The sequence below is a fragment of the Lampris incognitus genome, chromosome 8, assembly GCF_029633865.1.
Source record: "Lampris incognitus isolate fLamInc1 chromosome 8, fLamInc1.hap2, whole genome shotgun sequence".
Taxonomy (NCBI): domain Eukaryota; kingdom Metazoa; phylum Chordata; class Actinopteri; order Lampriformes; family Lampridae; genus Lampris; species Lampris incognitus.
This window is the reverse complement of record NC_079218.1, coordinates 46,965,308-47,036,793: the sequence shown is the minus strand read 5'-3', so window position 1 is coordinate 47,036,793 and position 71,486 is coordinate 46,965,308. Positions and strand designations below refer to the sequence as shown.

At 45.2% G+C, this 71,486-nt stretch overlaps 2 protein-coding genes and 1 pseudogene across 4 annotated transcripts; 2 read left to right on the top strand and 1 right to left on the bottom strand.

The window, feature by feature from the left end:
- The first annotated feature begins 13,906 nt into the window (after positions 1 to 13,906).
- arfip2b (ADP-ribosylation factor interacting protein 2b) lies at positions 13,907 to 41,904 on the top strand. 3 transcript variants are annotated; one of them, XM_056284560.1, is made up of 9 exons: positions 13,907 to 14,160; positions 17,675 to 17,785; positions 24,054 to 24,110; positions 27,205 to 27,313; positions 31,949 to 32,067; positions 33,802 to 34,023; positions 34,236 to 34,393; positions 36,451 to 36,625; positions 38,325 to 41,904. In XM_056284560.1, the coding sequence occupies exons 2-9, from the start codon at positions 17,684 to 17,686 to the stop codon at positions 38,478 to 38,480; spliced, it is 1,098 nt and encodes a 365-aa protein (XP_056140535.1). In that variant the 5' UTR covers positions 13,907 to 14,160; positions 17,675 to 17,683; the 3' UTR covers positions 38,481 to 41,904. The 3 variants fall into 3 exon arrangements, with proteins under 3 accessions (XP_056140535.1, XP_056140536.1, XP_056140537.1); XM_056284561.1 differs by lacking the exon at positions 24,054 to 24,110; XM_056284562.1 differs by lacking the exons at positions 17,675 to 17,785; positions 24,054 to 24,110.
- A 1,325-nt stretch (positions 41,905 to 43,229) lies between these two features.
- fhdc3 (FH2 domain containing 3) lies at positions 43,230 to 67,360 on the top strand. The gene is made up of 12 exons (XM_056285363.1): positions 43,230 to 43,337; positions 47,666 to 48,163; positions 48,614 to 48,675; positions 49,926 to 50,028; positions 51,293 to 51,378; positions 51,761 to 51,861; positions 63,744 to 63,814; positions 63,942 to 64,049; positions 64,222 to 64,292; positions 64,477 to 64,594; positions 65,652 to 65,816; positions 65,973 to 67,360. Exons 2-12 carry the CDS (start codon positions 47,726 to 47,728, stop codon positions 67,104 to 67,106), a joined length of 2,457 nt encoding a protein of 818 aa, XP_056141338.1. The 5' UTR covers positions 43,230 to 43,337; positions 47,666 to 47,725; the 3' UTR covers positions 67,107 to 67,360.
- LOC130116421 (cold shock domain-containing protein E1-like) lies at positions 45,888 to 47,071 on the bottom strand (annotated as a pseudogene).
- Positions 67,361 to 71,486: the final 4,126 nt, after the last annotated feature.

Genomic DNA, 71,486 nt, shown 5'->3' with positions numbered 1-71,486 from the left:
TCACAAGGCACCCATTAGCCACATCAATGTCACTGACAGCTAATAGAGCCAACCGGCAGAAATTAGCCGCATTAGCTTCTAGTGACTGGGGAAAGGGCCGGGGATGAGTGGGCAACGTGCACTACCTGTCCTTTATTCACCTCACCAGGGGAGGAAGGGGAGACATCCCCTTCAGTCCTGGTGGGACACTTCAGAAGGCAGTTAGTGCTAACATCTGAAATAACCTGGCTAAAAAGTGGTGGTGGGGAGAGAGAGAGAATGAGAAGGCGAGAAAGTGCAAGAGAGGAGAGAGTGAAAGTAAGGGGTGAAAAACGGGACAAAAACAACAGACAAGCAGAGGCGAAGAGAATATCATGGTGTATCGTATAGGGAAGCGCTCTATTATAGGAGATGTAATGGGTGGGGTGACGCCCTTTATTATAGTTGTCCTGCTTTCTGCTGCAGAAAGCAGGACAACCAGGGCTGATGCCCCTGCCACGTGCCTAGCCCCAACAGGGGGGCGGGGAAGCTTGTGCAGGCCCAACGTGACTCGCACTTGCGGAGATCTTATCACAGGACCTCTTCTCAAGTTAAGCTGCGATGGTGGGACCTCAGTAGCTCACGCTGCAACTGCTGCTGCTGCTGCGGAGGGAGCTGCTAGGGGCAAAGATGGAAGACCAGCTGCTCAGACCCTTTCTGGGCCATCTCCAACTGATCGATGAAAGCCCGGACGCCGAAGTGGAAGTCACATGAAAGGGACACGTTGAGAAGTTGGCATTGCTCACACTCATTAAGGCCCAGCCAGATATGCCTGTAGCCGACTTGCATAGCACACATGATGCGGCCACCATTGATGGTGAAGGCCTGGGACATGCGGAGAACGGTGGTGACAGTAGTCTGGACCTTGATAATCTCCGTCGATGACAGCTCAGTCTGCTTGTGGGTCGGCTTGCTGAGGGACCTAGCTAGAAAGACTAGATTGTTAGCCAGTATCACGACCTAGGAGGCACTGGTGTAGCCGCAGTCAAAAAAAGGTTGTCAGACAGTCCCGCTCATTGAGAAGTGACGGCCGGCCACCTGGCAAGAGGGAGGCAGACCCTGACTGTGTCCTCAATAAGGGGCACCGCCTTGTCCCACTCCCAGCCCTCCACGGAGCAGTAGGGACCGTAAGCCACAGCTGGGGGTTTGGTGCCAAATGGAGAAGCTCACACATGCTGCACATAGTGGAAGGGGCACTATCTTGGGACACAATACCCGAGGATGAGGCCTACCATGAAGCTGGGCACAGAGGCTAATGGTGAAGTTGTTCCCGGGAAACAGAGAAGGGTGGAGCAGGCGGAAGTGGGGGTTTGAACCCCTCGGCAGCTGAAGAAAACTGGCTGGGTAGGTCGTCGAATTGATAACGGTGAGTCGGTGGCGACTCCACCCCGAGGAAGAGGGAGGCTGGGTCCTCCTCGTAGACATGACAGTAGTCCTCCTCATCATATTCCTCCCACGGCTTGGGGTGGGCCGTCGCCTTCTTGCTTGCCGGCGTCTGGCTGGCATGGGAGAGGCAGAAGGACTCAGTGTACTTCTGCCTGTTCTCGCTCTCCGCGTGGAGGAGAGCAAGGCAGGCAGGGCAGGTACCAAACTCCTCCTTGTGCCGCCAACTGTGGCAGATGAAACAGGACTGGTGGCTGTCCAGGAGAGACACCTGAGCGGTGCAGGAGGAGCAGGTCTTGGAAGAAGTGTTCGTAACCGCAACAACAACAACCGTGAACAAAAAAGATCTATAATTCAAGGTGGCTGAATGAAAAAGGGAGACGAGCAGCGGAGATGCAGGGGTTTTATAGGGGGTGGGTTGCAGTGTGGCTCCTACCGTCTAACTGGGTGGTGAGGGAAAAGATCTGTCTCGGGGTGCTGAGGCAGAGCCTCGATGGGTAAACCAATAGCAAAGTCCATTAGAGGGCAGAGCACGTACGACATAGAAGCACCTCTATGAATTTCATATTTAAACCACACTTCCACTTTATATGGTTAGTCAGGCCTTTAAAGATAGGAAAATCGTTACAGTTACCTGTTTTGCCTGTTTTTCTACTATTTTAGGACCTGTAAGAAAGTGGAAGTCTGAGTCAAAGATTAATGTTGTTCCTTCTTGGCTTGTGGGGGAAAACGTACCTTTTATGCCCTTGACTTTTTGGGGACGTGATGCTGGGGATGTTTTTAATGAATATGCAGAATTCTGCAGAAGTAGCCTATGTAAAATGAAACGCCACATATAGTCGAAACTTGCTTTATCACGACCACTGGTTTGCTGGTAAAGTAGATATGCCATATATAACAAGACATTTTTATGCTCGAGATTACAGAAGCATACAGCCCAGTAGCAATGAAGACTGATGTTCCCGGAAAGGGCTGAGAGTGGAGGTGTGTAGGTGTTATGACCGCAGACAGATCAGCGTCCACCTGGAAAGTCAGGAGGGACATCTTCTCAATTGATCAGGAAACACATTGATCCATCATCAATTTTATTCCTGGCATGTCAACAAGGATAAGTAGTCATCTAGACCACTAAAATGCACCCAGTTAAAAACCAAAGGTGGTCGAGCATTGTCTGTTGTTGGCCCCAAATTGTGGAATAGTTTGCCACTAATAATTAGATCTTTCCTTCTATCGATATTTTTCAAACCCGTCTCAAGTCCCATCTCTTCTTTAGCCTGGAAGTTGTCATCGTGGCATGCTTGACCACTCCCTGGCTTTTATTTGTAGTTCGTGCAGTGCAGCTTGTGCTGTGATTTTACCAAGATGCTATGCTTTTTTCCCCCCCACTTATATCCTCTTAATTATGTCTGTGTTTATATTTGATCGTTCCTGTGTTTGGGTTCGATTGTAATCATTTTAATCTCTTTTTAAAGCACGTCAGTCAACGTCTGTTGTTTTTAAATGTGCTGTATAAATAAAGATGGCTTGACTTGACTAAAATGTTTATTACATTACCCACACACAATGCACAAATTCTCTTCAGTCCACTGAATTTATGTATACAATGACGTCATCCTGTTCTAACCAAAGGCAATATATTGGAGGCTAAGTAACCGAATTTGTCATAGGAAATGATGGCAGTGACCTTTCTTCCAAGTAGCTTTCTTGGCCTTAACTTCACATTTTGTTCTTTTTCATGGGGTGCTGAAGGTCTGTATTGTTGGTCATGCTCAGGTATGACGAAGAAATTTCATACTGCATCCAATAAGAAAAGGAACGAAGATCTCCAGCCACTTATACTGGTCATGCCCGTTAAGTAATGGGGATCGGGAGGTAACAGTGAGATTATTGGGTAATTTTGTCACCCTCAGTAGTATCAATGCTCCATGTGTAGACAAGATGGCACCAAATTTGCGTTCTTCACAGTGATGGGTGCTAACTTAGGTGCATGTCCTGCGCGGGTTTCCTCCGGGTGCTCCGGTTTCCCCTCCCCCAAGATCAGGTGGAGGGGTCCTCAGGGTAGATCAAAAATACGCAGGGGGGTCCAGGACCCCAAAAAGGTTGAGAACCACTGCTTTAGCGCGAGGGGGGAGGGGGGGGGGGCTGGCGGAGCTGCAGCGCCCCCTCGTGGTGGGTGCAGCGCCCCCCCCCCAGTACCAGTAGCGGCAGGTGACTGTGTAACGTCTTGCCTAACTTTTTCTAACGTACGAACGCAAAACAAAAAAACAAAATAAAACATACCTCCGTTGTGAACAGTGGGCGGGGCTGTGTGGAATGTACATTTTTAACGACGCACGTGCCTTACGAACACGTGCCTTACGAACGAAACAATGACGTCGTACCGTGGCGACCGGGGGAGCGCGATGGTTGACGGGACTGTTAATGTTAGATTTAAAATTGTGTTGTGGTTATTCTTGTGTTGTTTTTTTGGGCGTTCGACTCAGACTAAGTAGGAGACCGTTTACTGACCAAGTGACCGTGAATGGGACTGATGTCGGGGGTGGGGTGGGTGGGGGGGGGGGCTCGTTATGTTGTTGTAAATTCTGGTCCGTTCTGGCCGGTGTGAATAAACGAGCACTCCCGAGGTCGTGCGGTGTATGGGGCGCGGGAGTTGGGATTAAAAAGGAGACCTCTGCCTCTCGAGTCGTTCTTTCCGTTTTGGTTGGCAGCCCCCCTACTTTAAAACAGCTCCCCGCACGCCTGGTCTGTGTTCGAGGCCAGACCCAGCCGTGTGTTTGTCCTGCTGAATAGACCAGTGTTTCTCAACCGGGGGTCCGCGGACCCCTAGTGGTCCGTGGTGTAATTGCAAGGGGTCCGTGAAAATAAAATATCTTTAAAAAAAGATCCTATGACATTTATAGAAACAGGATTATTTCACTCAAATGTGACTGAGACCTTTATCTGCCTAAACTATAGAGGGTAACAGGACTTTTTTCTCTAATTACATCTGTTTGACAAGTGTAATTTATTGTATTTTAATAAGAGATCTCGCTCCCGTTTGCATTGTTAAAAGTTACTGCATAAAAATTCTGTTGTTACATATATCTGAAAGTTACTGAATACATATTCTGTTTAGTTACATATATCTGAAAGTTACTGAATACATATTCTGTTTTGTTACATATATCTGAAAGTTACTGCATAAGAATTCTGTTTTGTTAACTATACTGCTCAAAAAAATAAAGGGAACACCTAAAAACACAATATAGACCTTGATGAATGAAATATTTCAGCTGAAAATCTTTATTTATTAGACAGAGGAATGTGTTTAGAGCAAAATAACCTAAGAATGATCAATGGAAATCAAAATCATTAGCCCATTAAGGTCTGGATTCAGAATCATACTCAAAATCAAAGTGGAAAATGAGAACATAGGCTGATCCAACTTCTGTGGAAATTCTTCAAGACGATTCAAAATGAGGCTCAGTAGTGTGTGTGGCCTCCACGTGCCTGTATGCACTCCCTACAACGTCTGGGCATGCTCCTGATGAGACGACGGATGGTCTCCTGAGGGATCTCCTCCCAGACCTGGATCAGGGCATCGGTCAACTCCTGGACAGTCTGTGGTGCGACATCGCGTTGGCGGATGGTACGAGACATGATGTCCCAGAGGTGCTCGATTGGATTCAGGTCTGGGGAACGTGCGGGCCAGTCCATAGCATCAATGCCCTCGACATACAGGAACTGCTGACACACTCTGGCCACATGAGGACGAGCATTGTCATGCATGAGCAGGAACCCAGGGCCCACTGCACCAGCATATGGTCTGACAATGGGTCTGAGGATCTCATCCCGTTACCTAAAGGCAGTCATGGTACCTCTGGCTAGCACGTAGAGGTCTGTGCGGCCCTCCAAGGATATGCCTCCCCAGACCATCACTGACCCACTGCCAAACCGGTCATGCTGGAGGATGTTGCAGGCAGCAGAACGTTCTCCACAGCGTCTCCAGACTCTCTCACGTCTGTCACATGTGTTCAGTGTGAACCTGCTCTCATCTGTGAAGAGCACAGGGCGCCAATGGCGAATCTGCCAACCAAGATGTTCTCTGGCAAAGGTCAATCGGGCTGCACGGTGTTGGGCTGTGAGCACAGGCCCCAATTGTGGACGTCGGGCCCTCATACCATCCTCATGCATTCTGTTTCTCACTGTTTGAGCAGAAACCTGCACATTAGTGGCCTGTTGAAGGTCGTTTTGTAGGGCTCCGGCAGTGCTCCTCCTGTTCCTCCTTGCACAAAGGACCAGATAGCGGTCCTGCTGCGGGGTTGTTGTCCTCCTGCGGCCCCCTCCACGTCTCCTGGTGTACTGGCCTGTCTCCTGGTACCTCCTCCATGCTCTGGACACTGTGCTGGGAGACACATCAAATCTTCTTGCCACAGCACGCATTGATGTGCCATCCTGGATGAGCTGCACTACCTGAGCAACTTCTGTAGGTTGCAGATACCGCCTCATGCCACCTCTAGTGGTGAGGGCACTAGCAAAATGAAAAACTAACCAAAGATCGGCCAGAAAAGATGAGGACAGGCAAATGGTCTGTGGCCACCACCTGCAAATCCATTCCTTTTATAGGGGTTGTCTTGCAAATTGTCTAATTTCCACCAGGTGGAAATTAGACAATTTACCAACAGGTGAAATTGATTCACAAATCAGTGTTGCTTCCTAAGTGGACAGGTTGATATCTCAAAAGTGTGACTGACTTGGAGCTACACTGCATTGCTTATGTGTTCCCTTTATTTTTTTGAGCAGTGTATATCTAAGTTACAACTGAAAGCTCTTATTTTTGCCCCAAAGAGTGAATAAATGCTATAATGCAATTTAAAATGCAGTTTCTACTGTTTCTATCAAATTGCAACCCCCCTCCCCCAAGATCGGGTGGAGGGGTCCTCAGGGTAGATCAAAAATACGCAGGGGGGGTCCAGGACCCCAAAAAGGTTGAGAACCACTGGTCTAGACAACAGCGATACGTTGGAGCCTTTAAGTCCTGTGAGAATTCAGTGGACATACATCCGGACTTTTATCGCCATGTAAATCATTGTTCTTTTAAAAAAGACTGCTTTCTATTACTCCAAGAGCCAGCGTCCCGGTCTGCACCCCCCCTCTGCCGTACCGGGGAGGGCTGCAGACTACCACGTGGCCTCCTCCGATACATGTGGAGTCGCCAGCCGCTTCTTTTCACCTGACAGTGAGGAGTTTCGCCAGGGGGTGCGTAGCGCTATTCCCCGCCCCCGAACAGGCGCCCCGACCGACCAGAAGAGGCGCTAGTGCAGCGACCGGAACACATACCCACATCCGGCTTCCCACCTGCAGGCACGGCCAATTGTGTCCGTAGGGACGCCCGACCAGGCCGGAGGCAACACGGGGATTCGAACTGGCAATCCCCGTGCTGGCAGGCAACGGGATAGACAGCAACGCTATCCGGATGCCCCCAGAGTTCGTACAGCCCAATATCAAAAATGACAACTTTGCCTCAAGGGACTTTACAGTAACACGACATCCTGTCCTTAGATCCTCGAATCAGATAAGAAACAGCTCCCTAAAGAACAAACAAAACCCTTCAACGGAGGAAAAATGGGAAGAAACATCACGGACAACGTGCAATGGATGTTGTGTTTACACATTTTACAGAATGGAACAATTGAAAGAGGATAACAGAATTATAAAATATATGAAGACTATGACGAGGAGGATGCCAAGCAGTGTCCAAATGCCAGCGAAACAGCCCAGGACCCGAGCCATGTGACCAGCGTCACCATGTTAAAAAAAAAGAGTCACCCATCTATGTAACATTAAAACAGGATAACAGAATTATATGGATTTATAAGATATACAAAAAGAAAATATGATGAAGGGGATGCCAAGCAGTGTCCATGTGGCGACCACTGTCACCATGGAGACCTGGGAGGAGGACAGACTGCACGTGCACACAAGGGAGACTCAAATCACACCCTTCATACACAGAAAAAGAGAAAGGAGAAGACATCATTCAGAGAGAGAGAGAGAGAGAGAGAAAAGACATGAGAGAGAAGAGAACAGTTTACAATAGTCAATCTATACTCTATGATGTCATCGGCAGACGGGTGCTCGGTAAATTCGTTGAGACAGAAACTGATGTGCCATGCAGTACAGGTTGTGAAGCACTCAACTTAAAGGCAACCAATTGTAGGCTAAGACAAAAAGGTGAGTTTTAAGTTTGGATTTAAAGGACTCACCAGACTCCGATTGTCTGATGGCAGCAGGCGGGTTATTCCACAAGAACAAGGGCCTATAGGAAGAGGCCCTGCTGCCACCAGCTGACTTCTTTTTAACGTTGGGTACACACAGGAGCCCTGTATTTTGAGAGCAAAGAGCTCGAGATGGACTGTACGGTTTAAGGAGATCAGACAGGGAAGATGGAGGAAGCCCATTTAGGATTTTATAGGTTAGCAGAAGCACCTTGAAGTCTGATTTAACAAGGATAGGAAGCCAATGAAGGGAGGCAAGAATTGGTGTTATATGTCTAATTTTCTAGATTTAGTTAGGATTTTAGCTGCAGCATTCTGAACCATCTGAAGACTTTTAGTGCTAGCACGTGGTAGACCTGAAAACAGAACATTATAGTAATCAAGTCTGGATGAAACAAATGTATGCATTAGAGTCTCTGTGTCAGCCATAGACAGGAAAGACTGACTTTTAGCTATGTTATGTAAGTGGGAAAAAAAGGCAGTCTTGGTGATTTCTTTAATGTGCTTATCAAAGGAGAGGCTGGGATCAAACATAACACCAAGATTTTTGGCTGCCACACCTTGTAAAATCACAAGAGTTGTCGATTGTCATTGTTACTTGATCAAATTGGTGTCTGTGTCTAGCAGGGCCAAACTAGCATCTCGGTTTTATCTGAATTTTGTTTTCGTTTTGTTTATTGTTTATTTGACAGGGACATTGCACAATTGTACAATTGCGCCAGAGTTAGCTGGCAGCTAATTACATCTGCAGTCCCTGGGCAGGCAAACAAACAGCAATTAATACAGAAATAAAAACTTAACAATACATAAGAAAACTATTGGACAGGCAGACAAAGAACAATCAAGACAAAATAAAAACATGACAATACATCAGAAAAAACAGTCTCAAAAGTTATAAATACAATCTGATCTATTTAAAACAGTAGATATAAATTTAAAAGCAGAAAGTTTAGTGACATCTAATTTTTCACAGAATTTAAGAGCAGAAAGTTTAGTGACATCTAATTTTTCACAGCAGCCAAGCAGGCCTCTAAATTAGTCATTTGAGTATGATCATCAGCCCTTATAGGCAACTACAGCTAAGTATCATCAACATAGAAATGGAAATTTATTCCATAACTGTGTATAATTTTGGCCAAGAGGTGAAATTTAAAGAGAGAAAAGTAGAGGGCCAAGAACTGAGCTCTGAAGTACACCATATTTAACGTCAGATTAATTTTGATGTAATATTACTATAGCAGACACAATGTGTTTTCCAGATAAATAGGACTTAAGCCAAGAGAGAGCTAAGCCAGAGACACCAAAATTACAATTTAATCTGTCTAATGGTATACAGTGATCAGTGGTGTGAAAGCCTGCACTGAGGTCCAGTAGTAGAAGCACAGAAGTGGAATCAGAGTCCATAGCTAGTAAAAGACCGTTCACCACTCTGGTCAGAGCAGTTTCAGTGGAGTGACAGGCCCTGAAAGCTGATCGAAAAGGTTCATATACGTAGAGGGTTTTCTTCTCTGTGGGTTGAAAATTGTTGATAGACAACTCTCTCTAGTACTTTAGAGAGGAATGGAAGATTAGAGAATGGTCGATAGTGATTAAAGTCCCTTTCACACTTGAAAGTCCAAACCAAGGTCTGAACCAGAGTCTGGTTCTGGTGCTTTCACATCTGTCATTTTATAGTCATTAGGTTCAGGACTTTTGCTTTCATACCAGCGGACCTTGACTTGAACTTTTGGCTCGTTGTTGCCGCCAGGTGCGCTCGTTGTTGCCAGGCGCGCTCGCTGTTGCTTGGTGTTACTGTTTGTGTTTGTTTTATCACTTCCTATGATTGATCCGAAAGTCCGAACCTTTGATTTCACATTAGACATTCATGAACCTTGGTCTGAACCAAGACTACCTCCTGAGCTTGGACCAAAGACCGAGTCTTTGATCCCTGTACCCTGGTCCAAGAGGTTTCACACCTGGCAATCTGGTTTGGACTTTTCTGGAAAGTCTGAAAGTCCGGACTAAACAACATAAGTGTGAAAGGGCCCTAAGAGACCCTAAATCGAGGAGCAGTTTTTTAAGTAGAGGTTTAACCACAGCTGTCTTAAAACTGCTGGGAACAGTGCCAGTAGTAAGTTATAAATTAACAATGTCTAGAAATGTAGATCCCAGGAAAGGCCAGAGGTCTTTAAAAAGATTTGCTGGTAAGGGGGTCTAGTAGTTGGTTTAGAAGCTGACACGAGCTTAGTTAAAGTATCAAGAGACATAGTCTCGAATAGCTGTAATAACAGGGATTATCAGTGACTCATTGTATAGATATGAATTTGGTAAGACAGGATCTGCAGGAGAAGCTGAAGTTGAAGAACTAATTTTGTTTATGATCTCATCCACTTTATTGCAGAAAAGGTGTAGAAACTCATGAGCCATGAATGGTGAGCAGCTAATAGACTGCTAATTTTTAGATGCAGTGTCAAAGAGAAATCTGGGGTTATGTTTATCAATATTAAGATACTTTATATGATAATCATGTAACCTGTGAGTGAACCGTAATCAGATTATTTCCCTTGATAAAATCTGAAAGGTAAAATATTACTCCTGATCTGCTGTTCCTGATACAAATCCTAAATGCAGGGCTCCTTCCCAATACTATGTGTTTTTTTTAAGGACAAATGTGTCGCCCAGAGTCCGGTCTCATTTTTGTAGGATTGTGTGAGTCGGTGGAAGTCTCTGCTTCAGCGCATTTGCGCCATACATCGATGGGAAGGGAATGGTGTTGAGCACACTTGTCATCATCCTCCCTTGACCGAGGAGCAGCAGAGAAGAGAAACGTGGCTCCAAGCTGTTTCACCTCTTTTGGGGCTCTCAAAAACAGTGTTGAATAAGTGTCTCCTTTGAGACTTGAAGCAGACGTCATGCGTCAAGTCTCACTGGTATGCCATCTGCACATATGGTCACATGTGTTTCAATTTCACTTCGGTCTCGCTCAACTCCGACCGATTTAAGCAAACTGTATCCACTACCGTGAGAGCTAGTACTACTACTCTACTGTCTACACCACGCTAATTGTACCAACGCTGCTGTTATGACAACCAGCAAACAGATGCTTTGCTCTTTTTGTTGTTGCATCAATGTTTCTGCCAACTTGAGTATCAAGTAATTTGTCAGCTGTGGTTGTGGCACCAACTGCAATTTCCGATTCGCACAAACAAATGATCCCTTGCAGTCTATCATTCTGTTGTGCCCCAACAGAGTTGCACTTCACATATGACCCCCTGGCAGCCTGCACCCAGTTGGTGATCATGGGTCGTGACACCAGCATTGGCAGACCACAGGCAACTACAAAGGAAGGTGAGGATGTAAATTACAGGGGAGGTTTTGTTACACGTCTGGCCCGGTCTACATTTATTTGAGTAGTATTCTTTGCAGAGCTCTGTAACACGGTCCATGATGTGAAATTTGACATTAGGGTAGTTACCAAACGGTGAAATTGGGAAACATTCAGCAACCACATGGTAGGAACTGTAATGAGAAGAAGAAACCTTACGTGTTTTGCTCACATTTTTTGTATAACCAGGTAATGTGCTAGCATCCTTGAAACTCACACAAAACAAACCTTATGTATACTTGCCAAAAGTTGGACCTTAATAATAGTCATGTTTATAATTGAAGCCAATAGAAGGTCGTGGGCTCAAACCCCAGACGGTGCCAGGTCCTTTCTGTGTGGAGTTTGCATGTTCTCCCCGTGTCTATGTGGGTTTCCTCCCACCATCAAAAAGACATGCATGTTAGGGTTAATACTCCTGTCTGTGCCCCTGAGCAAGGCAATGGAAAGAAGAACTAGCGTCTGTCCCCGGGTGCAGCAGCCGCCCACTGCTCCTATGCAATAGGATGGGTTAAATGCAGGAGACACATTCATTATAAGAATACAAGTCGTTACAATGACAAAATACCGTGGCTTTCTTTCTGTTTCTAGTACATAACTGCGGGGGGGGGGGGGGGAAACGTCAAGTTCCTGACCGTTTATTGTATCCATCACAAGGCCTTAGTGCAAGCTACCGTGGTGCCGTGGTGTGAAAACAAAGGAAGAGACGACCACTTATTCATAATCTGAGCGCTAATGAGAATGCAGAAAAATCTTTTTATAGTTTAATGTTCAAAATCTGTGCCTAGGAGAACAGCTGCATTCACTTAAAGCCGTTACTAGCCATTTCACGTGTCAATGATGATAATGAATCACACGTGTCTGTGAATGTTCTCATTCATCCAGGCCATGGTTATCCAGAGGAACTGAATCAAGTGCAACAATATATACCAAGTCCAGTTGCACTTGATTCAACTGCTTTGGATGATGAATTACACACTGACATTTCTTCTTTCACTGAGGAGATCCAGCAGTTTTTCATAAGCGAAGTCAGCAATTGGGTTGCAAGCCCATCTATGAACACGTCAAGCTGTTGTGACCTTATGGAGCGTGTGCTGGAAAGAGGAGGTGACCCCATTGTTCACTCTGATCGATTGGCTCATCCTCAGCTGTGCCGCTGAAGGCTACCTCAGAACGTCTCTCCTTGTCCACGGCCTGATAAAGCAGACTAACTAGCCCAGCATATATGCCAAGGTTGACACCAGGGTGATGCTGAGCTCACGACCTTAATGTTCCAAACCTCGATTCTGGTTTGGAACATTTCTGTCGCCCTTTTCTCTTTTCTATACCATTTTTATAAGTCAGTGACTGTATATACATTTTTGTAACAGTGATTCTTTTTAAAGATTGGAAATAAAGACACACAAACACCACTGTGCGATTATTATTATTATTATTATTATTATTATCATTATTATTGTTGTTGTTCTTGCTATGGATGAAAACTTCCAGCAGTGTTCAGCAGCAAAATTCTCGAACTAGTTGGCCTCCAGTATCAGTCCATATATATATATATACTAGAAGAACCCCGCTACAATGTAGCGGTACCCCACTTCAAGTGGGGGTGGAAAGGGGCTAAATGGCAAGTTGTAGACGATGGTCACCAAGCATATTTCACATACATGACATTGCATACACAATAACATTAAAGGGGGAGAGGGTGACATTTTCCAGGTTGGGGGGGGGGTCCCAGAAAAACATTTTTAGGTGAAAAAATCAAAAATGCTCAGAATCATCTGGAATGCCGACAAAAGTGTTTTTTAGCCATTTTTAGAAAAATGCATATTTTGCATATTTATGCACAATCATGCATAATTTGAATTTTCTGGGATTTTTTCCCTTACTCTCTGAGACAATACCTACCACCTCCAAAAAGAATTAGGATCATAAATGCTTTAGTTTTCGGTCCCGCTATCTACACTAACACCACACACACACACATTACGAAAATATGAGTAGACTAGAAGAACACCGCTACAATGTAGCGGTTTGGTTACCCACCCGTCTAAATGTCCCTCCTCTTCATCCTGCCAGCTAACCGCCTTCCCCCTGCCCCTAACCCCCCCCCACTCCAACTCCCTCCCCCCAAATGCTCAGAATCATCTGAAATGCTGAGAAAAGTGGTTTTTAGCCATTTTTAGAAAATGCATATTTTGCATAATTATGCATAATTATTATAATTATATTTTAATTTTCTGCTGTTTTTCTGGTCCTCTCTGGAACAATACCTACCACCTCCAAAAAAAAATTAGGATCATAAGTGCATTTTTGCAAAAATGCATATATTTCGCATAATGCCAAAACATTTCGAAGTCCGAGAAATTTTTTTTTTATAGGCGAAAAAAATCAAAGATGCTCAGAATCATCTGAAATGCCGAGAAAAGTGTTTTTTTTAGCCATTTTTTAAGAAAAATTCATATTTATGCATAATTATTTAAATTTAATGTTCTGCTATTTTTTAATAGGTGCCCCTGATCATCCCCAATAACCTCCAAAAAGAATCGAGGCCCCAAGTGCTTTAGTTTGGCCGTTTATAGACTCTCACACAGACACACGTTGTGAAAATACAGGAGTAGATATAGATATATATATATATAGAGAGAGAGAATGAATGTAGATATATAGATATAGATAGAGGAGGAGGGGGGGTATTAAATCATTTTATGGATGAATAAGGGCGTTTCAGTGTTGTCTTCGTGCATTTTATCCCCGTCCTCTTTTCCTCACGTGTTGGTTGTAAGGGTGGCACCCAAGGGGCTCCCATACGGGGCCCGCCCGCTAACAGCGGCTAAAGAAAGAAAAAAAAAAGAGAAATGACCAGGATGTCGTCAGTTCCGCCCAGCGCTCGTCGCCTGAAAGGGGGTCCGCTATTATCAACAAGAGCCCGGCGGTAGAGACGAACCGGAGGAGGCCGCCTTCATCCGGCCATGTCCTCCACAGATTCCTGACCGAGACCGGTGACTATATCCCGCTCGGTCGCATCTTCGGACGGACCTGGAAACACCGCCAGCCCCCCCACTTCAGAGCCGGACGTCCAGGGATGCGCTGACGTTAGCCTGCTAGCTTGGCGTTATCTGCTTTTCGACGGGACCGAGCGAACCGGTAAGACGCCTCTCCTCTCCTCTCCCGGTCCCGGCTACCGTCTCCCGCCTCGCCCGGGACCGGGACTATATTACGCCCGCTTCGGCGAAGCGCCTTTATTTGTCGGTTGAAACTTAAAGACGGGCCTTTGGCAGACATTCCGGCGGCGCCATTAAATTATTAATAATAATAATAATAACCAGCCCCCCCCCCCCCCGCCCCGCTCCGCTAGAATACAGCCCGACCTTTCCGACCCGCGTTATTGCCGGCTCGCCGGGTCGAGGGGACGCGACGAGAGCCGTGTGTGTTTGACGTGCCGGAGGCCCCGCCGGAGACGGGGCGGGAGCACACCTGTGCTGCACCTGTCTCCATCCGCCGCGCGGTTAAGGGGGTTCGGGCCGGAGGACGGAAATATTAGGCGTCCTACTCATTTTAATGTCGACCCCCCCCCCATAACATGTACCACAGATCTGGGTATTTAGTTTGCTCGTGATCGTGCACGTGCTCGTGTGTCCGCGTGGACTATTGCGCAACCGCCGTGCGTTGTGCCCGGCTCCTAGTTGGCTGCAGTGTAACGATGGAAACAACAACTTTCACTTCTGAATTTATTTCTTTTGATTTACCTTGTTTTGTTTTTGTTAAATGGGCGAGTAGTAGGTAGGGGTCGGTAAGGAAGTCCCTAACATGAAGCTGAGACGTAAATCCTGCAGTCACCTGGCCAGCCCATGTGATTGAACACGTGTCCCGTCCCCACACTAATCGCCCAGTGCTGCTCCATATAGGTGCAGGAACTGCTGTTAGATTATTCGTGTTTCTGCAGACTAGGTGGACGTCGGTCAACCGAAATGCCACGATACCAGGCTGTGTTGTTGCAGAAAGCGGAAAACCTGGACTTGATCTGCATCACAACACAATTCACTGGAGGTCATTTATTCATTTCAATTTTCAATTCAAAGCTTTATTGCAGACCCAGGGTCCATTACAGACAAAGGCACACAGGTAAAAGACAATCCCCTAGACAACACACAGAGTCAACACAATAAAAGTGCATCAGTGGAACGAGTCGGTGTGCTGAAAGAAGGCAGCCATACCGTGTAGACCCGTGGCATCATTATGGCTGTTGATATGAAGACGTGCATAAGTTGAGCACCGCTCGTTGAATCATCTCCAGTCTGGCTTTTGTATTTTTATTTTTCACTTCCACAACTGTTGGGGAAAAAGGGCCAGGTAAGCTGCTTTTACCCGGGAAGCTTCGGAGTTTATTGTGAGCCGATCCCCATGTTTCTGAGGAGATGTACCTGGCCCCTTGTTCCCGCCGGCAGGGCCAAAAAAAAGAAAAGTGAGAAGCACTTGAGCCTTACTTCAAACATTAGTGTTGCCCCAAAGTGGTCAAACCGTGATGTGATGCCACGATCACAAAGCAGTCGGTGATGCACCGCCTCATTGCTGTCAGTGAGTTGCTCTCAAACATTATAATTTTCTGGCATTGTGAAATGACAAGTGACACGCTCTCAGTGATTTTGTACCCACGAGGCCTAATTCTGTTTTAACAGAGACAAGATGTCTCCATTGGCGTCTGTGTTTTCTCCGGCCCAAAAATATCCATCTTTTGAAACGTATTTTTACAGAAATACTCTTTCATGTGTTAGAGATTTTTTTCTTTTTCATCACAAGTCATTTCCCCTCAAAATGAAAAGGAAATTGAACAGCATACATGAGATAGAAGTTATTTGGTTTGCGACTGCTTGTGGCCCATAAACGATATAACCTTGCCGAGCGATGGTACATCCACAATGCCCGGGCGAGACGGATGTTTTCTGTAGTTCAAAAAGCAATGAAGTATTAAAACTAATGGTGGCGGTTTGCTGAATTTGGTTTTTGTTGAAGAACTGGGATGTTTCATTTGAGTAGCAACAGGGACACGTTTCTCCATTGGTTTCGCCGTGTTCGGCGGTTCCGTTTTGAGGTTGAAAATAAAGCGCCGCGCCTTCATCCTGGCAGCGTTTGTGTTTGAAAGCCACTATCTCAACCTTCAGATATGTTTTGTTTGTAGGCCAAGGCCAATCACCCTAAAGCTGATTTTATACTGTTAATATAAGAATTTAGTCTGTATAGTGATGCTCTTGAGTTTACTGCCTTTTGCCAATCTGGAACATAAAGTGACTGGTTTCATGATTTTTCTAAAGGCCCAAATCCTTTTTTCCCCTACTTGATGTGAGGCGTGCATTGCTCTGGCCTGAAACCGTCCCAGCTCGGCAAGCTCAGTCCGAGGAGGCAGGGCTGTTCTCTACCACCGGGGCTTGTCTGCCAAAGTGTAAGATGACCGAACACCAGTGGGCCGTGCTGGTTGCTGGGTTTTTTTTTTTTTGCCTCTGGCTGGGATGCTCACTTTTCCGGAGAGCCAGTGGAGAGGTTGAAACCTAGAATATTCTCCAGCAGAACAGGAAACCAGTCTCGTCCAAGGGTGTCAACTGGTGGATTCCCAGATATGCTTCCGGTTATGTAATGGAAAGGTTACTGGGCACCTCACCGGCCATTAACCATTAACAACTGGTTGGACGCCGGCCTTTCCTGCCTTAGTGTTTGGTGGAGGAGACAAACTCTGCAGCCCAAACCAAATCGACTGCTGTTCTGCTGGTGGCTCTTGTTCATTTCGGTTGTAAAACTCTTCGGAGGCACTACCAGTTGTGCGAGTACTACGTTTCCACGTGTAAACAATGGCCAGTAATCTACAAGGCGGCACCTATTGTCGCTGGGCGCAGTCTGTTTGTGCAGGCCCACATTCTTGACTCTATCCAGGTGTGACGTTTACTCATTTAGCCCACATCCTGCTCCGCGTTGCCAAAGCCCCGATAAGCTTCTCGCCTGTCTGTTGGCCCTCAAATTAGCCCTGCCATGCATGCCCCACGTCTGCGCGTGCACACACCCATACACACACCTTATCGAGTTTTGTAGGAGTGAATCCATTACGTTGTCAATCTTCCCTGCCGCCGCTGAGCCAAAAATATGGACGTGTGTTGCTGCTTGTGCAGCGATTTTTTTTTTTTTTGCAAATGTGATTTTTGTGTGTGTGTGTGTAGTTTAGTCTGTGTGAACTATATACTGATGACTAGACACTGTTGTTACAACGGTGGCGTTTTGCTGACACCTCTCTCAACGTTGGTGACTGTAGGGAGTGGGCCCTGCTAATATATTGGTTATTGAACTGGAAAATGGAGTGGGCACTTGAACAAGAAGGCTCATTGTACTGGTGGCTCGCTTGTGTGTGTGTGTGTATATGAGTGTGTGTATGTAGGATTGGGGGGCGCTTTCATCTGTGTTTTTCTTATGCTGAGAGGATGCGCCTTGCCCTTTGAAAACCCACCTCTTTTATTTGCATCTGTTATATTCCCATCTGCCCCATGGTTTGTCTGTTCTGACTGCTCTTTGGTCTCTTACCCTTCATAACCACATTTAGGCCTCACTCTCACCCCCCCCCCCATGCATTTGACCCTTCCCCTCTTTTTATGGTCCCCCCCCCACCTCTGTCTCCCAGACACAGTGCATGATGAGTGACAGCATCATGAGCAAAGCTGCCACCATGGAGATCCCCATCAACAGCAACGGAGACACCGGGAATCTACCGGAGGACGACAGCCTGGAACAGGTGGGTCTCAAATACAGACGCCTGAGTTTCTGTTCTGTAACGTCACGCTAGCAGACCACCAGGAGGCTGCTGCCCCTTACTGACTTTTTGAAGTGACCGGATTACAGGGCGTCCGGGTAGCGATCGCCGGTTCGAATCCCCGTGTTAACCTCCGGCTTGGTCAGGCGTCCCTACGGACACAATTGGCCGTGCCTGCGGGTGGGAAGCCGGAGGTAGGTATGTATCCTGGTTGCTGCACTTAGCGCCTCCTCTGGTCGGTCGGGGCACCTGTTCGGGGAGGGGGGGACCGGGAGGGGGGGAATAGCGTGATCCTCCCACGCGCTACATCCCCCCTGGTGAAACTCGTCACTGTCGGGTGAAAAGAAGCGGCTGGTGATTCCACATGTATGAGAGGAGGCATGTGGTAGTCTGCAGCCCTCCCCGGATCGGCAGAGGGGGTGGAGCAGCAACCGGGATGGCTCGGAAGAGTAGGGTAATTGAACGGATACAATGGGGCAAAAAGGGGGGGGGGATCCTAAATAAATAGATAAAATAAAGTGACGGGATTACATGTGGAATATGATTTTATCCCTATATTTTGAATCCACCGTTTACAGAAAATGTCCCACGGCATTTTCCACCTCGTTCATTTGAACCGTCGCAGCTTCGCTATAAGAGACGCTCATGCTGCTACCTGTGAAAGGAAAACAAATACCACACCCTTTTGTTTTTCACTGAAAAGGAAAGTGGCCCTCAAATGGATCTGTTGGCCAGTATCCCTTCACAGCAAGCTTTAACTCTCCCACTTGGCTGAGGAGTCACTTTGGGGCCCGCTGCCTTATCGGTCACCACCCAACAGGATTTGTTCGACTATTCCCTAAATGTATTTCACTTTAATTTTCAGATGTCTTTATTGTGTTTGCATTTATTGCATGTATTTCATTTTTATTTTATTGGTTTGTTTTTGAAGTGACTTGTAGTCAAACACAACGGAAATCCAACCGTGTCCTTTAATCAGAATATGTGAAAAGCTTCAGTACCGGTTGTTTGTTTTGTGAGTTTTGTGTAAAGCATCTTCAGAGTAAGATGGAGACTCTGCGGCATGTTAAGGCTTGATGTGCTAAATACACGCTGACGGTGTAGGGCTGTTCACCGCGTTCAGACCACGCCTCAGCCGAACCGTGTCGGGTGTCAGAGGAAGAAGAAGAAGCGGGATGCAACACTAAAAGAGACACTCGTCAGATGAGCCAGTCTTAAACACTCGAATAAAGCGGGTTTCGTTTCTGCACATCTCCCCCAAACGCCGCCTCCTCCCATCGCTGCTCTGCTTCCACTGAAGCATTACACTATTACACTGGTATCGAAGCACTTCTGTTGATTTCCTTATTTTTTTTGGATCCCCCCCTCTTTTTTTTTTCTCACCAATTGACCTTTCGCAAAGTCCCGCCCCCCTTAGTTACTGTTGCTATGACCGTCAAGCATTTCAGAACTATCCAGGAAGTAGCCGGAAAACACCAAAACATAAAGGAAGAAACAGCGCGTTGTGTGGGTAAAAGTAACAGTAATAATACGTTAGCTGTATTAGCTATCAATAATAGCTAGTAGCAAGCTTAGCTTGGAGCAGGCAGGTATTTTTGTTGATTCTGGATGGATTAATCTGGCCATGGGGTCTGCTATACTGCCAAATCTATTGCCCACATTGCGCTTCTTGCGTTCTGGGTTTGGGGAAGGGAAAGAAAATGACACCCCCCCCCCCAAACTTTTCACATATCTAGTATCCGGTCTGCAGATCCCATAGGGACACCGTTTCAGCATTTTGCTGTGTGTTTGAAAGCTTGACGGGCCGTTGCTAAGGTAGGATTGGACAAGCACCGTTCCGGGGTGGTACTTTGCGAAAGGTCAATTGTACTCGGCCCGAGCCGTGCCGGTCACTGCTCCACCCCCTCTGCCGTTCCGGGGAGGGCTGCAGACCTCCACATGCCTCCTCCCATACATGTGGAGTCGTCAACCGCTTCTTTTCACCTGACAGTGAGGAGTTTTGCCAGGGGGACGTAGCGTGTGGGAGGATCCCCCCACCCCGAACAGGCGCCTCGACTGACCAGAGGAGGCGCTAAGTGCAGCGACCGAAACACATATACCCACATCCGGCTCCCTACCCGCGGACATGGCCAATTGTGTCTATAGGGACGCTCGACCAAGCCGGAGGTAACGCAAGGATTCGAACCGCCGATCCCCGTGTTGGTAGGCAACGGAATGGCCCGCCACACTACCCGGACGCCCTCATTTCTGTTGAGTTCTGATGAAATGCCGAAGTATAGAGCACTTCCTTTTATTATTATTTTCAGGTGTTTTCTGTTTGTCTGAATTCTCTTTTCTGAATTAGATTCAGTAAACCCATCTGTCCATCTAAAGTGGAGTGGCGGCAGCTAGAAAAGTGCTGCATAAAATGCGACTTGATTGATTGATCTGTGGGGACTTAATTCAGAAAATGGAGACCTTAATTGATCTGGCCCGGGACTGGAGAGCAACTGTTTGAATGATGAGGTTTTTTTGCTTGCTAAAGGACAAATTTAGAGCTGTTGGTGGGCTCACAGCCATAAAGCCTAAACCAAGAGTGGGTGAGGGTTCAAGGCTTTCTTAGCCGCCTGTGGGCTAACAGGGTCCTCTTGAGCCGCTACCTGTTGGCGCCACGCTGTCTGCACGAGAACTACCGGTTCCACTGAACAGCCGACGCGGTCTTCAGGTTTGGCTCAGAGCAACCGGCGGTGTGTGTTTGGTTACCGTTGTGCGTCGAACCGTTGTTAGTCTCTCGAACGCGGCGATGGCCGTCGGTGGATGCCTGTCCTCTGCAAAATAACTAAACCCTCGCCGAGCCCGGGGAATACGGAAGGCGAAAATGCCAAGGGGCACAGAAGTCTCGTTTTGCCCGAGGCTTTAGAACGGGCGTCGTTTGCTCTGTTAAATGGCAGTTTCACGAGTATGCGGAACAGGTTGCACGTTGTCGCTCGCCCCCGAGGCACGCCTCGTTTGACAAACAGTGCTCCAGTTGCAGTGACTCCAGATCCTGGAGGGAGGCAGGCCATTAAAACTTATTTGCTAACCAAACTAAAGTGCCGCACTTCAGATCTTGTATGCGTGCACGTCGGAGCAGTGCCCTTGCCATTTATCAGCGTTTTTGGTTGGTTACCTCAGTTTTAATGCATTCGTCACAAGGCGACAGGAGTGTTTGGCTGCACTGTTCCGTGTTGGATATTAACCAGTCGTCATAGCAACTCCACAATTAATCTGAAGCTGGCTGTGTTTTGTCCTTGGGCTTTCTGGCCCTCACGATTCAGCCCGCTGATATCCTCTGCCTATTCACCGCAGCTTATGCGGCTTGGCATGCCCTCCCTTTTCATTCTGCAGACAGCCTTTTGATATGCGCTTGCTGCAGATTTGAATGACATTTTGTTTTTGGTGTTTTCTTTTTTTCTTCTTTTTTTTTTTTTTTGCAAGGTTCTTTTCCAGTTGATTTCTGCTGTGGAAATTTAAAGCTGGCGTAGGTAACTTTGAAGAAGTGAGCGATTGTGACATAACGCCCCCCCAAAATATCCAGTCCCACTTCTTCGTTTGCCCCCCCCCCCTCCGTAAACCCTCTCTCCGAACCAGGTTCACATGCATACCTGAGTTCGGGTGTTGTAACTGACAAAACTCTTATTTTATGCATATAAACAAAAAAAAAAGAATGTCTAAGTTACCCCATCATGGATATTATCAAGCACTGTTTTTCTTGTAGGTGAGGTATTTATAAATATCGCTATGTCCAGCATCCTTATGCTGTGGGGTGTAAAATGTATGACAGTTGTTTACCCATGCATATGAAAATTGTTTTTTTTCAGCGAATCTCTTATCTCAACATTAATATTGTGAAGCACTATTTAGTGTTAGTTATAATTTATTTCTTTATTATTATTGTTTATTATTTAGTTTATTAGTATTTTATTTAGTTTATTTTGGCTTATTTGGTATTTATTTAGTCTGGGTGACACGGTGGTGCAGTGGGTAGCATGGTGGCCTCACACCAAGAAGGTCCTGGGTTCGAACCCCGGGGTTGTCCAACCTTGGGGGTTGTCCCGGGTCGTCCTCTGTGTGGAGTTTGCATGTTCTCCCCGTGTCTACGTGGGTTTCCTCCGGGTGCTCCGGTTTCCTCCCACAGTCCACAGACATGTAGGTCAGGTGAATCGGCCGTACTTAATTGCCCCTAGGTGTGAATGTGTGTGTGTTGGCCCTGTGATGGACTGGCGGCCTGTCCAGGGTGTTTCCCGCCTGCTGCCCAATGACTGCTGGGATGGGCTCCAGCAACCCCGCGACCCGAATTCGGATAAGCGGCTCGGATAATGGATGGACTGTTTAGTCTGTACGTGATCCATAGTGATGACAAGAAAACTAACAGAAAGGCTGTGCACGTGAATGATTGACAGACATTTGGATTACATCAAGGATCGGCTCTGAGCCCTTTCTTGTTTGCAGTAGTGATGGACAGGTTGACGGACGAGGTCAGGCAGGAGTCTCTGTGAACTGTGATGTTTGTGGATGACATTGTGATCGGTAGCGGGAGTAGGGTGCAGGTTGAGAAGAGCCTGGAGAGGTGGAGGTATGCACTGGAGAGAAGAGGAATGAAAGTCAGCAGGAGCAAGACGGAATACATTTGCGTGAATGAGAGGGAGGACAGTGGAATGGTGAGGATGCAAGGAGTAGAGGTGACAAAGGCATGTGAGTTTAAATACATGGGGTCAACTGTCCAAAGTAACGGGGAGTGCAGAAGAGAGGTGAAGAAGAGAGTGCAGGCAGGGTGGAGTGGGTGGAGAAGAGTTTCAGGAGTGCTTTGCGAGAGAAGGGTACCAGCAAGAGTTAAAGGGAAGGTTCACAAGATGGCTGTGAGACCAGCTATGTTATATGGTTTGGAGACGATGGCCCTGATGAAAAGACAGGAGGCGGAGCTGGAGGTGACAGAGTTAAAGATGCTAAGATTTTCATTGGGGGTGACGAAGAAGGACAGGATTAGGAATGATTATGTTAGAGGGACAGCTCAGGTTGGATGGTTTGGAGACAAAGCAAGAGAGGCAAGATTGAGATGGTTTGGACGTGTGTGGAGGAGAGATGCTGGGTATATTGGGAGAAGGATGCTGAATATGGAGCTGCCAGGGAAGAGAGGAAGAAGAAGGCCAAAGAGGAGGTTTATGGATGTGGTGAGGGAGGACATGCAGGTGGCTGGTGTGACAGAGGAAGATGTGGAGGACAGGAGGAGATGGAAACGGATGATCCGCTGTGGCGCCCCCTAACGGGAGCAGCTGAAAGTAGTAGTAGTAGTAGTAGTAGTAGTAGTTCATTGTTTAGCTTAAAAATGCAACTGATCAACGAGAATGGTGTTATTTTGTCAACAGAAGCTAATAATCAACTTATAACTTCAATAAAAGTCCTTTTTCATTCAGTCGTTATTTGCATGAAAACAGGTTTTTATAGTGGTAGATATTGGGTTGCGATTGAAACTCTGCGAGTGAGCCGTCCGCTCAGTGTTTCGGGCGGTATTGGCACCCATGCCAGGTGGTATCGATACCCATGCCAGCTCTCTCCCACGTCAAGCAGATGCCACAGCGTTGTGCAAATGTTCTCGGAACAAGAGACGTGCAAACTAAATGAATAATTACAGACACGCGGCTTGTTCTCATAGTGGATCGGTTTTGCTCTCGTGACGCTTTGGCCTCTGAAGCGTCGGCGCCGGCAAATGAGAACAGCGGCCTGTACAACTGGCTGAACACATAACTCTGCAGAATGCACAACATCTCTGGAGAGGCAGAATGGATGTAAATGAGTGATGTTGAACTTTTCCCCTTTTTTTCTGATGCCTTTAAGTGTCTTTTTTGTTTTATTGCTGTAGTGTTCTTGATTTTATTTTTTTAACGCCAAGATAATTATAGCCAGGTGGTGGCGTCACATTATGAATGAAAAACAATGACGTATAACACATCAAGAAAAATGTTGTTCATCCAATGGACTGACTGGCTAAATAGATGCTTGCATATGATCAGCTCACGATGGCTCCTCGGTCGCCGTGGAGTCCCGCATCCCTGCATGCGGACTGCATGGACAGGCAGACTGTTTATCTCTGCGGTTTCCTTTTCACATCTCTCAAACATGTCCTCTTTTGGTTATTTCAGTTATGGATTTATATTATTTTTTCTGTCCTTTTTTTTTTCTTCTATTTGTCTTTTTTTTTTCTTTGTCATGACCCTCCTCCATCTCTGCACAGGCCGCAAAGCTTCAGTGGAGTTTAGATGAGAAGGTAGGGATCTCCAGAGGCACCAGGGTGAGCAGGACGTGTGTTTATTTGTGTGTGTTTGTACGTGTTTTAAGTTTGTCTTCCCTATTTGCCAGTGGTTTGTCTTGCTGCATCGTGTAATTTCATTGAATTTGTGTGTTGTTTTAATTAACTATGACATTTTACAAAGTAAACCATCGTGCAAACTTAATTGTGGCCCCCTATTTCCTCAGTCCCCGACTAACTCTAGATAGACGTGCAAGACGTTTCTTATATACATTCCCAGACACACAATTTTTGGCGTAGCAGTTTGATATTAGCTGTTATACAACATACCTTTTCGTAGGAGAAATCGTGCAATTTAACAAACACTAACAAAATACACGATAGTTAGCACTTCCGAATCCATTTGAGTGTGTTGATTCAAAAATGTCGGCATGTTTGTTGGCTCACCATCAGTAGAGCTGATGATGATAATATGTGTTTAAGACCGATTCCTTCATTTCAGTTTGTTATCACAAGTCGCTAAGTTCAACATCTCAAGTTGCAAACTGCAACAAAATGGTGATCCTGTCCAGCTCTGTGGCAACAGCAGCCAAGGGAGGTCAGTCACGACGTCTCGACATGCGGACAAGTCTCGGCGGGGCCACTGCTCTAAGGCCACATCTAGATTTAATTGAAAATGAAGTGCGATTTTGGCAGAGTTGGTTTTAACGGGATGAAGCGGAGTAATCATTCCCGGCTTACCAGCGCTGTAATGTTTATTCCTGTTTTAAGCCGCCATGTCAGTAATTTGCAGGGCTGTGTACCCCCCTGAAATGTCTTGTTTTTATTCGTTATCTTTTTATTTTCATGAACATGGAGGCACTCCAGGAAATTTTTCCTCTATCCATCCATTATCCAAACCGCTTATCCTGCTCTCAGGGTCGCGGGGATGCTGGAGCCTATCCCAGCAGTCATTGGGCGGCAGACGGGGAGACACCCTGGACAGGCTGCCAGGCGATCACAGGGCCAAAACACACACACACACACACACAAACACAACCATTCATACCTAGGGACAATTTAGTATGGCCGATTCACCTGACCTACATGTTTTTGGACTGTGTGGGAGGAAACCGAAGCCCCTGGAGGAAACCCATGCAGACACGGGGAGAACATGCAAGCTCCACACAGAGGACGACCCGGGATGACCCCCAAGGTTGGATTGACCTGGGGCTCGAACCCAGGACCTTCTTGCTGTGAGGCGACTGCGCTAACCACTGCGCCACCGTGCCGCCCCTTTTTCTTCAATCATTAGCTCAAATTCAGCTCCTTGACCAACCAAGAAACTAAGTAGGCCTACACCATCTAGTAGACGCCAAAGTGTAAAAATGATGGACAAGTGTGTGAACTCAGGCTGAGTGGTCACTCCCACATCTGTCATTTTTGAGACTGATTATGGGGCACCCTTATTCCACGGTTATTGCATTTTTTTATTGATATCTTATAATAGGATTTCACACACTTTCAAAAGGCTGTGCAGCAGAGCTTTTGTGCCTTTTATGCACGTTCTCGCTCCAGTTTCTTGACGTCGATGCGACCCCTGAAGTTTTGCACACGGCTTTTATCCAGGGCCAGGCGGGAGAGGATTAAGCATCAAGGATGCTCAACCGGTTTGCTAAGAGAGAACTGGAGAAATGAGAACCTATCTCAGTTCTTGACACATTACTGTAGACATTAAACTCCCAAATTTTGATTCTTTCTTCATATCTATCCCCTTATATTGGACCCCCCCCCCGCCCCCCGTTACACTATGGTTTATGAGTACCTTCAGTAATGGTTAATTTCCTCATAGCGTTACTAACAAATGAAATGTGTCCCCTTAGCTTAGCCTGATCAGAAGAGAAATGCAGCATGTGAGTGAAATGGATTCAAAAGTGTTAATTTGGGGCATCCGGGTAGTGTAGCAGTCTATTCTGTTGCCTACCAACACAGGGATCGCTGATTCGAATCCCTGTGTTACCCCTGGCTTGGTCGGGTGTCCCTACAGACACAACTGGCTGTACCTGCGGGTGGGAAGCTGGATGTGGGCATGTGTCCCGGTCGCTGCGCTAGTGCCTCCTCTGGTCGGTCGGGGGCGCCTGTCCGGGGCTGAGGGGGAACTGGGGGGGAATAGCGTGATCCCCCACGCGCTACGTCCCCCTGGTGACACTCCTCACTGTCAGGTGAAAAGAAGCGGCTGGCGACTCCACATGTATCAGAGGAGGCATGTGGTAGTCTACAGCCCTCCCCGGACCGGTAGAGGGGATGGAGCAGCGACCGGGACGGCTCGGAGGATTAGGGTAATTGGCCGGATACAATTAGGGAGAAAAGGGGGCAGGGATCCAAAAATATATATAACTCCCCCCCCCCCCCTTATTCGAAATGTAAGTATGTTGTGCACGCTAATGGCTAAGTAAAAAGTCTTTGTGCGTCACTGATCCATGGCACGCTCTCTTTTCCTTCACTAACTGATCATTGAGGAGCGTGTGAAACAGAGGAGGAGCACTTGACAATCGCTTGCTTACATGCCTAGATAAATGCCAACACGCCCCAGAAGGGATGCGGGGCTTGTCATCCGCTGTTTTTTCATCCACATCGCTGGATCTACTCTCGGGTTTTTGAGGAATATGAGAAGGGATGCCGATAACGGCTCGCTTGTGCGCTGCTCCCAGTACGGCACAGCTTATTGACATCCATGCCTGTGCACTGTTTGGGTTAGTCTCTGTTGGTGCCATGCTTCAGCAGGCTCATCCGCCCTCCGGGTCCCACTGGCAGCATGGCGACAGACTTGCAAGTAAACCACTGGGTGGGCAGATTAGCGGTGGGTTTGTCATCCTTTCCTTCAGCCCCTGGTCGTACCTGCTCGGTAGATAGATCGGGTAGAATAGGAACCAGCCTTGCAGTGTGTGTAATCACAACTAACCCTCCTAACTTAGTGGTGTTTGTCACCCTCTAGTGAAATAACCCTTTAACCCACTGTAACCCGTTTCTTCTATCTCAGTCTGGGAAAACCAACAGGACTTGTTCAAACATCCTCAGGCATAACCCTCTGTCTCCGTATGTCCCCCTTCTTCCGTCCGTCCATCCTCCCCCTCTCCTGCCTGTGTAAATCCTGCAGGATCTGCAGCAGGTGATGGTGTCAGGCCCTAACCTCAATGAGACCAGCATCGTGTCAGGTGGTTATGGCGGAACGGCAGAGGGCATCATTCCCACCAGCTCCATCAAAGGTAGGGGCTCTTTTCTCCCTATTTTCCTCTCTCTCTTCCTCTGCTCCTTTTCAGCTCTCGAACGCAATCAAAGTCTCTTGCGCAATGTCTCAGGCACGCTATTGCCCTCCCCTGTTGATTCAATCGATCTACTGTGTGCTTTGTCCCTTGTTCGGCAGACACTGACTCCATTATATTATCAAATATGGTGTGATCTGACATCTGTCCTCCTGTCTTTCTTCTCATATATGGCTTTGTTTCCCACACTTCAAGACTGCTTCAGTTTAAATGCAAGCATTTGCTTCTGTTTAATCTAAAAACTTCACAACCTATAATGTTACTTACTGGCATGTGATTGAAATGCAATGCTAACTTTTCAAAGTCCTGTTGCCAGAGCCGTTCTCATTGTCCCTTTTTAAGGTATCACAGGTGGCTGTCCCTTAGATGCTTTTGTCAGGCCCCGTAGCCATATTAAAAACGCTAAATTTGATATTTTCACAAAAATGGATTTTTCACGAGAATCCCAGGTATAGAGTTTTAATACACTTAATCTGAGATAACTTGATTGTCAAGGAATTATTCATCATGGCAGGATTTACGTTGGCCCCATGTGATATTACCACTATTGCAATTTTTTTATTATTCCATTTTTTATATTGTATTATATATTTTTATTGTTTATATGTATTTTAAATTTATTATATTTTTTTATTATATTTATTATACATTATATCATATATATTATATATATTTATATTTATTATGATATTTTTATATTATATATAGGGACATTATCCCATGCAAAACGATGACAGTTGTCTCATTTGGGTTCATTGCTGCTTTTGATTTTCCCTTTTTGATCTCATGGCATGACCTGCTTCAGAATCAGAATAAGCTGCTGAGATATCTTTGAATTCAGTCAAAAAAGCAGAAATTCTTTACTTTCGTCTTGGTGTATTCCGCAGCCTAGTGTTTCTTCTTTTCGCTTTTTTCTTTTTCCATTATGGTCAGTGAGAATACAGGGAATTGATATCAGTAAGCATTCTTGGAAGGGTTTGAAACCATCTACCGCAAAATAGATAGGGTGTAATAGAAAAAGAGAGAGATGGAGGGGACTGTAGGCCATGTCTGGTGGCGATCATTTCTGTCCCTTTTGCGTTCGAGACCCTTTGAAGGATTAACATATTTTTCCAGATTATGGATTTAGGCTATACTTATGGCTCCATAGTTGAGAGGGAAACAAAGATACCACTGTAGTGCGAGCTAAAGTATTTATTTTTCTTATCCTTTTTTAAATGAATCAGGAACTTCGGCTGCATGGGAGGAGCAGTGGGCCCTAATACTGACACTGACATTGTGCATATGTCTCTCTCTCCGTCAGGCCCTGCAGTGCGCTACAACTCAGAGTTTACCAAAAGGATCCCGGTTTCAGGAATAGGTGTCTCCTTAAATCCCTCTGGTTAACTCCAGTATGGAGAGTTCATTTCCAAATAGTAATACAACCATTTTGATGGGGAAAATATATTAATTATAAAATACTCCATTTATGTTTTCGATTTTTATAACGGCCCGATTTGTTTTAACATTTATACGTTTTAATTCAAAGAGTTTGCTTCTTTTAAGAAAAAGAAGCTTTTCAGATCCTCTGTATTTTGTGGGATGGTGCGTTTCTCCATTTGGAAAGACTCTCCATATATTTTAATCAGTCCTCATCCTGCTTTTCCTCCCTGGTTGTTTCTTTGGAGATGTAGACTAAGATGCTGGGAGCCAGTCTCTGTCCCTTTTCTCCGATTATTTTTTTTCTCTTTGTCCAGGTGGTAAAGGGGTAGTTCACTTACTAGAACGGCTGGGATTTCACTCCTACCTGAAATGACCACGGGCGGTCAAAATGACCGGCAGTTTTTAAACTCTATATTCTGTCAAGATAAAACCCCAACTGAGATATTAATGCATTGCATATGTTAGTATGTCTGTTAGGAAACGACTGACACCAAAATTAACATTTTAACAGCTATAATATTATTTTTAAACAATTTAAACTTCAGAGACACATGGTCGAACTTGAATAGCAAAATTGAAAAAGTGAAAATATTACCTGAAAAACAAAACGGAAAACACATATTGCTAATCTAACAAATGTAACAAGGAATATAAAATGTGAAATGTTAAAATAGAACTGAAAATAAATATCGAAACAGTCCCAATTAACGATCGGAGCGTAAAAACTACTAGAACGACCATGGATGGTCAAAATGACCACCCACAGTTTTTAATCTCTATATTCTGTCAAGATAAATACCCAATTGAGATATTAATGCATTACGTATGTTGGTCTGTCTGTAAGGAAACGACTGACAAAATTAACATTTTCACAACGTTAATACTATTTTTCAAACAATTTAAAATGGCCGCTGTCCAACACCTGTAAATACTGCAATGCCTCGGTGGTATTCATGGTGCGTCTGAAATGGCGTCTGTAACTAGACATGTTGGAAATAATCAGAAATCAAGTTTAGACTATTTCTCTGCACTGGAGAACGCTAGTGTTTCTAGGACAGAGCAGTAAACTATGGGAAAGAAATGATGCGACCAATACACGTCGTAAATAGTGACATGACGCGCATGATCACACGCAAATTACAAGCTGTAATTTTGACCGCTCATGGTCGTTTTAGGTAGATCGTATAACTTATTATTTTTTTGTGTCGTTGATCTAAAACCCATTTTAATGCAAATATAGACCATTTTAGGAGCATTCAGGGAGCGGCAGGTCTGTATCCCCCCCCCCCCCACAAAGTTATTAAACTGACCATCCAAAATGGTCATAATGACCGCCCTGGTCATTCTAGTTTAAAGGTCTGTGTGTAACTCTGCTTTAATCCTGACCTCTGTCGTTCAGCAATGGGAGTGACAACGGCAAATTAAAGCAGGCAATACAAATTCAAATGGAAAGGTGGCGGATCTACAGCTCATTTGCCAACATCTGTCACTTTCAAACGCACTCAGTGGGTATCGGTTCGATGTGAGCTCTTCACAATTTGCTGATGACTGACCGCTCTATTCAAGTCTTATTAGGTGCATTATTACACTCAGCACAGCACCTGTTACTCTTTGCCCACCTTTTCTTTTCCTTGGATATGTTGTTTTCTCTACGTCTTGACTGTTCGTTTCAGTGGGGTTTTTTCTTCTCACAGCTTTGTTTCTCTAGGGACGTGGAAGCTGCTTCTTTAATCGATCTCCACTCTTCTGGTTTTCCCCCAGAATGACTCACTAGCATGATATGCTCACTGCTTTCTGCTTCCCTTTGTGTTTGTCACGATATTTGTGCAGTCATCTGGAGAATTTCAGCAGACTTTTAGAGATTTAAGAGGACATAGATTTCTGTTATTTGCTGCCATTAGTGGTTTGGTCCATGGCGTTAATCACAGACAGGCATATTTGTATTCAGCATCATTACATATAATATGGAAAGTATGCCCCAACAGCGTTTCGTATCGTCTTCCTTCACACTGTTCATCTTGACTCATTTGTCTTCATTGTTTGCTGACTGACGTGCACTAATCACTGTCATTGTTTCTTACATGCGTGTCATTGTCTTCCTTGTCCCTTTCAGCATTCCCTCCTACTTGTTTTTGAAAGCTTGATATCTTTTTTCTTTTTTTTCCCCCATCCAACATGCCCCTCCTCTTGCTGCTCCTGTAATCTGTCTCCTTTTAATTCTTTCTCTTCCTATTTTCATTCCTGCTGTCCTTTCCGGTGTCCCGCCCTTGTTACCATTTCATGTTACCATACATATCGGCATATGAAACCACATTTCATCTCTGGCTTACTTCCATGTGGCTACATTTTGCCCATTTTTCTGTGCCTGCATCATGGCTAAACCCTAAATGACTAACTGTCATTTAAAACCCTCCCCGGGATATTTCAACGCCGCAATTTGACCCCAAAAATCTCCAACGGAAAATATCATCCCCCCTGTGTCCTACCTTAATACCCTTACCTTACACCCTTGACCACCCTACCCCACCTGCCCGCCCCCTCCCGTGCCACAGACCTCCGTATGAAGGCCAGGCGAGGTAGTGCTCCCCCAAGCGGCTCTGCCACCCGCCATATAGCCAGCCAATCTCATGAATACCAAGGTACAGAGGGGGGAAAAGGTGTAGATATTGACCTTAAGGTTAAAACACAGATCCAAAGGGGGTTAGATGATTGGGTTACAGATTGGTCCGTGAATTAAAGAAATGACATTTGGAACCACCCCCAAATACCTGTTGTGGGCCGGTTACAACCACACCAATGTAAAAGACCCTGTATGTGTGACATTATATCAGATTTCTACTTGGATTCATTCTTTGCCTTATTTGTATCATTTATCCACTCATTAGCTCCCTGTCTCTGCTGCGCATGTTGCCACAGTCCTTTTAATGCCAGGCCTTAGGGTAGAAATTAGAGCATATCTATTTCAGAAATCAACCATCCTCAGTTAGTTTTGTCTTTACAAAATGCATACAGATGTTTCAAATAGACCCCAGATTTTTTTTATCAAGTCTAGAATTCTCTTGTTTATCTAATTTGTAGTCTCATTTCCGATTGTGTGTTGTGTGTGGTTTTGAAGTGTGATGGCCTGACCACACTCATGTCCTTTATCCCCGACAGGGTCCAGCATGCATCACAGCAGCAGCAGCAGCTCGTCGATGATGTCGGAAGAAGCCAGCCGAGGCGTGGCCGTGGAAAAGCTAGAATTCATGAAGAAATGGGGTCTTAACACCTACAAGGTACCTGAGCTTACCCTGTGCAGCTAGCTACCTTGGCTAGCTTGCGAAACCTAGGATTGGATACTACCAGAAAGCCCAAGAGGGATTTGGTGATGCCTTTTTGGTATGCACTGCCACTGGCAACAGGCGTTGTGTCAGTTAACCTTCCTGCTTACCCAATTTCCCCTCGGGGATGAATAAAGTATTCTGATTCTGATTCTGGAGCCCCTGCTTGGTTATGAATGAATCCCTTCAAGAGCCACTTGTTTTCATCTCCCCTACTGAATTCCTCTCCCTGCCTTCCTGCCATTTTAACAAACGGAAAAAGATTTAACTCCAACACTCCTTGAAATAAAAGGTGGTAACATCACAGAACTGCAATATGAGTAATACCAGTGCAGTATTTGGTATGTGAGTATTATATAGTAGAAGCCCACTATCTACAGGTTACATGTTGTGCAGATGTTATGTTTTGCATTATTTTTGTTTCATTATTGCACTATTTCTTTTTTAGATTTTTACTATAATTGATTGTAAAGATACTTTTTATTACCTAAATCCCTATACTAATTACTTCCTTGCCCACTTAATAGACACCGATCAACTAAAACATTAAAACCACCTGCCTAATATTGTGTAGGTCCCCCTCGTGCCATCGAAACAGCTCTGACCCATTGAGGCATGGACTCCACAAGATCTCTCAAGGTGTCCTCTGGCATCTGGCACCAAGATGTTAAGCAGCAGATCTTGTATGTCCTGTAAGTTGCAAGATGGGGCCTCTGTGGATCGGACTTTTTTTGCCCAGCACATCCCACAAATGCTTCATCGGATTGAGATCTGAGGAATTTGGAGGCCAAGGCAACACCTTGAACTCTTGTCATGTTCCTCAAACCATTCCTGAACAATTTTTGCAGTGTGGCAGGGCACATTATCTTGTTGAAAGAGGCCACTGCCGTCAGGGAATGCTGTTGCCATGAAGGGGACAGCATGGGTACTCTGACCGGTCTGCGGCTAAGCAGCCCCATATGCAACAATCTGTGATGCACGGTGTGTTCTGACACTATCATAACCAGCATTAGCTTTTTCAGCAATTTGAGCAACAGTAGCTCTTCTGTGGGATCGGACCAGGCGGGCTAGTCTTCGCTCCCCACATGCATCTATGAGCCTTGGGCGCCCGTGACTGTCACCAGTTCACCGGTTGTCCTTGCTTGGACCACTTTTGGTAGGTACTGACCACTGCATACCGGGAACATCCCACATGACCTGCCGTTTGGGAGATGCTCTGACCCAGTCGTCTAGCCATCACAATTTGTCCCTTGTCAAAGTTGCTCAGATCCTTAAGCTTGCCCATTTAAAAAAAAAAGAAATTGCTTCCAACACATCAGCTACAAGAATTGACTGTTCACATGCTGCCTAATATATCCCATCCCTTGACAGGAGCCACTGTAACGAGATATTATTCACTTCACCTGTCAGTGGTTTTAATGTTTTGGCTGATCGGTGTATACCCTCATACACAGATATTCATAAGGTGTTAGTGCTCTATTCTACACATTCTTGGACAAGTAGAATGTTACATTGTATCCCCCATATTTTAATGAGCATCACACCAAGTCAGATTCCTCATGAGTACAAACTTAAATGCCGATTGATGAAACTCAACTAGAAAGGGTTTATATTGCGGTGTTGATTGTTTTTATGTATTTGTTCCCCGTGTCTCTCTCTCCATCGTTCGTTTCCTGTGCCGTCTGACAGTGTACAAAGCAGATGATCTCGGAGCGCTTTGGCCGGGGCTCTCGGACCGTGGACCTGGAGCTGGAGGCCCAGATTGAGGTGCTGAGGGACACCAAGAGGAAATACGAGAACGTCCTGCGGCTTGCCAGAGCGCTGACTAACCACTTCTACAGCATGGTGCAGACGCAGCACGCACTGGGTGACACCTTCGCTGATCTCAGCCAGAAATCTCCAGAACTACGGGTGAGACCTTAACCCCTTCTGTTTACCCACAATCTTCATTCTGTAGTCAGAATTCCAATGAACACAAGGTGAGGTGGAAAGATTTAGTTGTGATTCAACGAACGTACCAGTGTTTTGTGCAGTGGCATTATAGATACTGTGCCCTGTATAAGCTGAAGCACCGGGTCCCCATGTGTAACCATGTGCATTAAACATCTTGATTGCCTTCACAGGATGAATTTGGTTACAATGCAGAGACACAGAAGTTGCTGTGTAAGAATGGTGAGACTCTACTTGGTGCCATCAACTTCTTTGTGTCCAGTATCAACACACTTGTCAACAAAACCATGGAAGATACCCTGATGACCATCAAGATGTATGAGAGCGCAAGGTGAGGACCTTGACTGGCTGTACTTCGTTTCAACTCACACATCAGTTTGATATCTGGTTGGATATGAAACAAAGGGTTCAAGACAAAAAATAGTGGGACTGTGGAACAAAAAGATGTGATAGCCTATCCTCTGCTGATTAAATAAAAATACTGCAGTTATCTTGGTGAATGCAACAACACAAAAAAAAAAGTGTGACAACAGGAAATTTTGCCATACAATCTTTAGCCATGAGGCAGATCCTAATCCACCTCAACCTAAAACTGACATTTTAGATTGAGGTGGATTAAGTTCTCCTTGGCTGCAATTTAAAGACAAGAGTTTAAGTGATTTAAACTGAAAGATTTTGAGAATGTGAAGCAATTAATGACATAGTCGAATTTTAGATACCATTATGATTATACTAGCAGAGGTGCCCGGCATTGCCCGGGGAAATTTTTCTCACCAAAACAACCAACATGATCGGATCTTTACGATATAAGCGATGATGAAATATAGGATAATTTATGATATGATAGATGTAATAAACGAATGTCGACTAAACGAATGTTATAAACGAAAATTATCAAATGTCATAATTTCCAGTCCATTCATCAAGCTTCTTTGCCAATGTGTGTATTAATCGCCGCAAATCTGCTGCCGCCGCCGCCACAAATAGCCACAAAATAAACTCAATTTTGCAAATCAAATTTTTTGCTTGGTTTTTGAAATATTTTTCGAACTGTGCAATCCTTGGAAAGTGCTGATTGTAAAGATACCTTCTTTTTGTGCTACAGTGAGTATTTCTGGAGTTTTAAGCGAAAATACAAACATACACTCTTGATTTGTATATATTAGATTATCCTCTTTCAATGTTGTATTCTGTAAATTGTGTAAACACAACATCCATTATACGTTGTCCATCTTGGGAGAGAGGTCCTCCTCTTGCTCTCCCTGAAGTTTTGTCCTATTGTTTCTCCCTATTAAAGGTTTTTTTTTTTTTAGGGAGTTGTTCCTTATCCCATACGAGGGTCTAAGGACAGGATGTTGTGTTACTGTAAAGCCCCTTGAGGCAAATTTGTAATTTGTGATATTGGGCTGTACAAATAAAATTGACTATTGACTTTTTTTTTTTACCCTGCCCTTTGGGGGTTGAGTAGAAATACAGAAAATGGGCATTTTGCAGTTAGGCTAGGAGCTATCATATTTAGCTTTGATGAGGGTAGCTGGCATGTTACTCTTAATGAAGGATATGTTTTAGGCAGTATTCATTCATTTATTCATTCACTCATCCATCATCAGCTGCTTCTCTGGGGTCGGGTTGCGGTGGCAACAAACTAAGTAGGGCACTCCAGACATCCCTTTCCCCAGCAATGCCCTCCAGCTCCTCCTGGGGGATCCCAAGGCATTCCCAGGCCAGATTGGACATGTAGTCCCTCCAGTGAGTTCTGGGTCTACCCTGGGGTCTCTTCCCAGTTGGCTGTGCCTGGTAAACGTCCAAAGGAAGGCGCCCAGGGGGCATCCTAATCAGATGACCGAACCACCTCAACTGGCTCCTTTCGATGTGAAGGAGCAGCGGCTCTACTCCGAGCTCCCTCTGGATGCTGAGCTCCTCACCTTATCTCTAAGGCTGAGCCTAGACACCCTACGGAGGAAACTCATTTCAGCCGCTTGTATCCCCGATCTCACCCGTTTGGTCACCCAAAGCTCATGACCATAGGTTAGGGTTGGAACGAAGATTGACTGGTAAATTGAGAGCTTTGCCTCCCGGCTCAGCTCCCTCTTCACCACAGCGGTCCGGTACAATGTCTGCATTACTGCTGATGCTGCACCAATCCGCCTGTCAATCTGCCTGTTTTAGGTAGTATTAGATTACTATATACATGCATGAGTGACCCAGTAAAGCTTAAAATGGGCTGCAAGTGTTACGTTGCTCGCTGTTACACAAACGTTTGATTTGATTGCACCTATACTACATTTTTAAAAACCAGTATCTGGATTTCAGGAGATCCATCTTTTTTTCCATCTGAATTTATTACACCTTTTACCAAAACTTTCTCCTTCCTTTCTTATTCACCAGACTTGAGTTCGACGCCTACCGGGCAGACCTTGAGGAGCTGAGTCTGGGTCCGAGGGATGCGGTGGCCATGGCTCGTATGGAGACTGCTCAGCAACAGTACCAGGTCCACAAGGACAAGTACGAACGCCTGCGCTCAGATGTTATCATCAAACTCAAGTTCCTGGAGGAGAACAAGGTTAGTCAGAGGAACAGCTTGCTGATTTTGTTTCTAATTCAAACCCACAGTCCTGAAGATTTGCTTGCCAACAAACAATCCTTTTTGATAATTTGTATCCCCCAGCAGTAGGAAAGGAACTGACAAAATAGCAGCGACGACTCTTTTTCATTTGGAGTAAATCTGAGATTGGGCAGGATCAAACGCCAGTACACTTACCGGTATCACCCTTGGTGTCCGAAGTTAATCGAAATGAAAATCTCATGGATTTATACGTAGATCCAGTTGGTGGTAAGGGTATGTTTACAGTACGTAAATTGGTACTGCCTCAACTCCAATTTGTGTTGATCTGAAAACACAGGTAAACTTGTCTTTCCTTTTTATGATAGTCAGCCTATTCGGTGCGTGATGACTTGGCTTTTTTGTCCTACATCATCAAATTGTCCTAGATAACAAAAACAATGGGTAGTGGCATCCATTTTACATCAGGACTCAGGAGCACTTTGCCATTTCCCCCAGCCCAGAGCAGTGCAACACAAAGACAAAAACAACATATCCAGAAACTACAAGAACACACATACTAACTAACACATATATCCAAACTAAACAAAAAAAATCTGTCCAAGGAAAGGAATGCCAGCCAGGATGACTGTCGGAAGCGCTGGTCTGTATGGGCTGGCAGTTAGCTTAGTCTGCCTTGCTTCCGCGTCCTGTCAGACCCCCGTCCTCGGTCGCAGCTCCAGGCAGGGCCGTGGTCCCTGGGCCCGCAAGACGCAGCAGACCAAGTTCTCCCAGCCGATGCAGCGCCAGCTCTCTCAGCCATCAAATGAAGACAACATTTAAACGCAGACATGGACAAAGACACTGCATGGACGGTACTGGGTGAGGCCGCTGCAAACGTGAATTCACGCTGCCATCTTCATTATCCTGGATAATGAAGTGGAGCATGTACCACTGGTTTCTTTTTTGTGTATGTGTTTGGTGCAACGGAGGCAGCAGAGTGGCAAAAGGAAGTAGCCAACGTTGAACTGTTGGCTAACAACTTAGCAAGAAATCTTACCTCCTTGTTGCCAGTTTATCAACAAAATGAGGTGAAAAGGTTGTGTTGAGATAAGATTCTACTCGGCCCAAAAAGCTGAAAAACTTTTTCCACACCCACTTCTCTGACTTATGGCTGCTTGCCACGTTTTTCAGTGTGAAAGACAGTGTGACACTTTGAAGATTGTGAGCCTGCTCTCCAAATAACCGTCACAGAAATATCACCCTTTCATGCCCCGTCATTGACAGCACGGTGACGCAGTGGTTAGCCCTGTTGCCTCCCAGCAAGAAGGTTCTGGGTTCGAACCCCAGGCTGTCCCAGGTCCTCTCTGTGTGGAGTTTGCGTGCTCTCCCCGTGTCTGCGTGGGTTTCCTCCAGGTGCTCCGGTTTCCTCCCCCCATCAAAAAGACATGCATGTTAGGGTTAATACTCCTGTCTACGCCTCTGAGCAAGGCAGTGGAAAGAAGAACTGGAGGTGGTCCCTGAGTGCTGCAGCTGCCTATTGCTGCTATACAATAGGATGGGTTCTTTTCATCTCTCCCTGACTTGAAAATAAGTACACATACACCCACACTTAGAACTATCTTCCTCTGCCTCACCCTTTAAAACAAGTGCACACACACACACACACATATATATAGATCACCTCTTCCTGATCTCCTCTTGTCTCCTTTGCCTCCAGGTTAAAGTGATGCACAAGCAGCTCCTTCTCTTCCATAATGCCATCTCTGCATACTTTGCCGGGAACCAGCAGCAACTGGAGCAGACGCTGCAGCAGTTCAACATCAAGCTGAAGCCCCCTGGTGCCGACAAGCCCTCCTGGTTAGAAGAGCAGTGAGAGGACACCTGGGAAGCCCCGTCTCCTCCTCCTCTTCCTCCACATTGTTTACCTGCTAGAATACACCCCCACCTCGCAGAGGACCACCACAAGGAGACCCATGAGGACTAATGGGTGGCTGCAGATATGGATGCTAGAGCGTATGGACGGATGATTGGACGGATTTATCAATGAGCAGGATAGAAGCAGCCGGAACCCTATCAGCCAGTGTCATGGATGGTCAATGATCAGCGGGCTTCTAGTGCCTCTTTCTCCCCCCCCCCCTCTCTCTTTGTGTCTCCATCTGGCTTCCTCTTATCCTTTTCAGTAGCTGTGTTCGGCTTTGTCTCTCTTTCGGTCTCGCACACAACAAATTGTTTGACTCGATCCTTCTGTCTCCCTCAGCACCGTCTTTTTTTGTTCTGTAGGTTTGTGTTCAGACACTTTGGCATCATATTTGCTGCACCCCTCAGGTGCTCCCTCAAGTGTGCGGGGGGTTAATTTCTCCCCCACCCATTCGAGTCGGTGCGGATAGAGACAAGGAGACGGACTTAGCCCGCCGACGCATCAGGACTCTTCCAGACCTTTACGTTCTCCCGGTGTGCCTCCTCGTATGTTGTGTTGTATTTAATGGACCGATGGCATGGAGGAAGTGAGGTTAGATTTAAAACAGAAGGTTTGTGTTGTTGTTTTTTTTTTACGGTACTCTGGAAGTAGAATGTCCATATATTTCAAATCAATGTACATTTCAGATTATGTACCGGTTGTCTCTGAAGGAAATATTATACGATTGTTTGTAGCTCGGGACACACGATGCTGTGTTCAGCCTAGTTTCTGTTTCATTTGAATGTCATCTTTATATATATATATATACATATATATATATATGCTAAGGTAATCAAATCAGTTGTTGTTGAGTGTCGGGTAAGGACAGAGGACAACGCAGTCCTTATTTAAACCTATAACCTGAGAACCCCTATGGCTTCAAATGGTATATGCAATGACCGTTTATAAAACACTGCCGCAGCTTCCCAAAACTACACTGGTTTTGGTCTCCTTTTTTAAACGTTTTCCCCCTTTTAGTCTGTGCCAGAGACCTAAGAAACCTGTCTTGTCCCCCCCCTTTTTTTTTCCCCTCCCCAATTGTACCCGGCCAATTACACCACTCCTCCGAGCCGTCCTGGTCGCTGCTCCACCCCTTCTGCCGATCCGGGGAGGGCTGCGGACTACCACATGCCTCCTCAGATACATGTGGAGTCACCAGCTGCTTCGTTTCACCTGACAGTGAGGAGTTTCACCAGGGGGACGTAGCGCGTGGGAGGATCACCCTATCCCCCCCCCCCCGAACAGATGCCCCCAACCGACCAGAGGAGGCGCTAGTGCAGCGATCAGGGCATATACCCACATCCGGCTTCCCACCCGCAGACATGGCCAGTTGTGTCTGTAGGGACGCCCGACCAAGCCGGAGGTAACGCGAGGATTCGAACCGGCGATCCTCGTGCTGGTAGGCAACGGAATAGACCGCCACGTCACCCGGACGCCACCTGTCTTGTTTCTAAGGTGACTTGAGTGACAGTGTGTGTAGCCCCGAGTCCACTCCCCTTAAGATTAATGTCTCTGAGGACGAAGAACTCAGAGGAACCGCCAGCTGACCCGAGAAAGATGAACCAGTCAGCCGGCCATGCTCCACAAACCTGACTAAATTCACTCGGCTATTTAATCACTGACTATTTAGAAGTATTCATTACCTGGTGTTTGTTTGTTTCTTCTGTGTTTCCAAGTCAGGGTCCCACAATCTATGAAGACCATCTGTTAAATGAAACTACTACCAGATCTGCTGCTGTGGCAGAACAGTAAACGTGTATGGTTATCTTCATTCCTGCTGAGGATTAGTGATCCAAAGTGACTATTATCACTTTTCTAATAGCAAGTGTGTAACAAAGAGTAGCTGGAAATAACACTTAACAAATCCATTGTTTGTCTACTTTAGCAGGAGCTTTGTTCCAATATCAACTCATACAATGAGACTGTATTTTTGTGGGGTTTTGTTTGTTTGTTTTTTTTTTTAAAATATATATGATTATATGTGTTTATGAGCTTTATCATGTATGTCAGTCTCCAGGAGTTAACATACTCTCCAGCACACGGCTTACATTCTGGTCTGTGTAATAATAGTACAACATTCATAACACGAATAAAACGGTGACATAATTTGTTATGACATCATATCCTGGAAAGAAAGCTTTGGGCCAGCCAAATCCATGATCACTTGTTGTGTTTCCAAACCGGTCCTTTTTGTAGAGAGAACAGATTGGTGATATCCTGTAACAGGTGTCGCTCAACAGATACCGCGGCGAACCCTGCAGTTCCTGTGCAGTAATGGAGCGACGGGTTCGAGGTCGCCCACAGTCGAGGATGCGTGAAGCCAAATGACGAGTGTGGTCATCAACAGTTGAAGGAATATGTCCTTTTTTTTATACAATGCAGCATTAAACCTCTGATAGCCACCAGGGAAGATGTCAATAGGAGACAGAAGTCCACTAGATCTATCGATTTATGGGTCGGCCCTTTTAACAGTTGGTCTCGTTTGTATTTGCATGGCGGCAATGATAAAAGTGCGGGTGTTGGTGTATGTGAATGCAGAGGTGCTGTACTCTTGGCCTTCAGCGTGCCAGCTCGCATGTAGTATTGTAATACCATGCTTCCAGTTGTTGATTTGAATTTTACTCTGGCTGGAGCAGAATCTGTTAGAGCTTAATGCGACGCCGCTGTCCTAAAAATAGCTGTTATTTTAGAAGAGAGCGGATTTGTAAAAAGGAAATAAACTGTATCCTAAGAATTGTTGATTTGAGATGTATTGAAAGCAGTCTGCTGAATCCTCATGTGTCACTTTGTCAAATGGACACGATTTACTCTGGCTGAACCGAGTCCTAGAGGAAGGCCCGTGGCCTCACCCCTGTGGCCTGTTCTGAAAAATGGCAGTTCCCATGTCCACTTGACCTCTGCACAGCAATATATTTACCTTAATGTGACCCTGCTCTGCACACCAGCCCCGTTCCTACACCCTGACCCCAGCACCACATTGACCCCGCCCTGAAATATAACAAGTGGCTAGAAATCCTCCAATTTGTAGAGCCTCAAACATTGATTTGTCTTGTGAAAACCGTGTGGCAGGTGTTGATGCCACTCTTAAAAGTAGTGTGCGTATGTAGATGGTCGCTGACGGAACCTGAGATTTATAAATGATACTTTATTTCTCTACAATCAATATTTTCCAGGTACTGGTGTACTGTGCAGTATGAATGATTGTGCATAACGATATTTCAGATGATCACGGGTGAGAGTGACGTGTCACATGGATCGGTGTAATATTCTGCCTTCATCCCTCACTCAGACCCAACTCCCCTCCAAGGGAATAACATTAAAAAAGTACATGTTTTCAAAAGCGCTGGCTGTATTTGGTTTCTTTTTTTTACACGCGTCATGCAAAGGTCAACACGAGACAGGGGTCGCGCGCACCCATCCCCGCGACCCGGAGAGCAGGAATTCACAAAACCCAATTTCAGTAACCATGCCGTGTGAGTCATGGCAACGGTGGCTGAATGGCTGTTATCACTGTAAACTACTAATAAGACCCACTGACTGATCGACTAGGCCAGTGGTTCTCAACCTTTTTGGGGTCCTGGACCCCCTGCGTATTTTTGATCTACCCTGAGGACCCCCTCCACCTGATCTTGGGGGAGGGGGGTTGCAATTTGATAGAAACAGTAGAAACTGCATTTTAAATTGCATTATAGCATTTATTCACTCTTTGGGGCAAAAATAAGAGCTTTCAGTTGTAACTTAGATATAGTTAACAAAACAGAATTCTTATGCAGTAACTTTCAGATATATGTAACAAAACAGAATATGTATGCAGTAACTTTCAGATATATGTAACAACACAGAATATGTATTCAGTAACTTTCAGATATATGTAACAAAACAGAATATGTGTTCAGTAACTTTCAGATATATGTAACAACAGAATTCTTATGCAGTAACTTTTAACAATGCGAACGGGAGCGAGATCTCTTATTAAAATACAATAAATTACACTTGTGAAACAGATGTAATTAGAGAAAAAAGTCCTGTTACCCTTTATAGTTTAGGTAGATAAAGGTCTCAGTCACATTTGAGTAAAATAATCCTGTTTCTATAAATGTCATAGGATCTTTTTTTTTAAAAGATATTTTATTTTCACGGACCCCTTGCAATTACACCACGGACCACTAGGGGTCCGCGGACCCCCGGTTGAGAAACACTGGACTAGGGAGTCTGACCCTTCAGTCGAGCGGTTACTGATGTCGCCTTTTGGTGCAGTACACCTCGTATCGAATCCCGCACCGGGCAGGAAAATAACCGGTTACACTACACGCACATCTTGTTAGATGTGGACATGTATGTAATTACTGCGCCTGTTTTGCATAGCTGGGCTTGACTTTACCTTGGAAGTATGAAGAGGTGTAAAAACCCGGTCCAGAAAGTAAAAACCCTAACCGTGTCTTTACTCCATCCATGTATTAAACCAGTTGATTTGGGAAACTAGTCAGTGCAATCTGATGGTTTAGTACATGGGTGGAGTAAAGACACGGTTAGGGTTTTTACACCTCTGGAAGTATGACGGCCGTCACAAGCCGCAGGTCCGTGCTGCGGTTATCAGACCTGCGCACGGCGGATAGAAAGAACAGAGGAGGGAGGGAGGGAGGGAGGGAGGGGGCGGGGCCTGCGTGCGGAGAACCGGAAGAGGCGTTCCCGCTCCTCGGCACTTGACCGGCGTTTGACGGGAGGTCGCGCGCAGGTGGACGCCGGAGAGAAGTTTCGTCTGACGCGCTGCCGGTGAGTAAAAACAACACGTTTATTAGCCAAATATACGACTTTTATAAACCATACACACACACACACACACACGGCTTGTGTTGGCAGGGGGCAGCGGACCCCCAACACCAGCGACTCGAAAGCGGTTTTAAATGCCGTTTACCGGCATGGCGAAGCTCCCGGAGGCGAACCCGCATTACGGAGCTTCGTTTAGATTTAAACGTTTCTCAGCTCCTCTCCTCGTCCGGGGGGTACCTGGCAGTTTCTCCCCGAAACGAGACGCGACCCCAACTGTATATTAGTTTTGTAGCGTCTCTGAAAATATTCCGCAACGTTTTGGTGGTTTTCATACATTTTTGAGTTTCATAAAATTTAAATTCAATCGTTTCATTCAAGACCACCAACGGAGTGACGTAGGGCAGTGTTTCTCAACCGGGGGTCCGCGGAACCCTAGTGGTCCGTGGTGTAATTGCAAGGGGTCCGTGAAAATAAAATATCTGAAAAAAAAGATCCTATGACATTTATAGAAATAGGATTATTTTACTCAAATGTGACTGAGACCTTTATCTACCTAAACTATAAAGGGTAACAGGACTTTTTTCTCTAATTACATCTGTTTCACAAGTGTAATTTATTGTATTTTAATAAGAGATCTCGCTCCCGTTTGCATTGTTAAAAGTTACTGCATAAAAATTCTGTTGTTACATATATCTGAAAGTTACTGAATACATATTCTGTTTTGGTACATATATCTGAAAGTTACTGAACACATATTCTGTTTTGTTACATATATCTGAAAGTTACTGAATACATATTCTGTTTTGTTACATATATCTGAAAGTTACTGCATAAGAATTCTGTTTTGTTAACTATATCTAAGTCACAACTGAAAGCTCTTATTTTTGCCCCAAAGAGTGAATAAATGCTATAATGCAATTTAAAATGCAGTTTCTACTGTTTCTATCAAATTGCAACCCCCCTCCCCCAAGATCAGGTGGAGGGGTCCTCAGGGTAGATCAAAAATACGCAGGGGGTCCAGGACCCCAAAAAGGTGGAGAACCACTGATGTAGGACTTCTGAACGCGGCTCATCTGGAACCACGTGACCTCCAGAGTCGCACTTGTGACCAGAGGCACAGCAGCTCACCCATCAGCGTCTCCAAAGCAGAACTGATAGACAAGACATCCTGGTTGTTATGCTTTTTCAAACTTTATGTCTAATAATTTTGTCACCTTTCCCCATCTTAAGTAACATTTAGTTTTAAGTTTCCAATAAGAAAAAAAAAGAAGAAGCACACATTACAGTATATTTCACCCCACAGGTACTTGGGGATGCACACCAGCATTGCTCCTACTGCAGAAGAAGCCACCCTAAGATTGTCCTGAATATTTTGGCTGTTGGCTGGGGACAGGATTATTTCAGTTTTTCTTTTGTGTTTTTTGGGTTTTTTTTATAGGCACCTTAAATTTTATCTGTCAACAGAACAATATTTAACTTAAAAATATGTGGTGTAACGTGTCTTGGGGCCATAAAATAAAATGACAACAGGATTGTATGGTTATGAATGCATAAGTTAGTTGCGATGTAGCAAAACCAATATTGGATGATAGTCATTGTTTTGGAGTGTTTTTGGACTGAGGGTTCAAAATTGACCTGCGAACACACAGGACAGAAACAGCTTTCGAACACAGCACAAGGGTTAATGGAAAAAAGCAAAAATGTGCTAAAAAAAATAATGAAAATGATTGCTGAATATAAGATGCCAAAAAGGAATTCTGCACCTGGGAACATTTCTTAATGGAGCGCGTGAATACCAAAAAAAGAAGAAATGTAAAGGCTCCAAACTGCTGGAAGTAAATCCCCATCGATTAACTACTTTGACATTCACACATACTACACTTTAACTTCAGCTCTTTCTTGAGTAAAGCGTTTTAAAACTGCTCAACAAAACTCAATAGAGAAGTAGCCTCAGTTTAAATTTGCACATATGAGAAATATGATCCTCCTTATGGAGGGAACTTAGCTTTGCTTTGTGCGTTTTGTAGGAAAGCGTACCTTAGTGGAAACTGGACAATGAAACCATTAAGTTTCCAGATACAAAGGAGCAAAGCTATAATGAGGGGGAGTTGCTCAGTACTTGCCAACAATTACGGTCATACACCCACGCGAACTACGACAGTCTGCAGGTGCAGAATTCCAGACGAGAGCAGAGAGAAAAAAGGCAGACAGCCACACAACAGCCACTCAACGTTAGAGGTGCAAATACCTCTATTATTCACCAACCAGACACAAATGTCTTGAGATTCCCATGTTTACTGCAGTGCACCCTGGATCAAGTACATATGATACATAGGAGGCAGGGAACTTTGGAACGAGGAGGCTGCCTCACAGATGTACTGAGGAACAATTAGTTACACATGCCGATACTGTATGTGTGCACATGTTAATATGAATGACTGTGTGCAAGCATGTGACAAAAATTCCCTCTTCCCTGATGTTATAGACTTTAGGACTGCATTCCTTAATCTAGGCCCACCTACAACGCACGGGGTGGAGGGGTCTATAACTCAGTCAGTGACACCCACCAGGCTGGCGTGTCTTTCGCTCCACATTGAAACCCTGTGGTCCTGACAACCCTTTGAGTTATCAGGACCACAGGGCTGTCTTGCGATGACTAGATGGGGGGGGGGGCACTGGCATTATCCAGTGTGATGCTCTTCAGTCTGTTCACCAGTTGGTCAGGGCGTGGGATCACCACTTGCTCAGGCCCTTCACTGACTCTTCGTGCATTGCAGGTACTAAATTTCCCTGTACGCTGATTGAGAATAACAGGGAATTTCCACTCCATCTCCCGTTTGGAGCTCCAGGCTATCTTGCACCTTCTTTTACATGGAAGAAGAGCTTCTTGCTCTCACCTGCTTCATATGTGATGAAACCATACTTGATCTTTCACACGTTCCACCAAAGCTCTACACTGGGGCACCACCTTACAAACCATCTTCTGTCCAGTTTGGGCTACACTGCAGATCTGGAACTTCGCCAGCTCTCCTTTCTGGAGACAGTCAGCTTTGTTTGCCATGCTCATGATGCCGAATGGATAACTCTGACCTTTAGCTGTACTTTCCTCTGTTACCTCAATTAGCCCTTGGTACTCTGTTTGGGAGGGATCTACACTGCGCAGAGGACGGACCACTTTCCCCGGCATGACTACCATGCCAACATCTTCCCCCGCAGCATTCACTGCAGCCACTTTAGTGACTTTCTCAGCACTGACTTTGTTTCTCTTGCCCTTAGAGTGGGTGTACACCACAGTATCACCTAGCTTCAAGTTCTCCAAGTCTCTCTTGGTCGTGATTGGCTGTCTCAATGAAACCAAAGTTGTTTTCAGTGTGGCAACAAATCCTTGCAGTCTCTTTGCATAAGTGGTGTTACGGTTGAGGATTTTGATGGCCACTGCATTCCGCTTACCAGTTCTCTTTACTTCGTTAATGGAGAACTCCACCTTATCTCCCGTCTGTGGGTGGCAAGTTCCCTCTAGGTCCTTGCTGTGGTATGACACAGTTAGCTTCACTCCACAGTCATGTGTATAAAATGTACAGTTTTGCTGTACATTTAAAAGATACGAATTGGAAAAATTTCAGGGATCTATTTTTTAAGATATTTTAACTGTACCTTTTGGATTTTTGCGTTTCTGTTTACTCTCTGTTGACCTCCTTAGTCCATGCTAATGAGTGGAGGTCTACTTGGTAGGCCATATTTTTAGATAAGACAACTTATTTTGCTGAAACCTTTTGGGAATGTTTTAATTGTTTTTAGTCCATAAATGAGAAAGACAGCTCATGAGGTAAATCTGCTTAGTGGTATAACTCCATCTCTTCCAACTTGCCGGTATTGTTTATTTTTGTTTATGTAACGAAATATAACTAGCTTTGTTATGCAGATAGCCTAATATTCTTCTTTTCCACAAAGCCATACCCTGCTGTCAAAATGGATAGCTTTGTCCTCATACTTGAGTGTGAATTTGTTCAATTTTCTCTTTTTTCCCCCCCTCCAAAAATGTTTCACATTGATTTTATTCTGTCTTTGGTGTTACATTTCAAACAACAGGTTCAGGGCCCCTCAGTTTTTCCATGATCAAATTGAAAATATAGGTACTTGAATCACAGATCGATTTTTGGTGCCCCCTTTGACTAAAAATGCTTTGGTTTGCCTCAAGTAGTCTTTATCCAGGGCAGGATCTTTGAACCCAATATAATGTTTTGTCTTTGACTATCCAAAAATCAACGTTTTGTTGACGTACAGTTGATTTCTTGTGAGTAAATAATCTGTTGTTTCCCATATCTCCTCAGATCCAAGTGTCTTAAAGCAGGATAGTTCCTCCTCCTGTCTGTGGGTCATCACAGGAGTCGATGGAGGGAGCATTGGTCTTAACACCTGCGTGTCCTCCCACTTATTCTCGGGACTCTTCTTCTCCTCCTCCAAATGCTCCAGAGATTTCAGACCACCAGTCTTCTCCTTCTGAACCTGCCCCCCAATTTATACCTCCACCTCCACCTCCACCTCCTCCTCCTCCTCTCCTTCCCCCTCCTCCACCACCTGCTTTTGCCCCTCATAATGTCCAGCGACGTTCGATGAAAAAGGTCAACTGGGACGCTATCCCCAGCCAGCGTGTCCTGGGGAAAGTGAACGTGTGGACATCTCAGCGGCCACAGAAGAACCTCACACTCAATGTCCAGAGGATAGAGGAGCTGTTCAGCCACGAGGACACATGGGCCCCTAAATGCGGGACCAGAGTCAAGCATCGCAGGAGGTTTACGGGCCTGGCCCCTTTTCCCAGCGAGTCGCAGGTAAAGGCCTCGGGTATCAAGCAGCAAACCAGCCGGGCATTTACCCTACAACCTGTTTCTGAACCAGATAGACCGTCGGTCATTTTTCCTAAGCCTTTAGGGTAATTTAAACTCAGACAACACAATGAGAGAACTAATGGGCATACAATTAAGGAACTGATCTTTGAAGGTTCCCATGGAAGTGTTTTCACTGGTGAGGAAGTGTATTTGTATGGCATCAACAATAGTCGGTCATTTTTTTTGCTTCCCAAAAGCAAAAAAATTGTTGATACCATACAACATTTTTTTGATACCATACAAAAACAAGTGCTTTTGTATGGTATCAACAATAGTGGGTAATTTTTTTTTGCTTCCCAAAAGATGATGTCGTTTATTATTCCATGCTTTAACCAGGGCAGAAACTGTGACCTATCCATCTGTGTTGACGATCAGTGGTTTGTTTCTCGATAGGTCTCAATTCTCGACTCCAAGAAGAGTATGAATATCGGGATCTTCCTGAAACACTGTAAGAGGTAAGAACAAGTCTGCAAAAGATGCCGGTGCTGGTGAGCACGAGTGTCTGGGATGAAAAGATAAAGAGGGTGACAGTGGGAATGAGGAGAGAAACCGAGCAATGCCAAGAGAAATGAAGAAGTAAGCGCAGTAAGCATGACAGCGTTGTAAATTCAAAGTACCTTTATTGCACGAGGCCTTAGTGAGAACAGTGTACTTCCATATTAGTTGAAAATCTGGATGTTTGAACACCACCTACATTCAGTGTGCCATTCATTAGCAATCCAACAAGACTTATCTCGCGCGACCATATTCAAATGAATGGAAATGACCTTTCAACATGGCACCTAAGAAGAGTTAGTCACAAGAAAGGAAATGTCAGCTTTTGTTTGAGGGGAAAAAATGAGTCCTTTTACTAATACTTCGAAGAAGGAAAAGTGTTATTGTAAGTCTACTGAGGAAGAGACTGTCAGGAAAGAGGATACACGCTGTAGAGGTTGGGCGGTATGTGTTTGCAGCCACATCCACAACCAGTTTATGAAGTATTTCATCCCACCCACAGCTCCAGATCTAATTGTTTTCATATTTTTTAGTCCGCTGTATCGGATCGGTAACACACAGTTTGGTTCGAACATCTATCTCAAGCCGGCTGTAGAAATTGCTGGGTGAGATGTTGTGTGCTAAACGCTGGTGCTGTGCTCTCATATTCAAGCCAGGTTCTCACTTTAGGCCCTAGTGTTGATCTCAATAACAATTCTGTATATTAATCAAAGGAAGTTGATTAAGTGAAGCAAATGTTAAAGCTTTTATGTGGTTTGTTCATGTATGCAAGTTCAACTTGCAGTCTCACACATCACGTCTCCCTGGTGCCACGATCAGTGTTTGTGCCTGAGCTATATCACGATGATGTCATTTTTAAGTTCAAGGTTCATTCAGCCCTTATTTTGAATACCAAATGGGCCTCTATGTGAACGTCAAGATCCGAGACTGATTGTATTTTCATTTGACTGTAGAGGACATTCAGGCCACGAGTAAATTTAGCGAGTGATGAAAAGTAGACTTGAAAAATGCCATTTGGAACATTTTGTCTTTGGCGTGACTTTAAGGGAATGGCGCCTGAAGTTATAGTATCATTGGCCAGACACCAAAATTAAAACACGAGAAAATAATGGATTTATTTTTATCATATGAAGAACCATTTACCGGCTGAATATTTCATCAGTAGCTTATAGTATTGTGTGGTACTACTGTCTCGTGTCTCCCCCTGCAGGCCCGTGACAGAACTGGTGGAGGACATTCGTCAGGGGAACTGGCTCAAATTTGGAGCAGGAAAACTCAAGGAGCTCTGTAAATTGGTCCCGGAGGACAGTGAGGTGAACAGTACTTCATTCATTCTTTATTATGTGTAACCTTATGGAAAATTGGGCCACTAATGCATTATAGTAAATGGTCTCATGCTTAAAGTAAATATGTCTACTCCAAAAGAAAGATTCCCTTTTGAGATGGTGGGAAGGATTTCACTCCCTATCGCCATACGTTCATTCATCATCAGCCGCTTCTCCGGGGTCGGGTTGCGGTGGCGGCAAGCTAAGTAGGGCACTCCAGACGTCCCTCTCCCCAGCAACACCCTCCAGCTCTTCTGGGGGATCCCAAGGCATTCCCGAGCCAGATTGGACATGTAGTCCCTCCAGCGAGTTCTGGGTCTACCCCGGGGTCTCCTCCCAGTTGGCCGTGCCCGGTAAACCTCCAAAGGAAGTTTACCAGGCACAGCCATACATTTATTTTTTAAAATAAATTCACCTAAAGTCTATATCGATGACTACATAAGGTGACTGCGTGCTCATATGTTAGTGTTAAGTGCAGGAAAGAGACACTTTGTGACTTGAGAATTCAAAAGATTCCAGCTACATTTGCAGTGCTTGAGAAGAACAATATATTTATAAAACTAATCATTTAATTATCTTGTAAGAGGATATCCTACGTGATCCCCCCCCCCCCTTTTCTCCCCAGTTGTACTTGGCCAATTACCCCACTCTTCCGAGCCTTCCCGGTCGCTGCTCCACCCCGTCTGCCGACCCGGGGAGAGCTGCAGACAACCACACGCCTCCTCCGATAGCCGTTTCTTTTCACCTCACAGTGAGGAGTCTCGCCAGGGGGACGTAGCGTGTGGGAGGATCACGCTATTCCCCCCCAGTCCCCCCCCCCCCCAAACAGGCGCCCCAACTGACCAGAGACCAGGACACATACCCACATCCGGCTTCCCACCCGCAGACATGGCCAATTGTGTTTGTAGGGATGCCCGACCAAGCCGGAGGTAACACGGGGATTCGAATCGGCGATCCCCGTGTTGGTAGGCAACGGCATAGACCACTACGCCACCCGGACACCCCATACACGATTTTTTTTTTCAAGAAACATTAATTTTGACACAACCTTTTGTTTGTGTCCATTTGAAATGATTCGTATGCATTTTTGTATCAAGACCCTGTACGTTGTCCTGCTAAACGACTGGAGAGCCCAGAGACCTTTTCCTCTCCAAATAAATCAAACGTGTACGGGACGGTTGACAGAACCTTCAGCGTGACTCGCTGGCAAATGACGGCAAACAGGGTTTAACAGAGTATTTTCTCTCTACAGGTGAGGCAACTGCTGTCGTTCAGTGGGGACCTCTCTCTGTTGCCTGAGGCGGACCAGTTCATGGTGCGGCTGGTCAAAGTGCCAGGGTAAGAAAAGGTTTAAAGAGTCAGTCTCCTAAACACGATACATAACGCATGCATGTGATTGCTCGCATGAAAGTAGATGTTATGGAAGTCATCAGTCTTAAGGCATTTAATTACAAGAGTAATAGTTTTGTGGATTAAATCCTCTGTAGTTCAGATACAAGGTTTTGTGAAAAAGGACGTAGTGCTTGTCAAATAATATCCTCTCGATCGTCGAGTCCTCACTATATGAAAAGGGGAAGCGACGGTGGTGTTGCCTTCTGTGGACTTGAACAGCCCTGGTATTAGAAACAATGCCAGTATGTCTTTGTGAAGTGCAGTTAGAATAAAAGTGACAGCTAGTGTTGTAAAGCACAGGCGTGGTTGATGTGTCTTGTCTTTTTAGTTACGCTGAGCGCCTGACGTCCATGTTGCTGAGGGAGGAGTTCTTTCCTCTTATGAAGGAGATGAAGAACTCTGTCTCCGTGATGACTAACGCTGCAAATGGTAACGCACACACATGCAACACAACTCATGACCTCGCTTTTTGATTAGTCCTTCTTTGTGTATGATAACTCACCTTCTTTATCTCTCTCGCTCGCTCTCTCTCTCTCTGGTGCATGCTGGAGTGAGTGCGCATTTCAGCATGAGTGCGTCTTTTTCTACTTTTTCTATCTTTCATTGTTATTTTTTTTGGTTTTGTATCTTGATAGATTTATTGTTGTAGTGTTTTTTTATTTTATTTTCTATTCCGGGGCGTTTTCAGCCAGCCTGGCTGTGAGTAGGGCTGTCGCAATTATCACATAATCGCCTGACCGCGATCATTTTGTGTAATTGTTAGAATTTTTTCCATTCATTTTTATAAAAACAGCTGGATGAAACTAACAGAAACATCATATTTCCATCACTGTTTTCATGTCGTTTTCCACCATTTGCAGTTTGACTGGCGCTCTTTTAATGATGTCATCTTGATGCGCTCCCTCTACGATGGTTTGATGCTAGATCCAACGCGGTGTAGGCATGGAAGTAGATGTGATTGGTTGTTGGTTAGGGTTTAAACTCTCTTTGAATTTCCATTGTTAGCAAGCGTTAACATTAGCTATCGTTACAGTACAATCTGGCAATGTTAAGGTCAGTTGTAAGCTAGCTAGCTAGATGTTTCAGTGCGCATCATTTGTTTCAAGTCAGCGCGCTTCGAGATTCCGTGCTGTCTATTGGCCGACGCAACTGCCAATCACGGCTACTTCCGTGCCTATCTAGCGTCAACCAATGTTTTAATGGCACTTGAGTGGGGACTTGGTGCCAACAAACTGTTTATCTCTAGACGCTTATTCTCTGATATCCGACGGCTGCATTTCGATTAGCATCTGTTGACATTAACATCATGGACGAAGCTGCAAAGCCAGACACCACGGCACCGCTGTGGGCAAGTTTTGGTTTTAAGCTAAATGAAAAAGGAGAGCCCAATAACTTGGAGGAGGCGATTTGTTGGATTTGCAGCAAAAAGGTGGCAGTCAGAAGCGCTAGTACCACAAATTTAAAAAAAACAACAACTACGTAGCCACCACCCCACCCAATTCGCCAAACTTGGAAAGACATCCACCATTGCAGTTCCATCCCAGCAATTGGCTGTTCCTGAAGCTTTCGGACGAGTATCTAAATATAAACGTGACAGTACCAGATTGCGCACGTTAACATGCGGTGTAGCGCGGTATATAGCCAAAGAAATGCAGCCGTTGACAGGCAGTACGAATTACCAGGAAAAACACACATCTCCAAAATCCAAAACGGCAATCCCCAATTTACACAACCAAGTGAAGGATGACATTCTCAAGGATTTAAAAGAAACTGACTTTTTACTCAGCCACTACAGACATGTGGTCAAGCTCAAGTGTGACCCCATACATGAGCTTAACAATACATTACCTCACCACTGACTGGATTCTACAGCCGACGTGTTTAGAAACGAGATATACACCAGAGAACCACACACTTGCAAAAGGCCTTCAGTCTGCTTGGGCAGATTGGGCATTAGATGAGCTGAAAATGTCCTGCATAACCACAGATAATGGTTCTAACATTGTGGCTGCACTAGGTAAACCCAGCTGGCCATGGCTTAATTGCTTTGGCCATAATCTGCATTTAGCGGTCACAAATGCCATAGCAAGTGAGAAGGAATGCACAGCTTGCACCTTGGGATTGTGTAGAAGTCTGGTCAACACTTTCAACCTCAGCTGGTTAAAGAAGGGAGATCTGAGAAAGACACAGACTGAGGCCAGTCTCCCCCAACACAGTCTAATTCTGGTGAGTTATTCATTTATTTGTTTAAAACATTGATACAAGTCAATATTGTAAACATAGTCATTTTTATTCATAATTTACTTTTACATTGTCATTTACACTTGAAATCTCGGCACGAGCAGTGATTTCTCTGTATAGATGCTGTAGAAAATGTTTTGAAATTGAAACCATAAATGTTAGGTCATTGTCATGTAATCTTGGTATAATGAACAAAAGCCTAAACAAAAGTGTGATCTTTCCTGCAGGATGTCTCTACACTATGGGGTAGCAAAAATGGTAGAGAGGGTGCTGGAACAACTCCCTGCCGTAAGACGCATCCTGATTGATGACAGAAAACATGGACACCTCAATCCGACCTGGCAGGATACATCTGTCATGGAATCCATTAATGCAGCACTGGAACCGGTGGCTGATTTTGCTGATGTTCTATCAGGGGAAGAGTACATGACTGTGTCCTCTGTGAAGCCTATGCTGGACCTTCTAGAGGGAAAACTCTTATCCCCAGACCCCAAGGACACCACACTCATAGCAAACATGTGAAACAAATGTGCTGTGTTCTTGATGAACAGTACAGTGTAACACCACTTCAGGAGCTCCTGAGCAAGGCCACATCCTCGATCCAAAGTATAGGGGCAACATCGGAGATGCTGTGGTCGTGGATGATAGGACCAGCTTTTGGATGATAAGGACCAGCTTTCAAGGAAGATGATGGAGACGAGAGAGGACGGAGGCAACAGTGACAGAGGTGGGGACTGTAACAGAGCTGTGGCAGAAGATGATGGCTCTGCATCTCCTGCACCCAAGAAGAAAAGGCTATGCGACCACGTCCCTGCCTGGAGCTGCGCCTGAAGAGAAAACACTGAGGGTTGTCTGACAGGATGCGGAAGCAGGGCAGGCTAAGCTAACTGCTAGCCCACGCAGACTGGCAATTCCGATAACATCAAGGGCAGTCTGGCGGTGGCCTTGCCTAGTGTTGACTGTGTTTTTGGTGTCATCATGTGGAGTGCGGGGAGGTGTGTCGAAGGTGTCTAGTTGGGACAGCTGGCGTTGGATCGGCTGGGGGAGCCTGGTCTGCTGCATCCGGTGGGCCCAGGGACCACAGCCCTGCCTGGAGCTGTACCCGAGGAGGAAACACCGAGGGCGGTCTGACAGGATGCAGAAGCGGGGCAGGCTAAGCTAACTGCTAGCCCACACAGATCAGAAGTTCCGACAGTCATCTTGGCGTCCGCTCTCTTGGACAGTGAAAACTTCTTTGGGATATGTTGGATATATGTGTTTTTGTTGTTTTTGTAGCTTTTTTGTAATTTGGATAGGATATATGTGTTCTTGTAGTTTGAATATGTGTTTTTGTCCTTGTGTTGCACTGCTGTGGGCTGGGGGAAACGATATTTGGTTTCATTTCATGTATGCAGGTGCATGGAATGAAATGACAAATAAATATTCCTGATCCCGATTCCTTTGATGGCCAAGTTAACAAGAAAGTACATGTGCATTTGTGCAGCAAGTACCGCCTCTGAGAGAACGTTCAGTATGGCTGGCAACGTTGTGACCCCAGTGAGATGTTGCCTTAAGCCAGATAAGGTCAACATGATGGTGTTCCTTGCCCAGAATCTACCTAACCAGTGAGGATCATGACTGGCTGTGGTTGTGGTTGACCTGTACTATGTACAATGTACTATGGCCTGTTTTGGCCATAGTACATTGTTTATTTTTTTATTGGTACCTTCCATTTTCAGCAATTTCTTTGTATATTTCAGTAATAGGCTTTGTAGTATATTTAAATTGTTATTTCTGTCGTGTCTGCCCTGTGCATTTTTTGTTTACAAAGTCTAAAAGGCAAACAGAAATTAAATTTTTTACTTATATGTTCCAATGTTCAGTTCCAAGAAATGGCTCTTCTTCTTTATAAGGGATATGTGTATTATTAAACTATGATTAGGCTTATACTATAATAGTGGCATAAAATGATCAGAAAAAGACAAATTGTTAATCGCAATTATTTGTATGACAGTTAATCGTCAACTTAAAATGTCATGGTCGTGACAGCCCTAGCTGTGAGTCATGCAAACTCGTGGAGTTGAAGGCGTGGGGCTGGAGAAGCTCACGCTGATATGGAGTTAAACTGTCAGATTTTCAATTGCTCTGTGGAAGATTGTGTTTGAGTGATTGATAATATTGTCCGTTATGACAGTGTGAAGTCTGCATCTAGAATGAATATTGGAGTTGTTATTTTTCTGGATAGTGTTGATAAAGTTAACGTGGTTGTTGAGCAAAGTGTGGTGATCCAAGACACCTTTGTTCAGGTGGTGCTGCTGGTTAATCCAGCCAAAAATATCATTTTGTTTAAAGTCCCTCCGCTCATTACCAATGAAATGTTGTGGAGGGAACTGGTGAGACACAGACAATTAATGTCCCCTATAAAACTGATTCCTCTGAGCTGTAAATCTCCGCATTTAAAACATGTTGTTTCCTTCAGAAGGCAGGTCAGATTCTGAAGAACAACACTGAGGAGTTAAATTTGATGTTGAAGTTCAAAGTAGATGGTTTTGACTACACCGTTTATGTATCTTCGGAGAAAATGAAATGTTTTGGCTGTGGAATGGAGACTCGCCTCATCTGTTCCTGTCCAGAGAAACGAACTACTGAGTCAAATGACAGTGAGACTGCAACACAGAGCCCTGAGCAAACTGGGTCTGCAGCACCGAGCTCACAGCAGGAAAAAAACCCCAAAACAAAACGGTAAAGCTGAGTTTCAGGCTGGTGGTTCGAGTTCTACTAACTCGGGGCTGCTGGTTCAGGTGCTGCTGCTCGGGGTTCTGCTAGTCCAGGGGCTGCTGGTTCAGGTGCTGCTGTCCCGGGTCCTACACATACAGATGCTGTTGTAGGAGGTTATTGAAAATTGTCACACTGATAGTTTTAACTGACGTAGTGGACAGGCAGACTGAAACGGGAAGCAGGATGTTCTCTGGAGGAGGAAAGTGAGATGTTGATAAACAAAGACTCTTCTAATCACAAGGATAAGAAGAGGAAACCTGATGGTGTGTTTCAGCCTTTGAGTAAAGCGATAAAGGTTTCTCATCAGTGTATGTGTCTGCAGTCAGATGAAAGGGAAGATGATGAGGAGAGTGATGTGGAGTCTAGCTTCCTCACAGATGTGGACTAACAAAAACAATGGATACTCTTTAGTGAGTATTAAGAAGTTCCTGCAGGATACCAAGGGAGCCAGAAATGTTAAAGTTGAGAAAGTGTTCCCTGATTTATAACTCTTCATTGATTCAGTGAAGACTTTTTGAGAAGTCCTGGTGGTTTGGGAGAGAAAGCTTTCACTGAACAAGAGACTTATCGCTTAAAAAAAAAACAGTTCAAAAGGTCAAAAACAGGATGATGAATAAGTTTTTCAATTTACTCTTTCTTTGTTCATTTGTTTTTGTTTTACAACTTGTTTTTCTGGATTATGGGGCCATAAGAATTGGCAGCTTAAATTTAAATGGAATGATGAAAAAAGGGCCTCTCTTTTCAAGCTGTGTGCTTTTAAAAAGTTGGATGTGGGTTCTTTTTGTACGAGAGACACACGGTACTACTGATGACGAGGCTGGCTGCAGAAAAGAATGGACCGGCAAAACCTTTTTAAGTCACAAAATCAGTAACTATTGTGGGGTAGGAATTCTTTCTTCCAGGAATTTTATTTCTCAGTCTGTTGAATCCGAAGAAGTTATTAAAGGCCGTCTGTTAAAAGTAAGAGCAGTGTATGAAAATGTAAAAATGATGTTTATTAATATTTATGCCCCAGTTGTGGGAGTGGAGAGGTACGTCTTTCTAGATGTTTTAAATGAAGTTATTGAGAAATGTAACGGTGAAGAATATTTATCTATTGGTGGAGATTTTAACTGTACTGAGGACAGCAGGTTAGACAGGAACCACGCAGAGCCTCACGTTGCTTCTTACATTCATCTGGTTCATCTTATTGAGGCTCATGAATTGTGTGATGTGTGGAAAGGATTTCATGATAAACAGAGACAATTCACCTGGACATACACTATATGTACAGAAGTATTGGGGAAATGCCTCTAAATCATTGAATTCAGGTGTTTCATTCAGACTCATTGCCGCAGGTGTATAAAATCCAGCAACTAGCCATGCAGTCTGCATTTATAAACATTTGGGAAAGAATGGGTTGTTCCGAACATCTCAGTGAATTCAAGCGTGGTACTGTCATAGGATGCCACCTTTGCAATAAGTCAGTTCATGAAATGTCTTCCCTGCTAGATGTTCCATGGTCAACTGTAAGTAGTATTATTGAAAAGTGGAAGCGTTTAGGAGCAACAGCAACTCAGCCACGAAGTCGCAGACCATGTAAAGTCACACAGCGGGGTCAACGAGTGCGGAGGTGCATAGTGCGTAAAAGTCGCCATCGCTCTGTTGACTCAATAACTGCACAGTTCCAAACTTGCTCTGGCATTAACATCAGCACAAAAACTGTGCGCCGGGAGCTCCATGGAATAGGTTTCCATGGCCGAGTAGCTGCATGCAAGCCTTACATCACCAAGCACAATACCAAGCGTCGGATGGAGTGGTGTAAAGCACGCTGCCACTGGACTCTGGAGCAGTGGAAACATGTTCTGTGGAGTGACGAATCACGCTTCTCTGTCTGGCAGTCTGATGGACGAGTCTGGGTTTGGCGGATGCCAGGAGAACGTCACCTGCCTGACTGCATTGTACCAGCTGTAAAGTTTGGTGGAGGAGGGATAATGGTGTGGGGTTGTTTTTCAGGGGTTGGGCTAGGCCCCTTAGTTCCAGTGAAAGGAAATCTTTTTTTTTATATATATATATATATATACATTTATTTCTGATTTTTCCCTTTTTTCCCCAACTTAGTGGCCAATCGATCCCTATTTTAGTTCAAACACCTACCCTCGTACTACATGCATGCGTTCCCCAACTGCGTCTCTCCAGCCAGCAGTCTCGAAGGAGACGCCTCCCCACTATCGTGACAAGGCGAATCCAGGCCGAACCACTGCTTTTTGCGACACACACGGAGACGCATTCACGTGACGAACACAAGCCGACTCCGCCCCCCTCCCGAAGACAGCGTTTGCAATTATCGCTGCTTCATCGAGTCCGGCCATAGTCGGATCTGACGAGACCGGGGCGCGAATCCCGGTCCCCAGTGGGCAACTGCATCAACACAAAGCCGATGCTTAGACCCCTACATCACCGCGGACCCCAATGAAGGGAAATCTTAATGCTTCAGCATACCAAGACATTTTGGACAATTCTATGCTTCCAACTTTGTGGGAGCAGTTTGGGGAAGGCCTTTTTCTGTTCCAGCGTGATTGTGTCCCAGTGCACAAAGCAATGTCCATTAAGACATGGTTGGGTGCGTTTGGTGTGGAAGAACTTGACTGGCCCGCACAGAGCCCTGACCTCAACCCCATCGAACACCAAACTAGAACGGAGATTGGGAGCCAGGTCTTCTCGTCCAACATCAGTGCCTGACCTCACAAATGCTCTTCTGGATGAATGGGCAAAAATTCCCTCAAGACACACTCCAAAATCTTGAGGAAAGCCTTCCCAGAAGAGTAGAAGCTGTTATAGGTGCAAAGGGGGGACCAGCTCCATATTAATGCCTATGGATTTGGAATGGGACGTCATAAAAGCTCCTGTAGGTGCAATGGCCAGGTGTCCCAATACTTTTGTACATATATTGTATGTTAAGGATGCCTTACTGTCTATGGCCAGGCTTGATCGTTTTTATTGTTTTAAACATTTTAATGTATTCAAATGTTGTGTTGTCAGCCCTGTTGGTTTTTCTGATCACTCTCTTGTATCGGTTTCTGTCTTTATACAATGTGTAAAACCCATTAGTGCTTATTGGCATTTTAATATGGCTTAGAGGATAAAAAATATAAAGGAAGCTTTTGTGTGATTTTGGAAAAAAAACAACACTCAAGTATAAAATCTGATTTTGTGTCTGTATGGCAGTGGTGGGATATTGGAAAAGTCCAAATAAGACAACTTTGTCAGCAGTACACTTGGAATGTCCCACAAACCTTAATGAGTTCAGTGAACGCTGTAGAGGAACTCCAAGACTTACCTGAGGCCACAGGAGACTAACGCTATACTGAGGCACTTGCAGCGAAAGTCTGTTTTAACTAACCTGCTGGGTGTTTCAGCTCAGGTGGGCCCTGGTCAGGTTCCGCTTTCAAAATATAGCCCAGATGGATGCCCCGTCACACTTTGGGTTGGAGCATAAGAATGGACAGTAGAGGTTCATTCACAGCTTAAAATCGGACACTGGGCAGGTGCTGGCTGACCATACTGCAATTCGTAAGTGTGCTGTCAGTTTTTACAGTAACCTGTTTAAGTGTGAGCACAGACGAGGAGCAGACAGTGTCTCAGAGCTTTTATACTGATCTCCCTCAGGTTGAACAGCAGAGTAATGTAGAGTTGGAAGCGGCTCTCTCCTCTGATGAGCTCTATGCTGCTCTGCAGAGTATTCAGAGGGGGAAAGCTCCTGGAATTGACATTACCTGTTGAGTTTTACAAGTCGTTCTGGCCGGTGGTTGGGGGGATCTGCTGGCGGTGTTAAACAATAGTCTCGCCAGAGGGCATCTGCCATTAAGCTGCAGGTGGGCAGTTCTTACCTTACTGCCTCAGAAAGTATTCAAAGGAGTTGAATCAAGTGCAACTGGACTTGGTATATATCCGTGAAGACGTTTCACCTCTCATCCAAGAGGCTTCCTCAGTTCGTGCCTTTCTGACTAGACGAAGCTAGTCTGACTGGCTGGTGATGAGACTCAGAATTTATCCTCTAGGAGTCGTCGTCAGAGCTATAGATGTCCATGGCTCTTTGTGTCCCGATGTTGGTTTGAACATCAAACCAAATCTGTTCAATACTTCATATAAAAACACCCAACTAACAGTATCAATGCTTTTTCTGCATCCAAACCAACCAAAGCTGTATTTGTACCTTCTTTTTTTTTTGAGCATTGTCTACAATATGGAGGGTTCTTCTAATATTGTCCTGCGTTTGGTGCCCTCTAATAAATCCAGTTTGATCTTCTCTGATCAGGTCTGGTACGAAAGTCTCAAATCTTTTGCAAATGATTAAGGTAAATAGCTTGTAGTCTACGAAAGTGGATTTTAATCAAGATGTCCTACAGAGGTTGAGTCCTGATCACTAATAATATGATATCGTCAATATTATGTATCTGTCAGTTTAGGTATCTGTCAGTTGTTGACACCCCCACCCCCCCCACCAGACCTGCTGTCAAAGATCCAGGCTCTTCTTAACTTCTTTTGGGACAAACTGCACTAGGTGCCTCAGAGTATACTGTATCTGCCGAGGGTTGAAGGAGAACAGGGCCTGATCCACCTGAGCAGCGGGGGGGGGGGGTACCTTCCATTTCCAGTTCCTGCAAAGGTGTCTGTGTGATCCTACTGATTTAGTGGAGGTCACTGGCTTGCACCATTTTGAATCCGCTAGGTGGACTGGGACTGAATAGATCTTTGTTTCTGACGGACATAAAGCAGCTTAACGTCAAAGAACTACCTGAATTCTATCGTTTACTGTTCAAGGGGTGGAACTTGTTAAAAAAAAGAGAGACTAAGACAACACAGCTATTTGTTCTGGCTGCTCCAGGAACCAATCATACATGGCACCCGTTTCAGTGCAGTGTGTCAAGTGGGGCCAACTCTGCTCAGGCTGTTCTGTGTCTAACGTGGTGACTCTGGGACATGTAGTTCAGCTTGCATGTCCAAACATGGACAATGCACCTTTTTTACCCCAATTGTACTTAGCCAATGACCCTATTTTCCGAGCCGTCCCAGTCGCTGCTCCGCCCCCTCTGCTGAGCCGGGGAGGGCTGCAGACTAACCACATGCCTCCTCCGATACATGTGGAGTCACCAGCCGCTTCGTTTCACCTGACAGTGAGGAGTTTCTCCAGGGGGATGTAGTGTGTGGGAGGATCATGCTATTCCCCCCGGTTCCCCCTCCCCCCTCAACAGGTGCCCCGACCGACCAGAGGCGGCGGTATTGCAGCGACCAGGACACATACCCACATCCGGCTTCCCACCCGCAGACACGGCCAATTGTGTCTGTAGGGACTTCCGACCAAGCCGGAGGTAACACAGGGATTCGAACCGGCAATCCCTGTGTTGATATACAACGGAATAGACCGCTACACTACCTGGACGCCCCCAGTGCACCTCCTCTTGCCTCCCGCTGAGATCGACTCGCGTTATCACTCTGCTGCTTGATAAATGGAAAGAAGCTCTCACAAGTGGTGAGCAAACACTTGCATCAGTATTATAATTGCTCTGTTAGACCTGATGAGAATGTTTTCCCTTCAGTGGACATTTCCCCAGAGTTTAAGGACTGTACAGGAGCTTTTTTAGAAAAAGTGGGCATTCCTCTGGATGTTGTTTGTTAAAGTTTTGCACAGGGACAAATTAACTGGTAAAACTGACACTCCATGGAGAGCTGACTTAGGTGTGAGCGACAGTGTTGGGAGTGGAGAGCGCTGTATGAATCACCATTGATCAAAAGAGCTGCAGACCGGCAGTGGAGGGTTTTACATGGTATCGTGGCTGTTAATATTTTTACTTCTGATATTAACCATGGTTGCCCATTTGGCAATAATCATAAAACTGTTTTTCATTGTTTCATGGAATGTTGTCAACTGCTGCCACTTTTTACGATGCTGGAAAATGTTTTGGGATCGTTTGGGGAAGTCTGTTCTAAACCCATGTTCATTCTGGGCTACAGGTACTCTCAGAAAAACAAAGACAGGTGTCCGGGTAGCGTAGCTGTCTATTCCATTGCCTGCCAACACGGGGATCGCCGGGTTGAATCCCCGTGTTACCTCCGGCTTGGTCGGGCATCCCTACAGACACAACTGGCCGTGTCTGCGGGTGGGAAGCCGGATGTGGGTGTGTGTCCTGGTCGCTGCTCTAGCGCCTCCTGTGGTCCATCGGTGCGCCTGTTCAGGGCGGAGGGGAACTGGGGGGAATAGCGTGATCCTCCCACGTGTTATGTCCCCCTGGCAAAACTCCTCACTGTCAGGTGAAAAGAAGCGGCTGGCGACTCCACATGTATGGGAGGGGGCATGTGGTAGTCTGCAGCCCTCCCCGGATCAGCAGAGGGGGTGGAGCAGCAATCGGGACGGCTTGGAAGAGTGGGGTAATTGGCCGGATACAACTAGGGAGAAAATAAGGGGAAAAACAAAGTCAATTGCCAGCATTTTAATTTCATTCTGGGGAGGGCAAAGACGGCCGTGTATCTGAGCAGAAGAAACAGAATGGGGGGAAAAACTGGGGATGGTGATGCTGTTTTTGTGTTTGTAAAAATGTCAAAAACTCGTTTAAAAGTAGATTTTTATGATTATAAGGGTAGATTTTTATTATTACAAAATGATGAAAAATCTGGCGGCATGGTGGCACAGTGGTTAGCGCGGTCACCTAACAGCAGGAAGGTCCTGGGTTCGAGCCTTGGGGGTTGTCCTCTGTGTGGAGTTTGCATGTTCTCCCTATGTCTGCGTGGGTTTCCTCCGGGTGCTCCGGTTTCCTCCCACAGTCCAAAGACCTGTAGGTCAGGTGAATCAGCCATACTAAATTGTTCCTAGGGGTGAACGTGTGTATGTGGGTGTGTATGTTTGCCCCGTGATGGCCCGGCGGCCTGTCCAGGGTGTCTCCCTGCCTGCCGCCCAATGACTGCTGGGATAGGCCTCAACATCCCCACGACCCTGATAGCAGGATAAGCAGTTTGGATAATGGATGTGTGGTGTTATAAAAATGTGCTTTGCTGTGTTGTGGATGGTGAGCTGATCTTTGGGAGTGAACTGAGATGATTTAGATTCTGTGACTTTTATGTTACTGACTGTGTTAGTTTTTATCCTGTTTATTATTGTTGTTTTGTAATATTTTTGCAAATTTTTTTACTAAAGTATTCTCAAATCTCTCTCTCTCTCTCTCTCTCTCTCTCTCTCTCTCTCTCTCTCTCTCTCTCTCTCTCTCTCTCTCTCTCTCTCTCTCTCTCTCTCTCTCTCTCTCTCTCTCTCTCTCTCTGTCTCTCTCTCTGTCTCCCAGAGCTGTTGCACTGTGATGACCTGCACTCCGTCATTCGGCTGGTATTAAAAGCGGGGAACTACATGAATGCTGTTGGTATTCTCTACAGAATGTTGTTTATTTAATCTCGATGGTTTTTATTGTGCAGGTTTTGCAACAACAGTGTTATGACTGCCTTTCTTTAACTGACAAAACAACGGTGAAATCTCAAATGTGCAGGGTGGGTACAGTGGCGATGCCATTGGCTTCAGGATGACCTCGCTGCTCAAGCTTGCGGACACCAAGGCCAACAAGCCAGGCATGAACCTCATGCACTATGTCGCCAAGGTGAGAAAGAGAACAGGCAAGGACAGACGCTCACTGTCCCCATTTGTGTGATCATGAAATCCCTCCCGGATATCCGCCCATTTTTGTGTTGATGATAATAATGGTCTGCGTCCCTCCATCTCTCTAATTCTGTTTCCTTGTATCTGGTTTCCCTTTTGTCTTCCAACTACAGCAAGCAGAGGACATTGATGCAGAGCTGTTAACATTTTCCAATCAGCTCAGTCATGTTGGGATGGCATCAAGGTGGCTAATATTATTACACTTCCAAAGCATTGCCCATTTACTTGTGTTTTTTTTCCTTATGTATTCTGTATTCAGAATTTATTATATTTAATGGATTCATTAGTACAATGTACAATTTTGCATTGTGTTTTTGGGCAATATATTCATCTGTTTGACTGCATTGATGTTGTTGATTGCCACACAGAGTTTGTAAGGAGGAAGTAAATGTTGACTTCCAAAGAGAAGTGCAAAAGATCAAGGATGTGAAAATGTATGCTAGCAAACAGCCTGGCCTTCTCCAACAGATGGAAACCTTTCTCATGGTGAGGTCTTCACCTTTTCAAGTCTGGAGAAGTTTCATATGTGGTTTAGTCTGATCTCCTTACACAGTTTTTCAATGTGTTTTGAAGTGATTTATAGCCAAGGCTCAGCGTTTTCAGTTTTTATTTTTCAAAGCCATCCAGCATGCCAAATCTTGCCACTGTTACATAACCTCACACGAACAGGAACAACTTTTGGATCCGTGAAAACATAAAATCCGGGTGAAAATCAGTTGAAACCAATCTGCTCCTTTAAAAAATCTGGGTATTTTTCAGTGAAAATTGGTAAAAATCGAAAACACTGAGCCTTGTTTATAGCCAGGTGTAGCCTGGGAACCAGACGAATTCCCAAATGCTAATTCATCTGGCTCCTCTCGGTTCATTTTCCATTTCCAAGGGGCACAGACCAAAATGCCTCTGGATGCAATTGGATAGACCTACAACCTATCAGAGCAATGACTTAGCGCTTAAACTTTTACCAAATCCCGTCAGATGTACGACAAACACATTTCTTATCAACAAAAGCTTTCAGTGCAGTTGTTTATTCTTTTGGAGAAAATATACCATCCAGTTCATTTAATACTGTCGCAATAGTAGATTCAACAGACCCTTCCACATCAGCAGCAGCAGACGGCACTCCTCTGTATGTCAGTGTTATTTTTTTTTCAACTCACATTCAGGGAAGTCCTGTCTCTACTCTGCCTCTGATTAGCTAACCCCATCCTAACCCTAAGCTTAACCAACCTAACCAACGGAGGCAGGTGGGGAAAATAATAAGGCTGTATGTCATCATATCAAACCCGCCCCATATTAGGTAAACAGTTGTGATTGGCCCGACCTGGGCCAGGTCGGCTGGAAATCTGAACGGGAGGGTAGCCAGACGTATATGCTACAGCAAATGTAAAACATGAGTTCGCAGATTCGTCTGGTTCCCAGTCTAGGCCAGGTGATGAACGTACAGTAAAAGTGCTGGCTGAACTTGAGATTACTTTATGCACCTTTTACTCTTCTATGTCTTACTTTTCCAAAATGTTACATACCAAATGATATGAAACTCCAGACGGCTGAAGTCAAGTTGGCCAATGTGGAGTCCTCTCTCCAGGAGCTCAATGCTATTAGCCATGCTGTGGCTGAGTACTTCTGCGAAGATCCAGCTTTATTCAAACTGGAGGAGTGCTGCACCATCTTTCACTCCTTTTGCAAGAAGTTTGACATAGCTGTAAAGGTAAAAAGGACATGAACAGACCACAAAGGATAGCTGAAAGTTAAACATGTATTGTGCACATACCAAACTACAGCAGCATGGCAAGGCTAAAAACATGCACAACCTCTTTTTTTCTAAGAAGTGGACTTAAAATCTCCCCTCTTTCCCTTGCTGCAGGAAAACAGAGAACGAGAGGCAGTAGAGCTGAGACGCAAGCGGAGCGAGAACTTTCACAGCTTGTCCAAGCGCTGTTCCATATCCTCCAATCAGGAAACGCGGCCTGACCCGGAGACCTCCAGCTTGGAGTCGGTCCTCCACAGCTTTCTGTCCTCTGTTCCAGAGGGCCTCACAAGGTGCAGGAAAAGCATGCTGTCCCCAGTTGAAGGATCCCCCACTGAGCTCAGCTCCCGAACAGAATCATCGGTAGAAGAATCAGATCTAGGCTCACAGAGCGGACAAGAAAGAAGCCCAGAGGAGAAACAAGCAAAACTGCAGGAAGCAGAGGAGCTGGATTACAAGGAGGCCAGGAAGATCCGTGTGGTAACGCGGAAAGTGCTACACTTACAGAGTGGCCAAGGAAGCCTCTGTGGGGACCAAGCCTCCCATAAGCCTCGTTTCAAAGAGAGAGAACAAGCAACCCCTGTTACCCCACGCACTCCTCGCCCCAGAACCAGGGACTTTGTCTTCTTGGGTAGCGATGGGAATCCAGGCTCCCCCTGGACTATACTCAGTCCGTTCACCTGCCCCCGTGGGAACATGCCTTTGCACAACCGACGGCCCCGCCATCGCAATCAGAACTTCTCCATATCCAGTGGAGATGATCTAGATGGTGAAGCCTGGCAGCTGCCCTCCTCCCCATCTCACTCCACTCCCCCCGCAACCAAGCCAACTTTCCCTACCATGACTTGTCCCCTTATGGACCTAGTAGAGGATAATGAAGGAGGAGGAGGGGATCACACATCTCAATCTTCCTACACGGCATCTTCATCACTTCCTGATTGTCCCTCCCAAAGGGCTCTGTCCCAAAGGCCAGTCCTCAGATCTAACTCCCTGGATGAAACCAGGAGTTCTGCGGCGCGTGACCTCAGGTTGTGGGACTTGTTTCAGAGAACCAAAGTCCAAAGGACGAGGTCATACTCAGGGTCTGGGACTGAGTCGGCGACAGCAGAGGGAGACAATATTTGGTCAGGGATTGGGAAAAAGACAAGGAAGCAGATAGACAAACAGAACTCTGGGTTCATGTCCTTTTTTAAACGCATTGGGAACAGATGTAAACCTGAGAAAGTGAATACCAAAACATCAGATACCTGATGAATAAACAGACTATAGTTTGTCTTTTTTTCCTTTTTGAAATATGTCTTTTTTTGATTGTGCAGTCATGGTCATTGTGTTGACCTGGTCTTTTATTGTTCAGCTGGAACAAGGCAAATGGGAACTTGCTTTGACGTGTCAAGGTTTTGATTTTTGGAGGTTAGACAGCACGCAAAGATCTTAAATCTTAAAGCATTTCTTTTTTTGTCTATGTAATAAAGGTAAAGTCAAATTTATTTGTATAGCCCAATATCACAAATTACAAAGTATCTTTCTTATTCTGTCTTTCTTTTAACCCAGCCACTGAGGATGCACAAGCCAGTGAATTCTTAGTGCCGGTCCTAAGCCCGGATAAATGGGAAGGGTTGCATCAGGAAGGGTATCCGGTGTAAAATCTTTGCCAAATCAAATATGCGGATCATAAATCAGATTTCCATATAGGATCGGTCAAGGCTCGGGTTACCAATGACCGTCAGTGGTACTGTTGGCCAGTAGGGTGCCGGTGAAAACTATGCTACTGTTGGGCGAAGACGAAGGAGAGGGGGAAGGCATGTGCAGAGACAGCGGGAGAGAAGGAAGGGTAAGAGCAGTGGTGCCCAACCCTGCTCCTGGACAGCTACCCTCCTGCCGGTTTTTACTCCAACCCTGATTTAACAGTCTGATTCAATTAATGGAGGTCTTGGTCAGTAGGTAACTAGCAGAATCAGGTGTGTTAAATTAGGGTTGGAGTGAGAAACGGCAGGATGGTAGCTCTCCAGGGGCAGGGTTGGGCACCACTGGGTAAGAGTGTGGAGGTGAGAGTTGAAACTTTTGAATGTTGGCACTATGCCTGGTAAAGCGAGAGAGCTGGCTGATGTGATGGAGAGAAGAAAGGTAGATCTATTGTGTGTGCAGGAGACCAGGTAGAGGGGAGTAAGGCCAGGAGCATCGGAGGAGGGTTCAATCTCTTCTACCATGGTGCGAATAGGAGGAGAAATGGGGTAGGGGTAATTCTGGCCAAGAGTGTGTTGGAGGAGGGGTCCGCGGTGGCGTAGCGGTCTAAGCGTCGGCTTGGTGTCGATGCAGTTGCCCACTGGGGACTGGGGTTCGCGCCCCGGTCTCGTCAGATCCGACTATGGCCGGACTCGATGAAACAGCAATCATTGGCAACGCTGTCTTCGGGAGGGGGGCGGAGTCGGCTTGTGTTCGCCATGTGAATGCGTCTCTGTGTGTGTCGGAAAAACAGTGGTTCGGCTTGGATTCGCCTTGTCACGAAAGTGGGGAGGCGCTTTCCTTCGAGACTGCCGGCCGGAGAGATGCAGTTGGCGAACGCATGCAATACGAGGGTGGGTGTTTGAATTAAAATAGGGATCAATTGGCCACTAAATTGGGAGAAAAAAGGGGAAAATAAAAAAAAAAAAAAAAAAAAGAGTGTGTTGGAGGGCAATGGCGTGCGGTCAGGGTAGGCAGTGATAATTTCCTCAAATTTATCATACAACATATCAGAATCTCACTCTAGTTACAAGCATGCTGTGTTATAATGTATTTTTAATGATAATTTTATGTTCTTTTTATGTCAAACTAAGAGCGAAACGCCATCCAGCGCCAAGCTCGCCTACTTTTCCAGTTGGAAGGGTAGGCTCCGCTTTTTTTGTTCGTTGTGAAGTTCGGAGTTTGCGCATGCATATTGCATAGCTTAAGGTGAACTCAATGGACTCAATGGAAAGGTGCTGTTTATGGCGGGAGTGCGAGCGGTCACGCCACGTCCCATCACGTCACGGAGAGGCTCGTGGAGAAAGACCGGCGAATGGACTTCATCATCAAGTGAAGGTAAGCCATCGATTTTGCGCTTTCATGCTCGTGGCAGTGTTAAAGTAATCTGTCAACATGTTTTCCATGTAGTGTTGGACAAGGTAAGATATAAATATGATTTTCAATTGGATTTTATTCTCTATATTTAGACTTTTTTACAGAATGCTGTCCTGTATCAGACAAGCATCGCTGAAACGCCTTCCCTGTCAGCTGCACACACCTAATGTCACATCCTTATTATTAACAGCTATTTATAGTTATTTTGTAGATATGTTTTAATTCAAGTTTCATTGTTCATTTTTACAAATCTATACAAAAGGTAAGCAACTGTTTGTGTAGCTGAACTGGTGTTTAGTAATGAATTTAAAAAATCTATACAACATTTGCATTGATATTTATTGTTCATTTTTTACAAACCTATACAAATGTAGAGTCCACAAAGGGATGCCACTGTTCTTACATTTGTGCGCTTTTGCAGTTGTGTAGCTGAGCTGAAGTGTTGAGCTGCAGTGGATGCTTGCATGCATGCTTTGCAGCCAGTATCATTTATTATGCTTCTGTCAGTGTTTTCTAAGATACTGGCTAAATGTGAAATTGAGTACTGTGAGTGACATGAGTACATGGGTTATATGTGGCTTCCCAAGTCACACTCTTTTGTTTGTTAACTTGTAGTTTTGCTGTGTTTTTTTTTTTTTGGCTCAAGGCATCATGCCACATTTTCTTTTCATTGATTGACAGTTCGGCGGCACGGTGGCGCAGTGGTTAGCGCGGTGGCCTCACAGCAAGAAGGTCCTGGGTTCGAGCCCCGGGGTTGTCCAACCTTGGTGGGTCATCCTGGGTCGTCCTCTGTGTGGAGTTTGCATGTTCTCCCCGTGTCTGCGGTGGGTTTCCTCCGGGGGCTCCGGTTTCCTCCCACAGTCCAAAGACATGTAGGTCAGGTGAATCAGCCGTACTAAATTGCCCCTAGGTATGAATGTGTGTGTGTGTGTGTGTGTGTGTGTGTGTGTGTGTGTGTGTGTGTGTGTGTGTCCTGTGATGGCCTGGCAGCCTGTCCAGGGTGTCTCCCTGCCTGCCACCCAATGACTGCTGGGATAGACTCCAGCATCCCCGCGACCCTGGGAGCAGGATAAGCGGTTCAGATAATGGATGGATGGTTGATTGACAGTTCATCTCCCACTAATACATCAAAAACAGCCCTGAAAGTTGTCAACCATTTTGAAGTGTACAAGTTTGTGCAAGTCATCTCAGTTTGTCTTCCATTTCTACAAATCGGTGCAATTGCTTATAAATAATATGTTCTTTTCACTTTCACTGCACAGTTTTTGTGATTATGTTGATTTACTTTTTAAAATGTTTACAAGTTGTTATATGATGTAGTTGAACTGGACTGGGATCTAACTGCACAGGAGAAGCATTAATGATGGGATACATGCTGTTATATGTTTCCCTTCTCACCATTGGTCACCTATTATGCTGATGTCACTTTGTAGCTTATACGTTTGCCTCTAAATCGTTTTGGGTAAAGCATGCCCTCAGTGACTAACTGCTATTTTCACACATATTGCCCAAAAGTTAGTATTTTTAATTGATCTAAAGGTGACCTCAATACATACGATCTCAACGTTCTGGTACCTCAGCACCCAGTTTATTTGCGTGAATTCACTCTCAGTTCTGCTATCAGTCATCTCATTATACATCATAATACTTGAAATGAAATAATAAATGTAATCCCAGTGTGTGTCGCCCCTGTGACGGCCTGGTGGCCTGTCCAGGGTGTCTCCCCGCCTGCCGCCCAATGACTGCTGGGATAGGCTCCAGCTTCCCCACGACCCTGAGAGCAGGATAAGCAGTTTGGATAATGGATGGATGGATGAATTAATGAAATGGTACATAATTTAAATATATGTATTTCTATGTTTTACATGTATTAAATGACATATTTTTACCACAAATGTTTCTCTGTGTTGTGTTTGTGTTCTTCTTTTCAGGTCATACTAATATAGTATCTATACTACTATGTACTATTCCGCTTCCGGTGTGGGAAGATGGCGGAGCAAATTCATGTTCGCAGCGGCCCCGCCCGGACATACATGTGTTCTTGTAGTTCTTGTGGTTTTTGGATGTGTGTTTTTGTCTTTGTGTTGCACTGCTGTGGGCTGAGGGAGACGATGTTTCATTTCATTTCATGTGTGCAAGTGCATGAAATGAAATGACAGTTTCTGATACGTCATAACTGCTTTTCGTGGTGACCCCGATGAAATCCACAATGGCTTGGGAGCTCTAATGAAAGGCAATGGTGTTATTTGGTGATTTCACAGCCATCAAAAACCACATTAAACAAGAAAAAAAAGTACGTCATATATACTTTGACAATATTATTGTTGAGGTTTATATTTGGAATGCAGTTCAGCCAGAGGGGCACAATGTTCTAGAATTCTGTGGAAGTTGGAAGAATGAGGAAGCATCAGATCGTTATTAGATTAGATTAGATTGTTTTATTAGCCACACGACCAAGGCTGGTGGAGTTTATTTTCGGTACACAAACTCCGCAGCACAACACATACATGGACAACAACAGACACTCCACAT

What these genes read in the sequence shown, in the direction of transcription:
- arfip2b (XM_056284560.1), top strand. Translation starts at nt 17,684, where the DNA reads ATGATGAGTGACAGCATCATGAGCAAAGCTGCCACCATGGAGATCCCC. An exon ending in TCCCACCAGCTCCATCAAAG is followed by an intron (nt 27,314 to 31,948) that starts GTAGGGGCTCTT and finishes TATCCCCGACAG; the next exon opens with GGTCCAGCATGCATCACAGC. An exon ending in AAGATGTATGAGAGCGCAAG is followed by an intron (nt 34,394 to 36,450) that starts GTGAGGACCTTG and finishes CTTATTCACCAG; the next exon opens with ACTTGAGTTCGACGCCTACC.
- fhdc3 (XM_056285363.1), top strand. Translation starts at nt 47,726, where the DNA reads ATGGAGGGAGCATTGGTCTTAACACCTGCGTGTCCTCCCACTTATTCT. An exon ending in GATGACTAACGCTGCAAATG is followed by an intron (nt 51,862 to 63,743) that starts GTAACGCACACA and finishes TCTGTCTCCCAG; the next exon opens with AGCTGTTGCACTGTGATGAC. An exon ending in TCATGCACTATGTCGCCAAG is followed by an intron (nt 64,050 to 64,221) that starts GTGAGAAAGAGA and finishes TTCCAACTACAG; the next exon opens with CAAGCAGAGGACATTGATGC.